Source organism: Triturus cristatus, chromosome 8, assembly GCF_964204655.1.
Source record: "Triturus cristatus chromosome 8, aTriCri1.1, whole genome shotgun sequence".
NCBI classification, from domain to species: Eukaryota; Metazoa; Chordata; class Amphibia; order Caudata; family Salamandridae; genus Triturus; species Triturus cristatus.
Window position 1 is genome coordinate 191,696,510 of NC_140591.1, and position 72,089 is coordinate 191,768,598.

Below are 72,089 nucleotides of genomic sequence, written 5' to 3' on the forward strand. Positions count from 1 at the left end.
CCCAGATAAGTCACCTTTGGTCTACAGAACTGCAACTTCTTCCGAGATACTTTGTGATTGTGGGATGCCAAAAAAGAAAGCAAGGACAACGTACTCCTTTCACACAACTCCGAAGTGTCGGCCGCCAGCAAGATGTCGTCGACATATTGAATGAGGGCGACACCCTCGGGCAGAACAAAGGAGTCCAGTTGCCTTTTCAAAGCTTGACTATAAATGCTAGGGCTTTCTGTGTAGCCCTGAGGAACTCTACAAAATCGATAAGACCTATTATTCAGAGTGAAACCAAAAAGGTATCGACTATCGGGATGAATAGGAATCGAAAAGAAAGCATTTTTCAAATCAATGACTGAAAACGTCGTCGCCGTAGGCGGGACCAAAGTAAGCAACGTCGTGATATCAGAAACCACTGGATACTGAGGTATCACGATCTTGTTTACTTCTCTCAAATCAATTATAAACCGATAAACCTTGGCATCCGTATCCTTTTTCAAAATGGGTAGAATCGGGCTATTACAGACGTTGTAGGGAACTTCCTCCACTACTCCCACCTTAATCAAATCCTGCACAATCTGTATAAGAGCCTCTTCCCCCTCCTGGGAAATACGATACTGTGGGAGGCGTGGTAACACCGCCCCCTCCTGGACACTAATGTGAACAGGCGGAATCACCATCTGTCCCACATCAGTATCCGAAGTGGCCCACAAAGCACAAGGGAGGGTAGCTAACACAGCATCCTCTGCAACCACACACATCCGTTCAGACCGAGGGTAATTGTCATTTAATATCACTCGCACTCCAGCAGGGGAGCAACGAATCGTAGCTCTGAAGTGCTTTAACATATCAAGGCCCATAATGTTGTCTGGCGTGTTCGGGGCAAGCAAAAACGGACAGGGTGCAGAAAAAGAATCAACCTGAAATGTGAGGGGCCGCGAAAGAGGGCTTCGGGAGAGTGTACCGTCAAACCCTACCGATGTAACCATTAAGCCAGATGGGGGAGCCCTCGGAACCAATTGTTTAGACAGCGCACTACGAGTCGCTCCTGTATCCACTAGGAACTGATCAGTAGAACCCAAAACCTCAGCTGATACGTAAGGACCCTTCTGATCAACCGGCACCTCAACTGATTCTAACCCCCATCCAACGCATTCCTATGCATGCTGAGAATCATGGTACCCAGAGCGGTCAATCCCCGACACTTGATACTGGTGTTGTCGATCAAAAACATTAGGCCTATCTCGTTGCTGCCCGGCAGGGTCAAAACGAGCGTGATCGTTAGAATTCCCTCTAAAATTCGAGAAACCCCCTCTACCTCTCGGGCCACCCTGATTGTGTCCCTGACGCGAAGCATGCAACGCTGGGCAATCTCTGGCCCAGTGTCCCGATTGCTTACAATCCGCACATTGATTCCTGTTCAAATCAGATCGGCCCGAGGGAGGACCATAAAATCCTCCCCTACCTCTATTGACACCCCGGCGGGGCGGACCATATACTTGCGCTAACATCACCTTCGTTTTTAAATCCTTCGATTTCTTCTCCTCCTGTCCCTTCGCTTCTTGCTCCTGGCGCTCATAATACTGAGCTATAGTCAGGAGGGCTGTCGGGGTCGCAGTGGACCAAGAACTTTCACTCGCTTTTAGGCGGGCTGCGATCGCCGGTAGTAAATTCGCCACATATTTATCAGCAAAGAGGTGTCGACCCGTATCATCCGTAAGTGACTGACCACTAAAATCATGAAACGTCTCCTCAAAGCGCGTAAAGAAATCTGCAACTGATTCATCAACTTTCTGCTTACACGAGGCTAGCATATTCCAGTCAATCTTTTTAGGGGGGATAATTGTCTTCAACTTAGTCAGAATAGCAGCAGGGAGATCTAAGATAAGCTGAGGTGGTTTCTGCGCGGGCTTCCTCTCCCTATCCTCATCCTCAAGCTCAGACCACCGAGCCTTAAAAGCGGCAACATCATCCACCTTCCGCACAGATCGCCACATATCTGGTGGTAAAATAAGCCCAAAGAACAAATCTATATCTGCTAAGGTCATAGTACAAGAATTCAAGGCCCCCTCGACTTCTTCGTAAAAGGCCGCTGGATTCTTGCGGGGATCAGGCAACGCATTCTTTAATGCCATGACGTCAGCCCTATGCCAGGGAGTATAAACCCAATTGTACACAAAATATCCCTTAGCATCGGCGGAGGTAATATCCGAACTAGTCCCCGCTCCTTTAGGAGGAACATACAAAGGTGCCGCCTCTCGCATTGGTTTAGCATGCACTAGGTCGCTCTTATCTGACTGAGAGGTGGATGAGTGGCCATCTCCGGTATGCGAATCCGACTGCTTCTCCTCCTCAGCTTGTTGGCGTGCTTTCTCTTTAAGGTCCCTCACCGCGTCCCGCAACGCAAACAGCCGCCGAACCGCATCAGGCGCCTTAGAGGGAGAGAAAACACCATTACGCAATGCTTTAGCATCTGATACCACATCGTCAGGCTCAAAAACACTGGAATATTTCCGAAAAGCAGCAATCACTTCATCAGAAAAGTGGCCCAAAAAATACAACTTCTCTCTATCCTGCCACAACTCCCAGGAATTCAACAACTCAGCAAGGGATAACTTGCCCTTAAGTGCACGATAGGAAACTTGCCGAAGCTCACCCATTCGGTCAGCCGATAACATGGACCGCGTGTCTACCTTACCCGAACCCGATCCAGAATCTTGTGGCCTCGGGGCAGACGCGCCGACATAAGGGGGCGGAGAACGATCTAATAAATAAAAATCATCGTCAGGATTATTAAGGACAGGATAAAGTGATTGACGAACAGCATATTGACCCGAGACTTGCAACCGACGCTCTTTCTCTTGTCTCTCCGCCAGTTCTCTTTCCTCCCGACGCTTTGCTTCCTGTGCTCTCACATGATCATTCTTCCGTTGCTCTTTATCAAACAGCGCTTTCTCACGTTTCTCTCGCTCACGCACTTCCTTCACCCATAATCGCACACATTCAAACATGTCTTGACGAGCACGCCGTTTACACATACACTGTTCCACATACTCAATCTTACGCATATCAAACGATCCATACAAAGGCCATCGTAACTCAGGATCCTTCTTGGTGTATTTCCTCCATATCGTGCTGTACATTATAGAGGAAAGACCATGCTTCACATACCTGTCCCTATTAGGAGTCCCCTCTGGGGGGGCTGGAGCAGATTCCTCGAGGTTTAACCGGTTTCCAAAGCAGCAGCACCACTTACGGAGTGCGCTAAAAGCAGGCATGCTCAAAAATAATGCAAAATATGCAGTATTATCAAAAAAATGGCACTTAAACGTTGTGCCGTTCAAAGTTACACAGTTCCGGAGAAATATCTCCACATTACCTGCCTATATGTGTTGCAACGCATATATTCTCACAATAATCAATACAAGATATGACCGGTCATCACAAATCAAACTCAAATAGCCAAACCAGGCTTCAAAAACTCGGAGCAAGTACCGTACAACGGTTCTTACCAATCAAGAGTCCAGATTCCAACTGCCAAGCTCCAAAATTCGCCCAAACGGCTGTCACGGCAGGACCGACAGAAGAGGTCTCAGTCGAGGACCGGCACCACCCAGATGGTCAGCTCGGAAGGGAAGGAAGAAAAACCTCGGGATGCCAGGACTAAAGTGCCTCTGGCAGTGATCACATCGCCGGCCAAATTCCTCACCTTCGTCGCGACCAATCCTTCGAGCATCCGAGTCGCCGATGAGCCCCACGTGACGGGCGCCAATTGATGAATACAGGCCCCAGCTAGGCCCGCAGGACACAAGGGTTCGCTCTCCTGCAATGGAATCTATAAGGAAGTTGGCACGGAAACTGCAAAGTACAAAGACAAAGTTTATTAACCCTTAAGGGTGGTCCTACAATCCATACAACACCCTTCAGTATTGCATAGAGTAGCACAAAGAACTTGCGTACACGGTCCCCTTTTATACACAGCAGAGGGGCTCATAAGTGGGTGGATACAACATGAGGTAAAGAATATTACCTTTTATGGACATTTTCGATACAAGATCAATATGTGGGCGGAGCTGACACACTCCTGGAGCCCGCGAAAACATGGTCAAGTAAGGACTAACTGATAACAGATGGGGTCAAGCCTGGGCATGCGCCAGACGGACAAAGGAACTATTTATAGACTGTTACTAGGCAGATTGCAAGAGCAACTAACACGAAGATAGGACTCTTCTCGTGTTGAGCACGTGGAGACATGACAATACAAAATGGAGTCCAGACTTTAGTCAACATAACGAAAGAGACTTGGTCATAAAAGGGGAATTCATGTCTTTAGTGAATGCTTAATCACATCGTCGTTTCAATTTACAACAGGACCGCCGATGGAGTGTGGAAAAGAGCATTTTCAGCCACTGCCAGCATCGCGGATGTGCCTCTGCCCACCATCCTAATCAGCCCCTTAGTCAGGGAAGTAGAGTTTGTCCTCAGACTCGGGGGGGTTCGCCCAGAAGTTGATCAGCTAACCAGCCGCGGCCGGTCCATTGGCTCTGAGGGGCCATGCCCCCTCACCTTTTGCCCCTCAAGAATAGTGTCTGTCAGTCTGAGCAAAGGTCAGCCTGACAGACACTGTTCATTTTCAGGTCAGGCATCCAGGAGCTTGACATGCGCAAAATGTGAAGGCTCCTGACTGCCTGAGCTGAACTTTGCATTGCATTGCTCCCAACCTTTTGATGTCCAGAAGAGGGTACAGCAGGTGCACCATCTTTCCTAAAAAAAAAAGGTGAAGGGCGGGACACTAGCCATGGCCATATCCTTCTTCTTCTCCAATTCACTGGTCATTTTCTTGACAGGAACACCCTTCTTAGGTGCCATCTTCACGTTTTTTTTAGCTCTGGAAGTTGCCTCTAAACTGCACAAATGGAAGCAGAGAAGGTCTCAGGTGGTGTGTGCCACTGCCGGCCTTCTGTCTGGCTGTACTGTGTGTGATGTTTTCTCTTGTGCACCTAAAAGCAAATAAACAAGCAGAACATTCAGCGAAATGCGCCATTTGCAGTTTGACTCTACAGACAATATAATTTATTCAGGTCACAACACAAATAATTAACAATAGTGTATCCATTCTAAACCATAACATAATATTTCAATAACATACAGATTAAAAAGTTTACGTTATGTACTTTTAAGGCCTATGGCTATGAGACACTTGTGGCAGGCAGGAGGTGCAGGGGGAGAATGGAATGATCCTCAAAAGAAAATATTGCTGGTCTGTGCCTATGGCAGGCAGGTGGTGAGGGAGGGAAATGGAATAATAATTTAAAACATTATTCCTTGTGTACAGCTATAGCCTATGGCAGGCACAGGTTGCTGGGGAAAACAGAATAATCCTTTTCATTTTTTTTTACTGGTATGCGCCTATGGCAGCCCTATGAGATGCCTATGGCAGGCAGGGGGGACACTGAATAATCCTTAAAAACAAATATTGCTGATGTGCGCCTGTGGCCTATGGCAGGCAGGGAGTTTAAGGGGAAAATGTAATAACCTTTAAGAAATGATTGCTGGTGTGCGCCTGTGGCCTATGGCAAGCAGTGGGTGTAGGGGGAAAATAGAATAATCCTTCAAAAAATATTGCTGGTGTGTGCCTATGGCAGGCAGGGGGAAATGGAATAATCCTTAAAAAAATATTGCTGGTGTGCACCTATGGCAGGCAGGGGTTGCAGGAGGAAAATTGAATAATCCTTAATAAAATATTCCTGGTGTGCACCCATGGCAGGGAGGAGGGGGGCAGGGAGAACATGGAATAATTCTTAAAATAATTATTGCTGGTGTGGGCCAATGAGATGCCTATTGCAGGCAATGCAGGCACGGGGGAATTGAATAATCCTTAAAAAAGTATTACTGGTGTGCAGGGAGTGTAAGGAAAAATCAAAACTGGTTGAAAAAAATTATTGCTGGTATCTCCCTAGGGACTATGAGAAATCCTATTGAAAGGCAGAAGAAAATGAACACATTGGCTACACAAAAGGCCCGCCCTGGGACATGGCCACTAAGAGCGAAGGCATCGACAATAAAGAACACATGCAGGCCTACGGCAAATCAACTATATAAAAATACTAAGGTTGAAACGGGGAAAAACAAATTGAGAGACAACCAAGGAAAGTCAAAAACAATAATATCCATATTTAAAAATGATTATATTCTGTTATCAAAAGACAGCAAGATAAACTGTGGCAGGTTCCTCAAACACAATTATTTACAAAAATACGTTTTTACACACAAACTAGTCAACTCATGAGTTAACGAAACAGAAAAAAAAATAGTTCAGACAATTAAGAAGTTCTTGTGCAATCCAAAAAGCAGAGATATAAAATACAGAATAATAGTCTGCAATGAGAGAATAGTACAAAATAATGTCCACTAATCAATTGAAAATATCAAATAGTCAATTGCAAATATTCAATTGTGACTCATGTAAATTTGTACAGTCCATATTATATGAAAAAAGTTGACGTTTCAGCCCAGTGCAGGATTTGACTAGGGCCATCATCAGGACAATTTGTCACAGGGACATTTAGAAGAAACCAATGTAAGGAGTTCCACTGAAGATAAAAGAAAGTAAAATGATAGGCCAAGAATTGGTCCTGGGATTGCAGTGAGAAATCTTGCACTGGGAAGCAGCCAGTCAATGAGAATTTCTCAATCAACAGTTGAATCCCGATACAATCCCAAAGCGGCTGGTAACCGAAACACAGACCGTTGTGAGAAAACTAAGACACCAAAACAAAGCACACTCACTACAAAATGGCCACCGACCACTTGGCCTCCAAGAGCAAAAGCATAGACAACAACAAAAAAACATGCAGGCCTATGGCTAAAGCAAAGCACACTGACTACAAATTGGCTGTTAGGCATGGCCACCAAGGGCAAAAGCATGGACAACATAGAAAACATGAAGGACTATATGGCAAAAGCAGCGCACAGTGACTACAAAATGGCCACCAGCCTCATGACCACCAAGGGCAAAGGCGTGGACAACAGAGACACCTGCAAGCCTATAGAAAAAGTACACTGACTACATAAAAAAAAATGGCCACCCAGTCACATGGCATTGAGAACAAAGACAAAATGGTGACCAATTACAAACACACACACTGGCCACACAACAAAAATGGCTGCTTGCCCAACAAAGAAAGGAGGCACAAAGAAGAAAACACTATTATTAATTCAGCAATGCCAAAAATGAAAATTATCTGTCAATTTTAAAAATTCACCAACCACAAACACCCCAAGGCATTAAAAATTGCCCCACCAAAATGGCACGTGGGCAGACTAGGCCTCACAGTAAAATGAGCAAGATAATAGTGCAAAATTTCACCAACAACACACAGTAAAAAGGAAAATAAGTACTATACACATTTAAAACCAGGCCACAGTCTGGCCAAACCTGTTGAAGCTTTTTCCCTTAGAAAAAAATTAAAAGGTTAAGGGAAAATAGGTACTCCGCTGCATCTTATGGCCACCCACGATTGAATTTTGAAATGCAAGAAAAAAGAAAAAAGGTAAAATAAATACTGGTTAATGTCCTCCATCAAATAACAAACTTAACCAAAAGTTCTTTAGCTTACTTGATTCCTCGAAAATAAATCCTTAGAAACCTAATGATGTATGCAGCAGGGATTGCAGAAAAATTAGAGTGTTGTCATTTCCCTTTGAAATCCATATGAAAAGTGACCAAGAGATGGACAAAGCTCTGTGAGGTGCCTTCTGGCCAAGAAGAGGAAGTTGGAGCATAGTTTCTCTAAAATCCAATTTTGAGTTAATATGACTGATCACAACCACCAGCATTAGAAGATTGTGCTGGAAGCCTAACTACTGACTGGAAATCGTGCTAGGGAAAGCCAAATTTCGCTTACACTCGCCGGCTTGTTTGCTGGAGCCTCATGTTGTTCCCATTGTCATTGCATTGCTCAAACGTGAGCAAAATTCTGCCACGTGTCGATTGGAGGAATTATGGGGCATATCAACAAGGGCTTTATCTCTGCTTTTTTGGCTTTAAAAGCCAAAAAAGGAGAGATAAAACTAGCGCCCTATCAACAACAGGGTGCTAACATGCAAATTTGCATGTTAGCACCCTTTTACTCTACGCTTCCCCTTGCATCTCTAATGAGATGCAAAGGGGGCGTTCCAGAGTAAAATAATAGGAGAAATGTCGCTAAGCGACATTTCTCCTATTATCAAGAATGTCGCTAACCCTGTTAGAGACAAAAAAAGCAGCGCTAACCGCGGTTAACGCTGCTTTTTTACGTCTGGTATTTTTCTGACTTAGCCATGATATCCTAAGGAAGGAGGATATCATGGCTAAGTTTGCCTGTCCCTATCAACAAGGTAACGTGAGATTATCTCTGGGTTTCTAGCGATAATCTCATGTTAGCCTGTTAGCGTGAGGATTTTTATCGCTATTGAGATAAGCGTTGCTAATAGCACGCTATCTCAGCGATAAAAATTCACGCTAGCCGGCGATAATTATCCTAGCGCTAAGTGCGCTTAGAGATAATTATCGCCGGATGTTGTTGATATGCCCCTTAGTTGGAACTCTGCGTTACATGAGTATCGCAGAGTGAATACATTCCGCCAATTCCATGAGCAAATTTACATTTTCCAACAGGGCTTACCTGCTATTCAAACATAAGGAAGATAATGGACTGAGCAAACTTGTGTTTGCCTTAGATGAAATTCTCCATTAACTGGAATTAATAAATGGGGTGGCAGCCAGCTGACATCACGATTGAATGCTTTGAAACTATGTAATGGCAAAAGAGAGACATGCAACACCTTGTTCATCAAAAACACTAAATAGAAAACAATCAGGCTTCAATGATAACTTTCTAAACGGGGTATGCAATTCCTATTGAAAGCAAGAGAGAAGGTTGCTACTACAGGTCGAACATGTCTGAAGGGATCAGCAAGGAGTGCGGCTCCTTAGGAGCAAGTGCCCTCACACACACAGATGAGTGTCATCCTTCATCACCTGGCTTTTTGCTCCACGTCTGGCCTGCACGACAATGCCTGACATGCACCCTCATGGGGGGCACTTTACCAGAGATCTTTTATATTGCCGTCTGTGAACGCTGGGTGTGTGGCTAGTAATGTATATTTGTGTAAATTAGTGCGTAAGTATTAGTGCAATCTAAAAATAGATCAAGAGATCCTCTCAAAAAAGACTTTCTAATGATAGAGCCCACTTGCTGGTATTAAAAATAATGACCACTATCCACTAGAAATATTCATCTAAGACAGCTACTGGGTATCCCGATGTGAGGTCTAGATACATTCCCAATCACATGTTACCTCTCTGGGTTTTGTAAAGGTTGTTCTCAAATAGTTCATAAAAACGACCAGTAGTGTAGAAGTCAGCATCAAATCTCATCAGACATATATTAACTAGATCTGCATGAAAACTGTGTCCAGTGGCATGCATAGCACTGCAAACCATGCCATTTGTGAGGTAATTGCCAATGATGAAAATGTGAAAGGACATACACAAGACTAAGAACGTGAAACACAACACACAATTCCAAAGTTGCTAACACTTTGTCAATAAGGGTTAACTCACCCTATTCAGGTATCATTAGTGACTCCACGAAAAGAAATAGGATTGGCATGCCAATCTGTGTGCTAAAAATGTAAACACAAAATGAATTAAATCAAGACTTTTTACAGTTGTTTCTAATAGATATCAACTCTCAAACTCTTTGTCAAGGTGTGAACGCCCTCACGTGTCGCTCCTATACTCACAGAGTCCACTGTGGATTTCTTCGGGACGACCTACCCTCGCTCTGTTTTTTTTGGAAGTGCCAAAGGGTGCCGGGAACCCTATATGTAAGGCCCGTTGGGCAAATATAAATCAGGTGCTGCGCTGGCCTTGTGAGAGCGGGCACAACAACTAGACCAATTGTGGTCAGTTTCTTGGTGTGTCAAAAACAGGTGCCATATTGGGTTCTGAGTTGGTTGAGTGGAAGTTACTATTTCCCACTTCCAAAATACGAATGTCAATAGCGGCTCTGAGTGTAATATTCCAGGATCGCGGAATGTATGGTCAACGATGGCCGGAAGGCCCGCCAGTGGTGGTCAAATGTCAGATGGTCACCATCATAAGTTAGCTTATTATGGCTGAACCAATGCAGCTAGGACTGAGGAAGCTGCTCTCGTAATGCAAAGTTAAAACATTTGTATCATCATTGTGTGGACAATGATGGCCAAAATGACCTTCAATGGTGGTAAATTAAACATGCGGTCACCATCACAAGTCAAACTTATGGCTAAACCGATGTCGTTAAGTCAGAGAAAAGCTGCTCGTCTTAGTGAGAAGTGAAAACAATCTTGCAGGGTGGATGTAAAGTGGTTAAAGGAATCTCTACTCAGTCTCAGCTCAGTGTCGGGTGTTGCTAATTATTATTTCCACTTTGTAAGGGCATAGCATGTATGTGTAGTCCCAGCTATATCAACCCTGGGGGACCAGACAATAGGAATTGAAGGTAGTGTGTCCTATAAGTGTCATCAGTGTATAGACAAACAGAAGAGTAAGGGCACCTTCCGGGACACAAAATAAACACGGCACTCGTTGCCCTGACTAGGTCTTCAGCATCAAATAGGAGGCTGGTGATGGGTGCGACAAAGAGTCAGTCTTGCATGTTCTTGAAGGTCAAAGGGTGTGTAAAATCACTGTGCAATAAACTCGCGAATCGATATCTGTGCTACGCCCACTGAAAATATGGGGTGCAAGGCTAGGGAGCTTTCTGGGCTGTTGAAGCCATACATGCAGTGTGCTCGTGTGAGAACATCTGTCCAATTTATAAGCGCGGACAATTTACATAATAAAACAAATGGCCATTTTGGCACAACGCTGCTGATTGCACAGGTTCATTGTCTCAAGCCCCTTCACAATTCGGGATGCGTGATGACCTGTTAAAGGGAGCGTTGTGTGTCCGCCTTTTATGACCTCATTACCACAACAAATGTATCCTCTTCGTCCATGCAATTTATTTTTTCATCTGGAAGTGCGAACTGACAGAAGATGAGAAGGGGCTGCCTTCAAAGGGTGGGCTCAGATTACTCCTGCCCCATGTCTGAGAGGTCAGCGTCACCTCGCCAGGTAGCACCGCCCCAGCAACCAGCTGACGTCTATTGATGTGTGCCCCATCACCGCGAGCTATTGGGGAACATCAGACAAAGGAGAAAGTTCACACGTTCTCTTCCACTACTCTTGTAGGCTCTATTCACCAAGAGGAGGAGGAAATATGCACCTTTAGTAGTACACCTCTGAACGGGTGAAAAAGCGCCAGTCTGGGGGACTCGGGCATATTACTGGCACTTTCATGGGACATGTTCCCCGGTTTCCCAGATACCCAATGCAGAATTGTACAATTACACACGAGGAAAATTCAGACCGATGTGAAAATCAACATTTCGGTTTTTTTCTCCATGGGGAGAACCATTTGGCCTGTGCAGAAACTCCTGGCCCTACATCCCTTTCAAGTGTTGGATGATCTGTTCTCCTTCCCGCCACAGGAGAGGAGTTACTCAAGCTTTTATCTGGAGTCAAACTGACGGTTTCCGGGGCGAGAAAGGGTCGGGCAGGAGTTTGTGAAAAGACGCACACTCACAAATTTGTAGATGTACAACTATGAACAAGGCAAGTCATGCCTTGTAACCCACTCTCCATCCCCTGCATGGCATCCACTAAATAGGGTCGTGGTAGTACAAAACAATGAATGTATGCTTCAGCAGCACTAAGCAGCGAGGTACCAGCAGCAGTTTCCTGTGCAGAAGCATGGGGAATGACCAGTGCCCAGATCCGGCGGGCATAGGCTCTGGCTCAGGCCCCCCCCCCGTCCTGGCAGGCATAATGTGATTCTTCAAGGCACATGTGTGGACCTCGGGAGGCTGCAGAGTGAGAATGACTTACTGTTACCTGCCATCAATTAAGATTCCATTTTAGTTTTTGTTAATTCAACTTCCAGCGCATATGTGAACATATTATAGCACACAGTATACATATACTAATAGCTAAGGTCTACATTTTCAGCAGTGAAAAGGGAAGATTCCCAGTCGCTTTCAAAATGTATTGTCACAGATCTTTCCCTGAATCGCCCATTCTAGCCTCCAGGCTGCCCTTTCTACCCAGAAGCTCTTTTTGTAACAGTATATTCTCGCTTACACGAGGTCACTACGTTTTACATGTGTTTTTCATTCGTCACTGTGTGTACATCAACGCTATCCCTGCCCCAGGGTCCCAGGCTGAAGCAATGACAGGTAAAGCAGGTTTCAATGAAAGTCCCGATCCCCTTGAAGCCGAAAGCTTACCTCTGATGATGAATCGACACTCAAGAATGCCGCTGCCCGCGTCCCACGCAGGGGGACATCAGCAGGGCAGCCTTCTAGTGGCCGCCCGTCAGAGCCTCCCCCCCCCCCCCCCCCTTTGCTCCGCCTCGCGTGAGGCCGCACCTCGGGGAGGGGAGGCCCCCAATGGGATTGTCCGGGGGAGGCGTGCCACTAGGGTGGGCGAGGCTAGCCCCCCTTTTTAGGCACCTCACCCCCTCTGATCTTCCTCTGCTTCCTGCGCCGCTCCTCCTGGCCACGCGTATTCCCACCCTTTCCGCTTACCCTGCGCAGCGGAGGTAGCGCGCTATTGGAATGTTTTAATGTTTTTTCTTGCGTTGCAGGCGGAGTTACAGGGCGATCTGGAGGCAGAAGGGTACAGTAAGGGTACCTCTGCGACAGGCGGTACAGTAAGGGTACCCCTGTCCGGCACAGTAAGGGTGCCCGAGCCAAGGGAGGTTCTGCGAAGACCGCGACGGCATCCCGTTAGTCCTTCGGGCGGTTGGGGGGCCTGAACCAACCGGGGGTGTGCCACAACACGCTCCGCCCCCGTCAAAAGGGGCGGGAGTATGCGACAGATCACGTGATCCAAAGGATGATCTGAAAATATGTGCCGCACTGCAGGGCATCGACCCACCGTGCGTGCTGGCTCGCCAGGCGGGCGGAGCAGCGAGGGGCTGCTTGCCCTGGATCGCCCGTAAGATAACCCACTTATCGTCATACTTATGTTGTATGAAATAAACCTGCAGCAGTTCTTCACCCACAATGAAAGTGTCGGTGTAATCTATGGGTGACGTCTGTGCATGTGTGTTGAGTGGAGCGGATGACGGTGTGGTCACTATGAGGGCGTTTGCACTCTGGTCATTCCAGGAAGGCAGTTGCAGCTACAGCCCCTGGGTTGGTGCAACCCCAGCCTCAGATAGAAGCCGCTTCATTAAAATCAAGATTGGACTAATGTTGTCAAACATTCTAGAACATGCGACGTGTCGGTGTGCTGCATACAAAGCTGCTTTGAGCGCAACGTGTAACCTTAAAATTCTTGTGAGCAGGGCAAAGCCTTGGTCTATTTGTAAAAACACTAGTAATTGGACAACTTGTTTGAAATATCATCAGGAAGGAAAGATTCGATTCCTTCGCAGTCGGATTGAAACGGTGCACCCTTTAGCTGAAGAGCGGATGTGAGCTTGAACACGGAGACTGTTGTCCAAGATGGCGCCCAAGTATTGGACATGTTCAATGATGGACGGGATATTCGCCGATATTAGTTTACTTAGCCAGCTCCGCATGTGTGAGGAGCTTTGAAAAGAAACCAATATTTTCCTTTTGATTAGTGTAATTAAAAGGTGGTTGTGTGCCATATAGGACTGGTTTTCCCCTCTAATTATCTAGGCTAAGAATGCAATATTCTTTTGGACTAGACTTTAGTTGAGAGTTAAATCCCATCAGCATAAAAGGGGTAGGAGATGTGAGTGTTTTAGAAGAGAGCGGAGGGCTTCATACATAATCTGGGGAAAGTTGGACATAATTAGGAGCCTTCTGGTATCCTTTGTTGGAAGGATCGGTGGTTAGACAGGGAATTTGAGATTATGTATTGACTTTGGTTGTCCAAGTATGATACAAACCAGTTTAGGACCACACCATTCATTTTCATTCTTTTGGTTAGGTTTTTTTTTTTTTTTTAAACAGTGGGATAGTAAACCATATTAGACAAGTCTAGAAGTGTGAGAAGGCAAGGGTCGCCTTGGTTCTAGACACAGATTGCACCATCTATAAACTTGACTGGCTAATATCTAGCAAATTATTTTCAGTTGTTTGAGCTGGTTCTCTTTGTAGGGTCTTTCACCATAAAGGGTAAATCAGTTCCATTTGAAAAGTTATGTCTACGGAATGTGTCCCTAGTTTTTCCTTCAGAGACATAGACCAATTTTAAGCCAATCTGAGATGGCTCCATGTAAAAGTGAGGCATTTGCCAAATGACCCATAGGCGCCAAAGAGGAGCCAACATCTTTTTTTATAACAAAAAAAAAAGATGGGAGTGGAAGGATGGTCTGAGCTAGGCAAACGTTTTGCACCACTCAGAATGGGTGACTACTCCAAGAGCGGACACCATGTAACAAAAGGTTTCTGTATTGGCACAGGGTTTGCTTGAACATTGGGTAGTGCAGTTATGGGCTTCTGCAGCTTGTTATTTTTCACTTTAAATTGGTAAGGGTCTCCAGGTTTCCCCTGTAGTTCTCATGTGTTATGGCAATGGACAGAAGACTACTTTGCTGTTTCAAAACGGTTTGGAAGTTTAGCGCGTCCGCTCCGATTTCTAATAAAATGTCCTTTCCACACAATTATTTTAGCATTTTTCTCTCAATATGGAGTGCATCTAGGTTCTATACTCAAAGATGTACATAACCGTGCCGCTCGGGGGGGGGGGGGGGGGGGGGCATTCCTTTCCTCGTTTGGCTATTTTGAGAACCACTAGGTTGATATTTTCGTTTTCTGCAGTCTCAGTTTGAGGAGCTGGCTCGTTTATGATCCCACTGATACGCTTTGCCAACAGAATGCCAAATCTTACAAAGTTAAAGACACTTTAGGTGATGGGGACTCTTGTATTTTCTGGACTACTTTGAAGAGGGTGTATGGCACCAGAAAGTAACGACGGGTGAACAGAGCCTGCCTTGTTGCCACGATGCTGAGGCTGTGGCAGGTAAGCAGAACACCTGCCATTTTATTTGCTTCCCTCTAACAGTACCTGCTGTAAGGTGCATGTAACGTCATGTGCTCTGTTGCAAAAGTACAGCTGACATGAGTGGTGCATGGTCTGCTGCATCCAGGAGGCCATTGACCAGTGTCCCACCCATGTTAATTTCAGGCTGTCCAGCGGGTGAGGTAGTAGAGGACCGAAGGAAGCCAGGAGGCCATTGACCAGTGTCCCACCCATGTTCGTTTCAGGCTGTCCAGCAGGTGAGGTAGAGGACGGAAGGAAGCCAGGAGGCTAGTGACCAGTGTCCCACCCATGTTCGTTTCAGGCTGTCCAGCAGGTGAGGTAGAGGACGGAAGGAAGCCAGGAGGCTAGTGACCAGTGTCCCACCCATGTTCCTTTCAGGCTGTCCAGCAGGTGAGGTAGAGGACGGAAGGAAGCCAGGAGGCTAGTGACCAGTGTCCCACCCATGTTCCTTTCAGGCTGGCCAGCGGGTGAGGTAGTAGAGGACCGAAGGAAGCCAGGAGGCTAGTGACCAGTGTCCCACCCATGTTCGTTTCAGGCTGGCCAGCGGGTGAGGTAGTAGAGGACCGAAGGAAGCCAGGAGGCTAGTGACCAGTGTCCCACCCATGTTCCTTTCAGGCTGGCCAGCGGGTGAGGTAGTAGAGGACCGAAGGAAGCCAGGAGGCTAGTGACCAGTGTCCCACCCATGTTCGTTTCAGGCTGTCCAGCAGGTGAGGTAGAGGACGGAAGGAAGCCAGGAGGCTAGTGACCAGTGTCCCACCCATGTTCCTTTCAGGCTGTCCAGCAGGTGAGGTAGAGGACGGAAGGAAGCCAGGAGGCTAGTGACCAGTGTCCCACCCATGTTCCTTTCAGGCTGGCCAGCGGGTGAGGTAGTAGAGGACGGAAGGAAGCCAGGAGGCTAGTGACCAGTGTCCCACCCATGTTCCTTTCAGGCTGGCCAGCGGGTGAGGTAGTAGAGGACCGAAGGAAGCCAGGAGGCTAGTGACCAGTGTCCCACCCATGTTCGTTTCAGGCTGTCCAACATGTGAGGTAGAGGACCGAAGGAAGCCAGGAGGCTAGTGACCAGTGTCCCACCCATGTTCGTTCAGGCTGGCCAGCGGGTGAGGTAGTAGAGGACCGAAGGAAGCCATTAAAACGGACTGCACAGAGGCAAGCCCCTGAATGCCACTACTTGCTTGTAACAAGGAGTGATGTCATTTTCTTATTATACGTGTGTTCTGCGATCAGAATGCAGTAATGAGAATAGTGCACAACCTTTTAATATTACAAACTCACTAATTATAGCTTTAAAATGTTGGTTAGGGGGATGCAGACCAAAATGGTCATGCCTTAGTAGGCTCTGCTGTGAGAACCAGCAGATCGCTGAATGCAAGCACCATTACACGTTGATATCCAGACATGGCGATGCAGTGCTGGGCTTCCACAGCACTCAGTTGGAGGCCCGGTGATCCTCCATAGTGCAGGCGGTTGGCCACAGCCGAGGCCGCTAGAGATCTAACATGGCTACTCCTGTAAGAGTTAAGAAAGACCGGTGGCATCTTGCTGCCCTTCTGGCTCCGGGGACCCTCGGTGTTGGCCAGCAAAGGAGCTGCTACGGCCTGCATCTTTACTGCTTCTCCGGTGGGCCATGAGCCATAAGTTGAAGCGGACCGGTGGCAGTGTCTGGCCTTAGCCCCTTGTAGACCCAATCTTTGGCAGAGGGGTTTTCAGGAGCTTAAAGGGCACGTTGGATCTCAGATAAGGGGAGACCCTTTTAGCTGGAGTCCATATATACCCCTATGTGGAACACACACTACCCATACCAGGGAGAAGAGAACAACGCAGTGTCAAAAACTTGACTAGTGCTTTTATTCTCAGATGGCGGGATCCTAGATAGTGATGTCACTAACATGATTGATTAGTTTGTGTACTAAATAAAAATGCCAATGCTGGGTTACAATGGTAAATCAACAAGGCTATGAGTGCAACATCTTCATGTTCTTAAACAAGGTACCTCAATTATGTATTATCAGTCACTTTTGGGAAGAGAAATACGGTCTCTATTCGATATTTAAAGCAGTTCTTTCCTAGCATGTATTTCATGGAAGGTGTGCATGAGGACTTGGGCAATACTGCAATGCTGAGATGGCAGGCGTGGGGAAGCAGTCATGCAGAAAAGGAACAGGAGGGAAATGAGACATCAGTGGGAGGACAAAGTCAACGTACTGCAAGGAGGGAGCCGCTTCAACATGAGAGCTAGAGTCCCTGGGTAAAGCCAGTCTTATCTGCACTAACCAGGACTCACGAGTGCGCATTGAAGATAACTGCTGCATCACTGAAGTCTCGTGCTATGAGAGTGGGTAAGACATGAAGTTGGGTCCGGGAGTGGGTGGGTTTCACTGGTACACTTGTCCCTGTTCCAGGCAGGTCGCTCCCAACGCTGCACAGCACCACCTGTGTGCCCGTGTCCCTACTGCTGATCGCTGCGAGTTAGACGCCCTCCTCCACCTGCAGGCTGCCACCTGCACCTCATCCCTGGTGGCCCAGGGGTGAGCATCTGCCTGCTCGCTCTGCCCCTTTTGCCATCTGTCTGTTTACTTCTGTCAGCTGTTTATTCCTCTGTGTAGCATTTTTTTGTATTGTACTTTGTGCCCTTATATTCTGTATTCCAGTTGTGCCCTTTTATTTTGTGTTCCCGCCGGTCCTGCTCTCCCCTTCCTGTCGCTGCATCCCCTGCGGCCCTGCTACCCCCATTCATCCCGCCTCCCAGCTGCTCCTCCCTCCCACCTCCCCTTCTTATGGTGGCCGCTGCATAGCAGACACGTGCCGCTGGCCCACCAAAGGCAAGCCTGCCCGTGCCTGGACCACGCCCAAACACCAGACCTCCGGGCCCCCACGAACACCCGACACCACTACAATGCCAGCACCCTCCACGCACTCAACACTGGGAAATTGCACACCTGCATCCGGGCCACCCCGAAGCACACCCAAGAACCCTTCTCCTGCCGGAACTGCAGCTACACCAGCCTCCAAACCACCACCACATCCACTAGGGTAGGACGCAACAACCTCCGATGCATTCTACTCAACACCCGCTCCGCCCGCAAACACGCCATTGAACTCTGGGACCTACTCTACCCCTCCGCCCCAGACGTTGCCTTCGACAGACCTGGATGAACCCCTCCTCGGCACCCGACAGCACCATAGCCATCCTAACAGCTACAAGATCACCCGCAGGGACCGCACCAATGGTACAGGAGGAGGAATCGCCATCGTCCACAGAAACACCCTCAGAATCTCGACCAGCACCGACAACATCCTCATAGGAACCCTCATCTACAGACCGCCCAGCCCAGCCCCCAGCCACAGTTCAGCGACTCCATCGCCGAGTAAGTCAGCACGCACGTCCTTGCAGCCACAGACTAAATCCTCCTCGGAGACCTGAACTTCCACCTCAAGAACACCAACAGCAACTCCACCACCCTGCTCGCCAACCTCGGACAACAACTCGTCACGATTCCCACCCACACCGCCAGACACACGCTCAACCCAATTTGCTCTGCCAGCAACCATGTCACCTTCAGCAACACCACCGAACTCCACTGGACTGACTATTGCTGCGTCCACTTCACCTGCGAGAGACCTACCACACACCACCCCACACACACGGGCCCCCCGCCACAGCTGGAGCAAAGTTATCAAAGAGCAGCTAGTCACCACCCTCGCTGGAACCCACCAACGGACATTACCGACTCCACCACCCGCAACCTCAGGCAATGGATCAACGACTGCACCAACACTCTCGCCGCGACCAAGAAACCCTCGAACGGACGCACCGACAGAAAAGCCATCTGGGTCACCGCCGACCTCCAGGCAGGCCTGCCGTAGGCTCGAGAAGTGGCACCACAAACTGACACTGGACAGCAACACAGCCTACAAGAGTGCCATCCACAGACACTACCAACTCATCCATACCACCAAAAGGACCTTCTTCAAAGAGCGTATCAACAATGCACACATCAGCAAAGAGCTCTTCAACATCGTGAAGGAACTCTCCAACCCCAGCTCCAACTCCGACATCCTGGACACTGCGTTTACTTGCTGGGTCATTGACAATGCGGTCTTCTCCTCCTGCTGCAACACCCACTGCATGCTCTGCAAGATCTACAGATGGATCCCCACCGGAACCAGAAGGTCAGTCACCCAGGCCCTCCTCAGCAGCAGGCTAGACTACGGCAACACAGGAACCTCAGCTAAACTCCAGAAACGACTACAACACATGCAGAATGCCTCTGCATGCCTCATCCTCGACATCCCCCGCCACAACCACATCATAGTCCACCTGAGACCTACACTGGCTCCCTGTCAAGAGGATCACCTTCAAGCTCCTCACCCACACAGCACTCCACAACACCGGACCAGCGTACCTCAATGAACGACTCACCTTCTACACCCGAACCGCCAGCTTCGCTCACCTCACCCTCGCCACCGTCCCCTGCATCAGACGAGCGACCACCGGTAGATCATTCTCCCACCTCACTGCAAAAACCTGGAACACCCTCCCCATCCGCCTGCAACAGACCCAGGGCCTGCTGGCCTTCAGGAGACTCCAAGACCTGGCTGTTTGAGCAGTAACCGCACCTCCGCCCTCCCCCAGCACCTTGAGACCCTCATGGGTGAGTAGTGCGCTCTACAAATGAACTGATTAATAACAGTACTACAGCATCGGACACTTTTCCTAAAGAGATAGTGAGAACCAAAATCTAGAGTACAGCTTAGTTTGCATTTTCTGATGTGGTCACCAGTGAATGGGGAATAACCCGGAACACGTTAGATGGAGGGTGCAATTGGGATTCACCCGATTACTAGAGCCCTGGCCTTATGGGGGTGTGGTGTTGTATCTCAGTTTCTTTCCAAGTGTAGAGTTAGAAATAAAACAGGATTATAAAAGAAAGTATTTACTTGACATTGATTCATTGCTTGTACCCTTTGAGTCATGTTCACTGGCAGGTTTCCTCCTCCTGCCTTCGTAGGAGCTTTGACTGCTCGACCACAAATAGAGAGCAAAGTGCAAAATGAGTACTTGGCCTCGTTGAGCTGGATCCATAGACTGTTGGGCCTGGGGCCATCAGGAGTATAAGGCCTCAGCCACCACAGTTGGACCCATAAGCTCAGCTTGCTCCATGGCCCTCTGCAAGGTGGTCTGGCAACCAGCTTCAGATCACCAATTCAACACAGTCAAGAAAGACCCTAGAACAAGCCTTTAGAACACAATCGTGATACTTTGTTGGGACTGGTATTAAACATTTTATTTTAGGTCGTCAACACTGCCATTTTGCATTTACGAATACTGCGGTGCTTCCAGAACCTAACAAATTGAACCAAAGCAAGACTGGCTGCAGCAAGAAACACCAGGAACCCGATGGCAAATACAGCTGCTCTGGCCCATCCTGGTACCAAGGGTTCTTCGGAGGTGCTTCGAGAGCCTGAGGAGGAAGAATACAGAATTGATGTTATACTAGGCAAACTAGAACATTGCTATTTCACTTCTCAATTACAATGTGCATGGGATGATTGGAGTCAGGTAACGGATGCCATAGACAGTTCTGGCCTACACCACTTCTTGGCGCTAAGCAGCTTACATCCATTTCTTGCATCCACCCCCCCTACCCCCCCAAAAAAAGTGTGTATATATATATATATATATATATAAATAATAATTCAGCGAGTTCACTCCCATTTAGTAAACAAACCAACAAGTCCAGACACTACCATTATTGGCAATAACTGATGGCTACAAGTTGTAGCACTTACATCCTGGTCCTAGGGACTAAAATTGATAATATGCAGCACAACCCACCGCACAGTGAAAAACATCCCTTCAACACTAGTCCTTAATCAGTAGCCATTCTACAGCGTCTAAAGCACTATTAAATTCAACCATCGATATCAGTGCCACTTGGTTTGTCCTCCCCAATTACTCTTCCCACATACCTGCCATCTCTCCTACTTTGATGTCAAAGTAGACCGGGCCCTCAGTCACAATATTTACATCCTTGGTGTCCAAATCCTTCACCATTCGCTCTGCAAAGAAAGAAACAAGCAAAGGTAGCTCAGAAATCAAAAGTGTGGTCTCCAAGTAGATAGTCCCATTGCATCTAGCTTGAACTAACAGTGTGCATCAAAGAGAAGCCATGAGCCAATAAACCCAACAACCACCAGCTCCCATCTCCGACAGGGCTCAATACAGTACACGCTAAGGACCAAGTCTTACTTGTCCTTGATGGGCAGTAAGGAGAGCAGGATCTCTGCGCAGAAGGGACACACACAGAGGCACTGCAGTGGAAGAAAACCTGCAAGAGAAGGTGGGAGAAGGACCTGAATACTCCATCAGCATCTATACCCAAGGCAGACAATTCATTCTGTGGGGAAGAAAGGGTCAGCAGAACCCACAAATTTAGGCCAGAAGTCTGCCAAACGAGTTAAAAAAGTGATATTTTAGCATGCGAGGACTCACCTGGCCCCCCAAATTCTGCAGATTGTTACCAACAAAGGTGAATGTGCTGACGGCAAAGCGCTGGTAGTGTGATGGTAATTGTAGCATAGAAAAAGCAGCACTGTTGAAGACCTGGGTCCTGTAATTATCTCCAGCATAGGGACATCTGGATCAGAAATAGAAAATAGAAGTAAAAAAAACATGGGACAAACCAGATAGGCAAAATCCATTCGCCTAACCAAACTTAATACCACACTCACCCTGCCACCAAGATGGGCCACTGCGGTTGCTGCATGGCATTACTGGAAGGGGTGGCCCAGCACTCATTCAGAACCAGGACCAAGTTGGGGTCTATGCGCTGCAGAAGCCGAACCTCCACAAATACAGGCTCCCGAAGGACCTTCAGCACTGGATACTCGCTGGTTGTGTAGTAGGAACTGTACATTTGATCTGTGTAGAAAGAACACACTGGAGGTTAGTACCAATCTCCAGGATAGTTTAGCCAGTTCTATGTTCTATCCAGTGAGGATTTCTCCCCCCCCCCCCAAAAAAAAAAGTTAGGCCCTGCATGTAGTAGTAGCATCTCAAACCAGCAGACGGGCGGTTTGGCAATATTCAATCTGCTACATCCAGGCTGGACGTCTATTGAATTCTACTCTCATGACCAACTCACTACTACACCAGAGACACCCAAAACGAAAATGCCCTGGCAAATAATGTAACTTTGACTGGGCATCAAAACATTGCTAGGTACACCCAATGGCCCCCTGGCTCTAAAGAACAAAAGAATCATGGTATAAAAGTAGGAGCCTGGCTCCTAAGAAATCAGAATCCTGTTTTACCACAAAGAACCTCTGCCCGACTAGAAGAAGAAGAAGACGCTGGAGGAGCTGGCCTGCTGCTTGCCTTGCTGAGAAAGGAGAGGAAGAGACTTGCTGAAAAGACTTTGCTGCTTTGTGCTTGAACATTCTCCAAGGGCTTGATCTGAGCTTGCCCCCTGAACTGAACCCCAGGACCAGTGGGTTCTCTGTGCTTTTGCTCGTCCTCCAATTCGAGCCGTGTGTGCATCCCGCTGGAAAGAGACTGCGCCCCTCATTGCCCCTCCTAGGACCGTGACACTCAGGAGCTTGCCTGCCTCAACCCCGTGAGAGCCCCGCTCCGTCCGGAGCCGCTCTCTGTCCCCGGGCTAGGTTGCCTGCACCCCTGTCACCGCCTGCAACTGGAGCGCGCTGAAAGCGCTGTCACCCCTCCCGCCGGAATCCTTCCAACGATCGTGATCTTCGCCGGGTCACCAGCTGCACGGACCGTGCCCTGTGACCCCGCTTCGTTATCCTTGGAACACCCCCAGGCCGCGCCGCCCCCGCTGTGGAGACCCCCCTGCACCGCCGTGCTAAGGGTCGCTGGCCGCGCCTGCCTACTTGCCCACACCCGCTGATTGAGGACCCAAGAACACTTCCCAAGCTGAGTCGCACCGACCTGTGCCGACCCTCCACATCACTAAAGGAGTTCCAGTATCGGGCTCGGGGCCCGCACCGCCTTATTTCCCCGTTATCCTCACCGCACCGCACGCCCGTCTCACCTCCCGCCGCCCCGGAGCTGCCGGGAGGAGCTGTGCACGGCGCAGGCGCGCCCACGACAGATGCGTGAGCCGCGGTAGGCCTGAAGTAAGTCAAGACTGGAATCCCTCAAGTGACATTGGTAAAAGACTAAAAGAAGTACCCGCTTAAAGAACTGCTTGCCTGCTTTATAACCTGGTGGCATCCAAACAACATTACTAGTCTTGTGATAAGTCTGCATATTAAGATAACTATTTTTATATAAAGGAGTGTATTTTCACATACCTAAGCCTGGTGTCCGTTTCTGGGGGGATTGATGTGTTTACTGTGTGTGTGATTATAATTGCTTAACCAACAACGCCTGAAGAATCGCCTTGGCTGCTCACGCCACGCACCTAGAGGGTGAGCAAGGGTCATTCCAAAAGGGGTTATCCTTTGCCCTGACGTGGAGGAGAGGGTCCCTGCTTGACACAAGGACATCCTTGCGCCAAATCAGAGATCCCCGACTCTAACATTGTTGGCAGCGGCTGGGATTTCGGATTTGTATTTGTAATTTGCATACAGTGAATTATTAATCACCAGATAGTGAGAGCAGACCAAGTAACGCAGCCACAGGTTTTCATTTTTGAACTGTTGAGACATCGACCATTACTGCAACCATGCCTGGCTCACTCCCTGCTGGAAGAGCACTCTCTGTGATTTCTGGAATGGATGAGGTGGATTGGGAGAGACTGGAAGGTTACACAGCGGAGCAATTGAAAGGCTACAGTGTAAAATTCAGAGTTCCCCATGCTGGATTCAAGAAGAAGGTCCAGTACACCAAGGCGTTGAGAGCCTGGAAGGAGTCAAGAGACCCACAGAATGCGGGGGACATCGTTCCACCCGACAACCTTGGGGAGCCCAGCAGAGTCCGGTCGCCAGAGGAGCTGGCAGACAGGGCAGCAGACAGGGCGCATGCAATGGAGATGGCAAAGTTGGCAGGACAAATGGAAATGGAAAAGCAGAAGTTGGCCCTGGAGGCACAACAACGCCAAATGGATCATGATATAAGATTGAAGGAGTTGGAGCTGAAGGCGAAAAGTTTGGACACCGCTCCTTCTGGTGGCAGCACTCCACCGGTGCAGGTAGAGTCCAAGGTGTACATCCCCAAAGATGTAGTAAAGGAGTATTTTAGAAAGGATGACATAGGGCAGTGGTTTAGAGCCTATGAGGTGGCCATGTCTTCACACCGGGTCCCTGAGAAAGACTGGGGAGCGGGGTTGTGGGGAAGGTTCCTTGCTGAAGGGCGTGACACACTGTTAGATTTACCCTTAGATCTCCAAGCCTCATACCCCCATATGAAGGAAGCTTTAATGACCAGGTATGGGTTAACTCCTGAGCTATATAGACAGAGGTTCAGGGAGACTAAGAAGATCCCTGAGAGTACGTATGTGGAGTATGTAACTTTTTTCTGCAGAGCACTGGATGGTTGGGTGAAGGGTAGCAAGGTGAGTGATTATCAAGGGTTGCTTGATTTAATTGCATGGGAGCACTTGTCCAGTCAATGTTTTCCTGAGCTACGCCAACACCTGATTGATAGCAAGCTGTCCAACCCGAGGAAGCTTGCTGAGGAGGCGGACCGCTGGCTCAGCACCAGGGTCCACAAGGGTCAAGTGGGAGACTCCGCCAAAGGTGGGCAGGGTCCCCCAGCAGTAGAGTGGGGGGGACAGGGGTAAACAAAGGGTTCCAAAAAGGCCCCCAAAGTAATCCCCAAGGGAACCAGCAGAAGGGTTCTCAGCCTCCCCCACCCCCGCAGCAGAACGGGCCCCGACAGGTAGGCCTGTTCCAAAGGGGCCCTTCAATTGTTATAGGTGTGGTGACCCGGGTCACATTGCCTCTGATCCTAAGTGTCGCCTGTTTGGTAAGACAGCACCCACTGGTGCTCCACCCCGGCAAGTAGCTAATATTAATTTTGGGGAGGAGGTAGCAGTCCAGGAGGGTGGGGGTCCTGGGCAGATGACCCTAGTCTCGCTAGGAGACAGTGAGATGGTCCCTGAAACCTACTTGCCCTCTAACACTAAGAAATATGGGCAAGTAGTGACCATCAATGGAAAGAAGGTTGAGGCTCTTAGAGATACAGGAGCCAGCGTGACCTCGGTGAGGCAACACCTGGTGTCTCAAGAGCAGATTGTACCCCATGCCTACTGTAGGGTTGTCAATGCTGACAACATAGAGAGTCGTTGTCCAATGGCTCAAGTTCCCTTTGAGTGGGGGGAGGTCTCTGGTACTCTACAAGTCGCTGTGAGAACTGACATGCCTGTAGACTGTCTGCTAGGGAACGACCTGGAGAGCTCCCCTTGGGAAAAGGTGGAGAAGACCACGCATCTGAGGATGTTGGGTCTACCCGACTGGGCGTGCGTGACCACCCGGTCCATGGCAGCCAATAGGGGTGTTGAGAGGGTCCTGGAGCCTGAGGGAGAGGTCCAGGAACCGGCCTTAGGGAGAAGGCGCAGGAGGCACGGGAAACCGGCCCCCGAAGTTCCCACGGCCCAGGAGGAAGTAGACCCTGAGGGGGATGCTCTGGAGCCTACCGGGGAACAGATTGCCGAACTGGGAGACCTGCCTGAGCTGACCCATTGGCAGCAAGAAGGAGGTCCCTCCAGGGAGGAATTCTGCAGGGAGCAGAAAGAATGCCCTTCTCTCGTGGGTATGCGGCAGCAGGCTGCAGACCAGGCCAATGGTGTTCAGGCCAAAACACACTATGTGTACTGGGAGAGTGACCTCCTGTATTCAGAGCCTAAGGCTGCTGAACCTGGGTCAGCCTGTGTGCTGGTGGTACCCCAGAAGTTCAGAACCTTCCTACTGGGGCTGGCTCATGATGTGCCTTTAGCAGGACATTTGGGGATGGACAAGACCTATGACAGGCTTGTCACCCACTTTTACTGGCCCCAAATGCACAAGAATTCAGATTCCTACTGCAGAACCTGTCAGACTTGCCAGGCAAGTGCTAAGAGCGGAGGGAAGCACAAGGCTCCTCTGCAGCCCTTCCCCGTGGTCGGTACGCCATTCCAGCGAGTGGGTATTGATATTGTGGGGCCTCTGGACCCCAAGACAGCCCTGGGCAACAGGTTCATCCTGGTCTTGGTGGACCATGCCACCCGGTACCCTGAAGCCATCCCTCTGAGGACAGTGACGGCCCCCGTGGTGGGACGAGCACTGATGGGAATTTTCTCCCAAGTGGGATTCCCTCTAGAAGTGGTGAGCGACAGGGGGACCAATTTCATATCCACATATATGAAATCCCTGTGGAAGGAGTGTGGGGTAACTTACAAGTTCACCACTCCTTACCACCCCCAAGGAAATGGGTTGGTTGAGAGATTCAACCGAACCCTCAAAGGCATGATCATGGGCCTAGACGGTCCAATGAGGCGTAAGTGGGATGTCCTCTTGCCATGCCTGCTCTTCGCTTACCGAGAGGTACCACAGAAGTCTCTAGGGTTCAGCCCCTTTGAGCTTCTGTATGGTCACCCGGTAAGAGGACCTCTGAGTTTGGTAAAGGAAGGCTGGGAGCAATCTCCCAGGAAACCTCCCCAGAATGTATACAGTTACATGCTGGCCTTCCGAAACCAGACTAGGCGTTTCAGGCAACTTGCTGAGGCAAATCTGGAAGCCAGCCAGGAGGAGATGAAGCGGTGGTACGACCGGAATGCCACTCTGGTAGAGCTTCAACCTGGACAAAAGGTGTGGGTCTTGGCCCCAGTGGAGCCTTGTGCACTTCAGGATAAGTGGACAGGTCCATTTGAGGTTGTGGAGCGCAAAAGTCCTATCACCTACTTGGTGGACATGCAGTCTCCCAGGAACCCTTTGAGGGTCCTACATGTTAACCGCCTTAAGCCCCACTTAGAGAGGACCGAAGTGGGCATGCTGCTGGCCACTGATGATGGAATGGAAGAGGAGACCGAGCCTCTTCCTGACCTCTTAGTAGCCTCTGAGAAAGATGGGTCAGTGGATGGAGTTCACCTCTCACCCACTCTGACGCCCGAACAACAGGAAGATTGCCGCCACTTGCTGGGGCAGTTTCCCGATAGGTTCTCCCTGGTGTCACAGATTGGTGCGTCCATGATGTGGACACAGGAGACAGCTTACCTGTGAAGCACAAGGCTTACAGGGTAACTGACAGGGTCAGAGCTTGCATTAAGGAGGAGGTCTCCAAAATGCTTGCGCTAGGGGTGGTTGAGTCCTCCAGCAGTCCTTGGTCCAGCCCCGTGGTCTTGGTCCCCAAAGCTGCTGCGCCGGGAGCCACACCTGAACTCCGGTTCTGTGTGGACTACAGAGGACTCAATTCAGTAACGAAGACTGACGCGCACCCCATCCCCAGAGCTGATGAGCTCATTGATCGGCTGGGGGCTGCCCGGTTCCTCAGCACGTTTGATTTAACGTCTGGTTACTGGCAGATCGCCTTGACCGATGGGGCCAAAGAGAGGTCAGCATTCTCTACACCAGATGGGCACTTCCAGTTCCGAGTCATGCCATTTGGAATGAAGAATGCCCCTGCCACCTTTCAGAGGTTGGTCAACCAGGTACTGGTTGGGCTGGATGCGTTCAGTGCCGCCTACCTGGATGACATCGCAGTGTTCAGTGCCACCTGGCCCGAACACCTGCGCCACCTCTGGGAAGTGTTGATGGCTCTGCGCCGAGCAGGCCTCACGATCAAGGCAAGCAAGTGCCAGATCGGGCAGGGTTCCGTGGTGTACTTGGGACACCAAGTGGGGAGTGGCAAGGTGGCACCCTTGCAACCCAAAATTGAGACCATCCTGGCTTGGGAACCCCCCAAGACGCAGACCGCAGTGAGGGCCTTCCTGGGGCTCACTGGGTACTACAGGAGGTTTGTCAAGGGCTATGGAACGATCGTTGCCCCCTTGACAGAGCTGACTTCCAAGAAGCAGCCCAGGAACGTGATCTGGACTGACACCTGTCAGAAAGCTTTCGACACCCTGAAGACTGCCATGTGCACGGCGCCCGTGCTTTTAGCCCCTGACTTCTCCAAGGAATTCCTAGTGCAGACAGACGCTTCAGAGCATGGTGTAGGGGCTGTTCTCTCACAGATGACTGAGGAGGGCTGGGACCAACCCGTAGCCTTCATCAGTAGGAGGCTACTTCCACGGGAAAGTAGGTGGAGTGCAATTGAGCGAGAAGCATTTGCTGTGGTCTGGGCGCTGAAGAAGCTAAGACCCTACTTGTTTGGGTCTCACTTCCGGGTTCAGACAGACCACAGGCCCCTCAGATGGTTGATGCAAATGAGGGGTGAGAACCCGAAGCTGTTGAGGTGGTCCATCTCCCTACAGGGTATGGACTTTACGGTGGAACACCGTCCTGGTACAGATCACGCCAACGCTGATGGTCTGTCCAGGTATTTGCGCCTTAGTGACGAGGAACCCCCTGGGCAAGGGTAGTTCTCCCCACATTTCAGCTGGAGGGGACACGTGTTAGACCTGGCACCTTGGCGTGAGTTTCCCTTCCACTTTTTGATGGTGTGCCTCGATTGTTTTGCTGGTGTTGTCCGCTCAGGCTAATCCGTGCCGCAGTGCAAGTGCTCCCTAGGTAAAGTGTACCTGTAATTGATGCTCATGATTGGTTTATTGGATTCACTGTCAGTCCCCAGTAAAGTGCACCAGGGGTGCCAGGGATTGTGAATGCCAATGCTGCTGGTGGGCTTGCAGCGCTGGTTGCGCCACCCACAGAAAGCGGCCTTGCAAAATGTGTCTAGGGTCTGCCACCGCAGACCCTGTGCGCGGTCTGGGACCGTCGCGCTGACTATGCAAGTGCCCCCACTTGCCAGTCCCTAAACCTTCCCTTACCTACATATTAGCCACCCCTACTGTAGGCCCAAGGGCAGGGTGCATTGTAGGCATAAGATAGGACATGCCCTGATGTCTGTGGCATGTCTTAGTAGTGAATTACAGCCATTTTCGTTTTTCACTATTGAAGGCTACCTGCTCTCCATAGGCCAGAATGGGCTGCTGGAGTCACTACACGCTGTGACCCCAGTGGACTCAGAGAGCATGGTAGAATGTCAAGTTTAGTATGCCTGAACTCAGAATAATAAAATACTTCTTGTAGTCAAGTTTATTTTAATATCCTGGGTTTGTAAATACTACTTTTAGAAAGTTAGTATTTACTGACCTGGCCATTTCAGTCCGCCTCTGCTGTGTGTGTGTGTGTTCTGCCTAGCAACAGTAAGGAGCAGGGTTGGGGAATCCCCAGACACAGGTTGGCTGCCAGGTGGTGGGTAGAGAGGTGACACCAGGATGGGTGGGAGGAGTACACCTTGACTCTTGAATAGACCTGTGCTCTGCCACCACAAAGCCGGCGCCGCCCCCTGTGGAGCGGCTGATGTCTCTGCCCTGCTGCTGAAAGGAAAGAGCAGAGTCACCATAACAAAGTGCTCCAGAACTGGACTGAGCCAGGCCCAGGCCCCCTGGCGCTAAAGAACAAAAGAATCATGGTATAAAAGTAGGAGCCTGGCTCCTAAGAAATCAGAATCCTGTTTTACCACAAAGAACCTCTGCCCGACTAGAAGGAGAAGAAGACGCTGGAGGAGCTGGCCTGCTGCTTGCCTTGCTGAGAAAGGAGAGGAAGAGACTTGCTGAAAAGACTTTGCTGCTTTGTGCTTGAACATTCTCCAAGGGCTTGATCTGAGCTTGCCCCCTGAACTGAACCCCAGGACCAGTGGGTCCTCTGTGCTTTTGCTCGTCCTCCAATTCGAGCCGTGTGTGCATCCCGCTGGAAAGAGACTGCGCCCCTCATCGCCCCTCCTAGGACCGTGACACTCAGGAGCTTGCCTGCCTCAACCCCGTGAGAGCCCCGCTCCGTCCGGAGCCGCTCTCTGTCCCCGGGCTAGGTTGCCTGCACCCCGGTCACCGCCTGCCACTGGAGCGCGCTGAAAGCGCTGTCACCCCTCCCGCCGGAATCCTTCCAACGATCGTGATCTTCGCCGGGTCACCAGCTGCACGGACCGTGCCCTGTGACCCCGCTTCGTTATCCTTGGAACACCCCCAGGCCACGCCGCCCCCGCTGTGGAGACCCCCCTGCACCGCCGTGCTAAGGGTCGCTGGCCGCGCCTGCCTACTTGCCCACACCCGCTGATTGAGGACCCAAGAACACTTCCCAAGCTGAGAGTCGCACCGACTTGTGCCGACCCTTCACATCACTAAAGGAGTTCCAGTATCGGGCTCGGGGCCCGCACCGCCTTATTTCCCCGTTATCCTCACCGCACCGCACGCCCGTCTCACCTCCCGCCGCCCCGGAGCTGCCGGGAGGAGCTGTGCACGGCGCAGGCGGTCCCACGACAGATGCGTGAGCCGCGGTAGGCCTGAAGTAAGTCAAGACTGGAATCCCTCAAGTGACATTGGTAAAAGACTAAAAGAAGTACCCGCTTAAAGAACTGCTTGCCTGCTTTATAACCTGGTGGCATCCAAACAACGTTACTAGTCTTGTGATAAGTCTGCATATTAAGATAACTATTTTTATATAAAGGAGCGTATTTTCACATACCTAAGCCTGGTGTCCGTTTCTGGGGGGATTGATGTGTTTACTGTGTGTGTGATTATAATTGCTTAACCAACAACGCCTGAAGAATCGCCTTGGCTGCTCACGCCACGCACCTAGAGGGTGAGCAAGGGTCATTCCAAAAGGGGTTATCCTTTGCCCTGACGTGGAGGAGAGGGTCCCTGCTTGACACAAGGACATCCTTGCGCCAATCAGAGATCCCCGACTCTAACAACTGACCCAAGTGCCCAGGCTGGAAACTGTAGATCATGACCTGGAGGGAGGGGGTCTGCGCTAGGGAGACTTTTGCCGCTAGAAGCTTGAGCTGCCAGTTCCTAGGTCCAAAGAAGGCGCTTCTCTGAGCATCAACAGAAGGCTTACGTGCTGCCAATATGGCAAATAAGAGGATGAGAAGATCACTTACGCCTTGCAGGAGCCAAAGCAGGTTAGAGAACAGCTAGTCTGAAGGTCAAACTTCAGCAGCCTTCATCCTCACAGTAAGATAACAGGTAATCAGGGTTTTAAGTCATATCCGTCATGTCGATAACCACGGTAATGCAGCCCCCAAGGATACACTGCTGCCAGTAATGGCCGATCACTTGTGCCCCAGTGAAGCAGAGCAGCACCAGGTCTCCTCTTCGGCAGTGATCAGCATAATGGCGGTGATGCAGCATGAACAGCTGGTCTCGATCTGATCAGAAACCTCCTGGTTAATGCAAGCTGGGGAATCACTAGGAGAAGTTACCCATGCAGTATTTTGCCTAAACGAATATAGCAAAACTACAGATACCTTTGGAAAGCGTTAACGTTCCACCAATAGCTGGGCAAAAGTTAAGTGGAAAAAAACAACACAATACTCTCGAATGAAAGCGGCCTCGAGCCAATTAAGAGGGGGGGTCAAATACCACCCACCACAGCACCAGCAGCAACCCAGCCACCGCCAGCACAGTCCTGATAGCAGGAAGATACTAGGATTCCAAGAAGAAGTTGGATTCACAGTTCAGTACTAACTCAATATTTAAGCCCAGTGACCATTCTGTAGAGCAAGGAGTCCAACTGAACAGAGATGTTGAGCTCAGCCAGGTGAGATTTTAACCCAGGATAGGTAGAATGGTCAGTAATAGATGCATCAACCATCTGGTCGGCTATTCAAGGACACGCTTCAGGCCCCGTACCTTTCGCGAGCCTCATCTCCAGGAAGAGGGGTCCAGGGCTACTCACTGGCAGAGGTGGTGGTAGCGTGAAGACTTCCACTTGCAGTGGGAGAAAAGCACCGCTGGTCCTGCTGCTGAAGGTGCAACGCACGGTCAACCTGAGGAGTAAAAGCAGAAGCATCAACGACTCAATGCAGCGGGCAAGAATCAGCACAGAGGGGGCACTGCTTAATTTGAGCAGGTGGGGTCCACCAGCACACAGTTTTGGGGAGCTTCACTCAGATGCATGCAAAAGACAACAGTAAGGAGAAGACTGAAAAAGGCGAGAAAGCAGGGATCAGCAAGAGGGAAATAAAGGGGCACCAGGGTCTGGTACTGGGTTCAAGAGGCATGAGGTGGATGCAACAATGCGCAGTCTTGGGGCCCAATTCACAGAACAAACTTAAGACTAAATCCTAAACTTAGTACCATTCTGGTATTCACAGAATGAACTTACAACTTTTGCTATTCACAGAATGAACTTAGGACTTTTGCTATTCACAGAATGGATTTACGACTACTAAACTTACGTCCGCACCTGGGCCGGAATTTCCGCACTCTGGCCAGAAATTCCACACCCGGGCCGGAATCTCCGCGCCCGGAGCGGGAAGTCCGCCTATGGGCCGGAAAGTCCGCTCACGGGCCGGAAAGTGCGGCTACAGGCCGGAAGTTCCGATTGCGGGCCGGAATGTCCGATTTGGTGGCCATTGATCATGTGAGCCAAGGGTGAACACCTGTCCAAGTCCCTACCATCCCCCACCATGCATCAGCTGACACACTCCAGCCAATCCTAGCTCGGCAGCCTGTATAACTGCAGAGCAGACACACACAAACCCTTTCAACAGGTCACTGAATGTGTTTATTGCACTGCCCCTTGCCATGCGGCAAAACGACTTGAGGAGGAGGAGAGCCAGAGCAGAGAGGATCTTCAGACAGAGAATCAACTTATTTGGAATGTCCAGTCAAGATGTAAGGGCCAGGTACCGTTTCCCTCCAGAAATCATCTTGGATATGGTATGTGAGTGGGAGCAGGAACTTGACTCCGTGACCTGCTGCTCACATGCAATACCAGCATACCTAAAGATCCTATCTGCGCTCCATTTCTTTGCCACTGGCTCATTCCAAAGGGTCTCCAGTGACCATGTGGGCATATCCCAGGTGAGCCAGTCACGGTGCCTGCATCAGGTACTGCGATGCATCACTGCAAGATCCCACCACCACATACATATGCCACCGACACTGGCCCTGAGACAAAGGGCAGCACGAGATTTTTCTCATTGCACAATTTCCACGTGTGCTGGGTGCAATTGACTGTACCCATGTGGCCCTTCAGCCACCCCGCCACATTGCACACATCTTCTGCAACAGACACCGATGGCATTCCATCAACGTACAAGCTGTCTGTGATGCCAGAGGGAGGTTCATTGATGTGTATGCGGTGTTCCCCGGCAGTACCCATGACAGCTTCATATTCCGCATGTCACCTCTTGCCTGGCGGATGGCTGCGGGAGAATTTGGCAACATGTGGCTACTGGGTAAGTACCAAGCATTAGAAAGGAGGAATATGTGTTTTTGAAATGTCTGAATGCCCCCCAACATTAACCATTGTACCATAAGAATCATAAAGCTAGATACAGGGCCCAACTGACAATGCATGTAATACAGTATAGATCATGTCCTGTGCAATTCAAAGAGGGAAATGTAACCAACTGCCCTTTCCCCTCTACTCAGGTGACACTGGGTATGCACTCACCTCACATCTCCTCACCCCTTACAGGCGTGCAGACACTGTACCACGGCGTAGGTACAATAGGGCACACATACGGACTCGAGCCATCATAGAGCGCACTTTTGGTCTGTTGAAGTCGCGATTCAGATGTCTCGACCGTACAGGGGGGGTGCTGCAGTACTCCCCAGAAGTAGTGTGCAAGATCATTTTAGCCTGTTGTGTCTTGCACAACATTGCCTTAACGCATGGCTTACAGATACCGCTGGAACCTCGGCTAGCTATGAATCTGGGAAACCGGGCCATGGCACATTACCGAGGTCAGGGCATGCAAGTCCGTGAGCAGCTCGTTGCCACGTTTTTCACATGAGCAACCTGTAGTGGAATGGACTAAATGTGGATTGCTGTCTGTTGCCAATGATGAAACTTGGATATACACGACTGTCAATAAATTCCTTCCTGAGGCAACTTTGCAAGCCACACTAACTGCATGTTAATCACAGCTCTTGACAGTAGTCAAAAGGTTGAGCCTGCTTCAGCACATGTGCCCATGTCAGCGATCAGTGTAGTGGATGTCCCTAAAGAATCTATTGCCGCAGATGGAAGAGGATACATGTACTGAGAGACCTTGCGGGACCTCATGAGGATGGGTCACTTAATCAGAAAAGGCCATAACCATAGCATTGTCGGCCCTGTGCCATCAACAGATGTGACTCCCCCCAATTGATGCACCCACGACGTGAGTGATGCAATGGGTCAATCAGACACCATGCGGCAGGTCAATGTGGGACTTGCGCCCCTTTCACGCCGCCGTTGCGTCCCTTTTGGGATGCAGCGGCGGTGCAAAGCCAGCGCCATGCTGCGGGGTATGTACTATATGACGCATCTGGGAGATGCGTCACGTTGTAAAGGCCTGCGCCACATGTAGGCGTTCTGGCGCAGCCTTCCGGCGCAGGGACGCCTCCTAAAAGTGCTGGGTGAAATCTACAATATTTCACTCAGTCACTTTTAAGGCCATGCTGCGTCAAAACCCTGCGCCTGCTTGAAGCAGACGTAAGGATTGACGCAGCATCATAGGGATAGGGCACCCCCGAGCCTTGCTGGAGCTGCGTTGCGCTTGCGACGCAACTCCAGCAATGCGCCGCCTTTCCAACGGGGGATGCGTCACGCATCTGCACATCCGAGCACCACGGTGCACCACATTGTCAATGCGGCGCATCTGTGTTGGCGCACGGGTGGGCAGATGCATCGCAACTCTTCTGACACATCTCTGCTGATTAGCAGAGATGCGCCAGAAGTCGTAAATCTGCCCCCATGTGTCTGTGATATATCCACACTTCTCCAACCCAATGTTCCGTAACACAACTCTGCAAATGAGCACCTAATATGGACTACATGTACCATAATGCAAAGCAGGAGAAACAGAAACAAACTGCAGATATGTCTTGAAATGGTCTCTTCCCCCTCTTTTCACATTTTAATAATTCTCACATGCACTGTCTTTTCTTTTTTATCCACAACAGAACAGCAGGGTGGCAGTAGATTTGATTCCTGATTGTGGATGGATCTGGATGAATACAAAATGGCTGCCAACTATTTCCTGTGATGTATTTCCTGCCTCCAACTCCCTGTCAAACATTTCCTGTATGGAATTATATGTTCCGGGTCATTTTCGGAGTTTACGGCCAAAAAGCGGAAGTTCCGATTACGGAGCGTACGGCCCGTGTGCGGAACCCCCGCTCCGGAACCGGAAACTGCGCTTACGGGCCGTAAACTCCAAAAATGACCCGGAACACATAATTACATTCAGGAAATGTTTTACAGGAAGTGGGAGGCAGGAAATACATCACAGGAAATAGTTGGCAGCCATTTTGTGTTCATTCTGAGTCATCCTCTATCACAGACACATCCTTCTTATTATCCCCATAATGGCTGAGGGTTACGAAGAGAAGGCACCCCCTTTCACTGAAAGTGAGTTGAACATCTTGGCTGAGGGGGTGCTGGCCAAATTTCCTCAGCTATATGGGGACCCTAAACACCAGCTGAGCAATGCAGCCCGGGCCAGGCTGTGGGCCAACATCGCCGAGCGCTGCAGTGCAGTGGGAGTCCACACCAGGAGTGCGAGGGCATGCCGCAAGCGCTGGGAGGACCTAAAACGGTGGGCCCGGCACAAGGCTGAGGAGCTGGTGGGCCAGTCTTCCCAGCACCATGTGCATCTTCCTCGCCTATCCCCACTGTACAGGAGGGTCCTGCGATCAGCTTGGCCGACCCTCCATGCTCAGCTGGAGGAGCAGGGACATGGTAAGTGCATCATATGCTAAATGTGTCTGGGAGTATGATGTGAGTGAAACAGTGCTGTACCATTGTGTGTCCGATGCCTCTATTCACAGATTCCATGACCATGCAGCAGTCACCAAGCTTAAAAAGGCACACTGTGGCATATGGACTGTACAGGGCAGAGTGCATTTTGGGAGTTGGAGTTTCGTCATGACAACAGGCTAAATGAGCCATAATTGTGCATTTATACTGAAATCTGCTCCTCCCGCACCACTACAATTGGCACTAGGAAATCATGTGTGCATTGGATGAGCAATGGTACAGACACTGTCCAGTGTGCGCATGGCAGGCCAAAGGGTATTGGATGCTATGACTTGCATTGCATTTTTAGAGTTTGGGTTCCAATTGTGACAAAACATCATGTGCCATGGAGTCAAGACAGACTTTGACATCCTTGCATCACTCTTAAGCGCTTCTAAATTTGCAAGGGGTGTCCACTGACAGACGTCTCAGCCTCAGTGGCCTGTTTCACATGTACAGGTAGCGGTCACTAAATTCCCCCAGTGTTCAGCGGTGTACTGCATTACCATATCAGTCACCAAAGCCAATATGTGCCACTGGATTGTCAGAATATGTGTGGGGACAGCCAAAGGCTAGACTCACAATTTAGCTACAGAAATAGGCCAGAGCCTCAGTGCATGTATGACCCACATTCGCCACTTGTCGTGTCCCATACAATGCTACAAAGCAGATGACACTTGTCCAGACCTTAAATAGCTGCGACTCCCTATGAATGGCCATAATCTGAGATTATGGACTTCATGTTCTCCATTGGTGGACTGCTTTTGGAACCTGTAGCTGTGGCAGGACACACAGATCACCAGATTGCCAGGTTGAGGGTTGGCCAATACAGTTGTGTAAGCCACACACATCCACGTGAGATGGCCATGTCAGACTCAATCCAGTAAATGACGGTGAACATACACGTAATGTCAGCTCATAGACACTGACAACTATTGAGTGTGATCAGAGGAAAATAAGTCTGACCTTGGCTCCTCTATGAATGTGTCTCGTCCTGCATGACACAAACATAACATTCGGATTTTGCTTACATTTCAGCAGGCACAGCTGGCGAAACAGAAGGGCAGCAGGACCAGGTCCGGAGTGCGAGGCCACCAGTGCGGCGGCGGCTACACCCTCTTTCCACCAGCGAGGATGAGGAGGGACCCACAACATCACGAGGCAAGGGGATTGCGCCCACCCGGACTGACAAGGGACACCCTGATGCTGGTGCCACATCCCGGGTGGAGGCTGCAGACATTGAATCGGGGGGGGGGGGGGGCGGGGGGTGAACACGACACCTCGGACCATGAGGTGTTGGAGAGCTACTCTCCTCAGGACTCTTCACCTGTGGTCCCTGAAGAGGTGTCCTCGGGGCAGGCCAACAAACAATCTGGGCCTGCCATCATCCCCTCCCTACCTCTAGAGTTCCCCATTCCATCGGGGGACCCAGCTGCATCCCCTGCAACCAGTCCCCCTCATCGTAGCCGCCAGCTCCCCAACATCATTGGCTCCGGACCTCAGGCACCCCATCCCTCCTGTCCCCCCCAGGCCCCTCCCGGTGTTGTTCCTCCTGTGGCTGTGCCAGTAGACTTGATGTGGATGTGTGAGGGTCAGCCAGACATGTCCGCTCGCATCCAGCTACAAGTGTGTATGGAGGTACGCATGATGCGAGAGGACATGCTCCGATGTATGGCCACCCTCGCCACCAGCATCAATTCACTGACCACAGCCATGTCGTCTGTTGTCGCCCCAATCCCTTCCCATACCACTGTCAATGTCTCCCCCTGTCCGTTGCCCCACACTGTTTCCCCCCGTACTCCTCGTGTGGCACGAACCCAAGTGGTGCCTGTTCCTGCACCCGCCAGACGTGTGCCTGCATCGGACTCTGAGGATCTGGACATTGTGGTCCTAGAGGATGACCAGAAGGACACTTGACGTGAACAATTAGTTCATTTTCCCCTTGTAAATAGACTGTTTTCCCTGACGTGTTATATTTTTGTTGCCCCACCCCAATCCAGGTTCCCATCTCCCTCTGCATTAAGATCATCATTTGTTTTCCTTTCTCCCTTCCAAACGGACGGTTGTTCTTTTGTACCTTCTTAAAATACAATTAGGAATACTAATAACTTCCACTTGTTTGACTTCATTCTGAATGTCTGGTTCTGAAAATGGACACATATTTGGTGAGTCATCTGCTATGCACATAATGGCTTGTTGCAATGATGGGTTACACTTGTAACTGTGTCACACACACACACATACATACATACCTTCTCACATCTCGAGGCCACCTACATCGTTACACAGAACATGATACACAACAGAATTTTATTTTTGGTAGGTGTTTATTTGGTGCACACACAATCACGTGATCACATTGTCCTGGGTTCCTGTCGCTGGTGAGTGCGACGCCGCAATTTGGGTTGGGGGGGGGGGGGGGGTGACCGCTCGGAGTGCTCAGGTCTGGCGCGCCGCCTACGTGAAGGTGGGTACTGTCCAAGGGACTGTCCAGGGTCATCCACATGTGCTGGGGCAGATGGTGTATGCACACTTGATGGTTGTGCCTGGACAAGGGCAGGTTGTGCATGTGGTGGGAGTGCCTGTACAGGTGGTGGTGGTGGTGGTGCTGGTTGGGCAGGTGGCGGGAGTGCCTGTACAGGGGTTGCTGGTGGTTGTGCACGTGGTGGGAGTGCCTGTACAGGTGGTGGTGGTTGTGCAGGTGGCGGGAGTGACTGTACAGGTGGTGGTGGTTGGGCAGGTGGCGGGAGTGCCTGTACAGGGGTTGTTGGTGGTTGTGCAGGTGGTGGGAGTGCCTGTACAGGGGTTGTTGGTGGTTGTGCAGGTAGGGGCAGTGCCTGTACAGGGGTTGTTGGTGGTTGTGCAGGTGGCGGGAGTGCCTCTACAGGGGTTGGTGGTGGTTGTGCAGGTGGTGGGAGTGCCTGTACAGGGGGTGGTGTTGGGAGTGCCAGTTCAGGCCGCTGGTGTGGAGGTCTCCCTTTGCTGTGTTGGTGTGCAGTTGGTACAGGTGTGGGGATGTGCTGTCCTGTGGGCAGATATGATGGCTCCCCTCCCTGTGTTGACCGTGAAGGGAAAGGTTGGCTCACTCTCAATATGCCCTCCATCATCTTCATGGCCAAGGCATGGTGTCTTGCACTCTCTTCCCTCTGGATGGATAGCATGTCTCGCATATTTCTGGACATGTCCTGCCAAGTCCTATCCATCCTATCCAACACTTGGCTCAGCCTCTCCACCGCCTGAGGGAAGTGGACCATGTCCTGCAGGGAGTCCGACATGTTGGACAGGGTAGCCCCTATGGCACTAATATCCTGCCTCACATCGCTCTGCTGTTGGAAGAAATCCTGCTCCCACTGGTCATCACAGCCAGGTGCAGGCCCTCTCTGCAGCGGTCTGCCATGGATGGGATGAGCAGGTCCTACGGCAGGGGGTGGGAGGTGGGAGCCTGTGGGCAGGTGAATGGTGCCCAGGGGATTCCGGCAGCACAACAGGGCTGGTACTACCCCCAGATGGTGGAGAGGATGGCAGGGATACACTGTCTAGGGAAGAGTGGGTAGGGGAACCACCATGTTGCTCCTGGACGTGAGGACTGTGAGGGAGTGATGTCTGTGTTGTGATGCGTGTGTGCTGTGGCTGGTTTGCTCGAGTCTGGGGACAGGCCATGGTATGCCTGGGAGGAGGCTTAGGGACGTTGCTTGGCAGAGGAGTTGATGCCCTGACCGATTTAGCCAATCTGGCACGATATCGCGCATTGGCATCTTCATCGTCAGACATGTAGTCCTCATCATCCACCAAGTAGAGGTCCTCAGGAAATTCATCCTCCTCCTCCTGAGCAGTGCTTGCAGCCGACATCACAGCTTGGAGGATCAGGGGATTCTCCCCTCTGATTCCACGTCGGCCCGCACTGGTCATAGGCCTGTCATCCTCGTCATCAGCATCCCCTGGAACAGAGGTTGCAACTGTATTAGGGATTGACCTGGTATGACATGTGGTGCAACACAAGGGTTTGTATCAACTGTACTTTGCATCAACAGATGAGGATCATGTAACCTGTGTAGGGTACCACCACAAATGACAGCTCACACCATAGCACTGAGGTGTTACACAGATACAGGCAAACTCACCAGCTCCAGCCACAACTCTGTCCCTTGGTGTTCCCCCCTAGTGTCACCTGCTGGACCTGTCTCCTCACGGGCCTAGCTGTCCCTGAACCAGCAGCGGCAGAGGGAAGTGACAACATTCTCAATTATCTGCATCACCAATTGTCAGACAGGCACATGACACTCCTGATTTGTATTTCACTTTGTACACAACAACTGCTGATTACATGCAGAGGGGAATCAGGATCTCTGTCATGGCTTTGGAGTCGAAGCCAGTGACACACCTCATGCCAGAATTACCTGAAGGACGGGTACGCGAGGGTTGAACTGCAGCAGCCAGGATGTCATTCAGTCCCCGGGATGGTGCACGCTGCTGGGGTGTAATCCGGTCAGCAGCTGTGATAAGACATACAGGTCTATATTTTGCAACCACAGATGGTAGCTCTGAGCCAACATTTCATTCTCAATGACTATTTGTGGGTAATCCACAGATGGTAGCTCTGAGGCAACATGTCATTCTCAATGACTATTTGTGGGTAATCCAGAACTATGGGCAGCATGTTTAGCTCCTGAACTTTACATTTGGGCACCTGCTCACATGCAGCAGTTGCCAGCCGTTCCCTCCACACAGCAGTGACATCAATAAGATGACACATCAACAGACACACATGTATGAGAAGATTACTGATAGGAAGGGATAAATGACCCGGATTCCTCCCCATTAAACTGCTATCACCTTTGCCATTCAGACTTACATATTTCCAGAGTCTCATGTTGTTTATTGACAAGTAAGAAAGGGTTTCATGTGTGAGATTTGCAATAGTCAGGGACATGATGTTGCTCATTTGTGCTTCCCCACGCATGAAGTCACACATATTTGTATGAGAGAACACAGATGTCTTATATCCATCCTTTGAGTGGTCCTCTCTTTGCGTACTCTATTTCCCAGATCATGGTACTACTTAGCTGACGACGATTGGTGTCTTTTACAGCAGACATCCAAACCTCATATGTCAAACACTCACCTATACATGTGAATACAGTAGGAGAGGAGGCAAGCGGAATGTAACATTTGGTTTATACTCACACATTGCGGATAGGCTTTGATGCCTTCTGCCTGCACTGGATTAGCGTGTTGCTCTTCTGCCTAGTCATTTAGCAGGTGTAACTGCATGAAGATTCACCTTAGCAGCCCCTACATTCATCTCAAAGGTACACTACTGGCATCAGTGTTGGCCTCAGCCATGCTATTTTCATCATGGTGTTTCCTATCATTGAATTGCAAGCCGGTTGTGTTTGTCACTTCATATGACTCATGGTACTATTGAATGTCCATTCTGCACTCACTTGGCATACATTTTGTGTCATCCTTTCATTAGCCACCAGGGTCTGATCTTGCATGGGTTCAAATGCCATATGTGAGCATATTGTGATGCAGAACAACAGTGTTGTAATACACATGCAACATACGGGGCGGACTCGAAAGGCACATATCATGAGCAGTCAGCCTGATATATTCTTGGGTTCCCCTCCCTTGGCCCAGCACGGGAACAGTGTGTGGGCCCTGAACAGATGTCACAGCCAACCTTGTAGCAGAAGTCAGTGTGTGTCTTTGATTCTGGGAGGACCTCGTTGTACCTACTATGATAAGTGTGTTTTGCTACTTAACATTCCTGCAGCCACATGTGATGCACTAGATTTCTGGCACAAAGGATGAGCACAAGCAGTTGTGGGCACCAGCGTCGCTGAAGTGTGTTATACGTAATTTCATGATTGCTCCCACATGACTTCGAATGGGCCCACTACCTGGATGCAACCAATATCACAATTACATGTCTACGGATCCTGATGTGAGGTCCACTATCGTGTTTGGTTGATGGGCAACACAAACGCCAGACAATGTAAGTGGTACATGACCAGCTGTGTGGACTGGGAATTTGATCTATATTGGAAACATTCAAAGTGGACAGTGTATGCATTGTCAATACTAATGACCCTGGGATCTCACTTGTTCGTCATTGCCATATTTCAGTCAATTACTTTGATTGATTACGTCTACAGACACCATTACAACATAGTGGGGGCACCCTTTTGAGTAGTTGTGGCACTCGATAACAGGATTGGATTCCCAGGTCTGGGGCTGTTGCTGTAAAACATGTCATGTTCCGCAATTATGAAGGTTTGATGAGCCAAGACATGTAATATATTGTCTTCAGCTGTTCACAATTATAATTAGCTAAAGGTGGATGTCCATTGACTACTCCAATAGTAATGCAGCTATTTGTTCATCTCTGGTTGACTTTCATATGTGGGCACTATATGTCCCTCGGTCACTCCTGACAATGTATGCATTTTGACCATCTCCTGGCCACTTTGACTTACCAGTCGGTGAGGGTGTACGGTGGCGATTCCTCCCAGTCAATGCAGGGACCTCTGCTGCGGCAGTTGTCTGTGCTCTGGCTGAATGTGTCAATGGGTGAGAAGAGAGAAAACTAAACATCTGGAATATGTGCTTGTGGAACATTTCTGTGATTTCCCCATTTCTTCTGCATGCTAACAGTGTTATGCAGTACTGCTGCTGACTGGGCAGGTAGGAGCAGTGGTGTATTGGGGTCGTAATGGCGTGGCAGGGTGGGAAATGTACAACAGAATAGGTGTCTGACTTTTGGATCAGATGATTCTCTCACCTTCTGCTTTGTGCTTTAAGCTTGCACGGGGTGATTTACTTCTTTGATATTTAGTGGCAGGTTTACACGCCCCTTGTAATACATTTACACTGCAGTTGCGTCACTTCTGTTACACAGCGGTGGGGTAATACAGGTGACACATTTAGACTTATTCCCAATGTTATGCATCTATGGGGATGCCTCACGGTGTGCGGTCCTGCGCAACATTAAACATGCATCAGCTGTGATGTAGGCAGGGTGTGTGTTTATTTGGTTATGCCTCGTACAAGTGATGCATTGTAATCGACGGCATTTCACGTAGTCACTTTTCATAGAGTGGTGCCATGCAAACTTAAACCAGCTTGAGGCACATGTAATAAGTTGCCCTGAATGTTAGGTGTAGGCGGTCCATGGTCATTGTTGGAGTTGCGTCACACTTGCGACACTACTCCAGCAGAGCATCCCCCTAATGCCATCAGTTGCGACACCCATCTGTCTATCCCAGCGCCACAGTGCACCGCATTGTAAATGTGACGCATCCGCGGTTGCACAAGAGTTGGATTGCGTGTGGCATTGTTACTGGCGCATCTCTGCTGATTTGTCAATTGCTACTTAGCGGGCTGGTGTATTACTACAACTGGACAGTGGCCATGTTTTCTGAAGTGGGGGAGGGATTTGCCATTTCCATCGCTAAGGATTGTGGGACTTGTAGTGCTACATACAGAGGGTGATCAAAAAAACTACCTGAACGAGTCAAGTAGACAGGAACCTAACCGGGAAAGACAAAAGGTGTAGGAAACAATTTGATCCTTAATGACACCGTTTTAGAAAGAAAGGGAAGGATTTTCTCTTTCTATAGTCCCCTCACTCACCAGGGTTTCCCCACGGTGACATGCTTCATCATAGGGGTCCTCCCAGTCCTCTACGGACTGAGGCGTGCTACGACTTGCGGTGTTACGTAGGAGCACTAGAAACTTGTGGACTATGTGTAGTGAAAAGTGAAGTAATGGTGGAGTGGGATAATTAAAATAATCAGCTAGTGGGCTACAAAATAAACTTTATTGGTGCTCTAAGCTGAAAAAATTAAAAACGGGGTAATATGACAAGGGACCCTAACTGTAATGGAAAGGTGTGCCTAGCATATATTTAGGTCAACTAGTTTCGAGCTTCCCCAGCTCTTCGTCAGGACTACACTGGGACCAGCCCAGTGTCGAGAAACTTGCCACTCCTAGTCAACCTCATTAGGTGCAATACGTGTGATGCCACAATAATAAGGCATGCGTTTTTTTAAAAAGAATACATACGTAATGTACGTCAGCACAATGGTCTGTAAGGTACAAAACAACAGTGTATTAGGGAGAAAAAATATATATAAATGTATAATGTAATACGTAATTGTCACTAAAAATTTTTGTGAGCACACTACACCCAAGTGTATGCACACTTTCTTATCTGACGTGCCGCTAAGTGAAAAGGAGAAGAAATACAATTATTCACTCCATGCCGGCGCGGTGCTAGAAAAGGTGTGCTGAAATTCATAAAAATTATTAAGTCTGACTAAGTACACACATAAAACGACACACACCCAATGACTTCAACTGGGTTGTCTTGGAACATATCAAGAATCATCCCATCATTAAGGATCAAATTGTTTCCTACACCTTTTGTCTTTCCCGGTTAGGTTCCTGTCTACTTGACTCGTTCAGGTAGTTTTTTTTATCAATATATTAGTGGAGGGTGAACCTAACCTCAAACCTCTACCTTCCCCTTATTTCTTGATAAATACATACAGAGGGTGACACAGGAGTCTCTGACTGACTGATTAATTTATACACTTTGGACTACTTCCTTTTTCACACTGACAGTGAAACACAGACATTCTATTCATGCACTTTATCTTTTCATCCCACTTACCTGGTACCACGTAGCGGACGTCACTGACAGGCAGCCCATGGACCAAGTGGGGGTGTATGGTTGTCAGGATATCCTCCTCCAGTGGGGTGAGGCGGATGCGTGGTCCACAGTGTGCGGCTGGGAGGATCCGTTGTAATTCAATCCTGGAGTATTTCTCCTTTACCCTCAGCCGCTCATCCTGCCATTTTTTTTTTAGGTCCTGGACAGTGCGCCTCTCCTCCCCCAATGCTGTGACAGCAGTGGATAATTGCTGCCACAGGGCTGCCTTCTGTGTCCCACTGGTGCAGTAGGGTGGGAGTCCATAGAGGCTTTGTGGTGCCTGACAATGAACTCCACAAGCATGGTGGTCTCCTCTGCTGTGTAGTTCCTCTTTCTCTTCAGGAGGTCCATTTTTCTTAGCCAGTCTCTGCTTGCAAATACAAACTGTGTGTGGCCAAACCTGTTCCTTCACTGTGTGCTGCTTTTAAATGTTCTTTGCTGCTGGTCAATGAGTGTTAATTGGCTTCAGCTGGATCATGGTGGGGGATGGTAGGCACTAGCAACATGATGGCTAACTGGAGCAGTTGGCTGGGATTGGCTGGAGTGCGTCAGCTGATGCATGGTGGGGGATGGTAGGGACTTGAACAGGTGTTTCCCCTTGGCTCAAATGATCAATGGCCACAGTTAATGTAGTCTGGTCCCAAATCTGATTTTCCGGCCCGAGAGCGGAATTTCCGCCTCCGGAGCGGACTTTACGCTCCGGGCCCGGAAATTCCGCTCCGGGCCCGGAAATTCCGGCCCGAGTGCGGACGTAAGTTTAGTGGTCGTAAATGGATTCTGTGAATAGCAAAAGTCCTAAGTTCATTCTGTGAATAGCAAACGTTGTATGTTCATTCTGTGAATACCAGAAGTACTAGGTACATTCTGTGAATACCAGAATGGTACTAAGTTTAGGATTTAGTCTTAAGTTTGTTCTGTGAATCAGGCCCTTGGCATTTGGTGCAAGTGTTTTTTTTTTTTAAAGCATCACTAGATCAGCTCTTTGGGCACCAGTACTCTTTACAAAATAAGCGGGGGTGGCAGGGGGAAGGGTGTGTAGATTTAGATACACGGTGCCCAGGAAGTTTCAAGTGAGCTGTGAAGGAGTTTGAAAACGCAACCGTTCGGTCCCCCACAGATGAAGACTTAAGCCTCCAAGCTGGTCACCCATGGGAGAGGAACAACATAGTTGTTAGACTGAAAATGCTACAAGGTCCGACCTTGCACCCTTCGTTCCACAATTTGATCAGAGGTTTACAAATTCAAGGCAAGCAAGTGGGGCATGGCTGGTTGATAACCTAGACACGTTTCACGTACCACAGAAGGTCCAGACAGGAGGTTGTATGCCCCTGTATTTCTACTTGAGGGGCCATCCACTCATAACAGGTACTGGCTGGAGTACAGACCCCTACAGTCTGTGGCAAGCATTTACAACTATCCTTACACTGTAGGCTACCTGGATTTCGAGGACTCTGCCACCCAAGTGGACAAGCTGTGCCCCTATTTACATTAGTGCTCAGAGCCACCAGTGTGTAGGGGCACCACGCACAAAGAGCGCCATAGAGGTGTCCAAGGGATCTAAAGACCTTCTGAACCTGTGTGGAGGCCAGCCAGATCTGGAGAGCCTCCAGTGTCATGGTAAGAAAGGCTACCCATGTAAGCTTGAAATAAAATCAGTCTAGAATAAATAATAAATTATATATAATAAAAATCCACACATTAAATGATCCAAGGACCAGAACAGATTAAACTATGCTTCTAGACTAGAGGATGGGCAGACATTGCACCTCACAAGTCTGCTCAAAAGAGGTTTGTAAGAAATGACCAATAAGAAACACTCCTGACTAGAGTTCCAACGGTCGAAGATACTTTGTGCAGCAGAATTGGCCGGTGACTACGGTGGTGCTGATCCACAAGCACAAAAAACACCTTTGATTCAAACCACTGATATGGGGTGGGGGACAGCCAAGGATGTTTCTCCAGGGGATAATATAGGTGAAAGTACTAGGTTTGGTACATAAAAACATAAGATGGACTCCTTACTAAACGGAGGTGGTGTGGCCAAGAAGCCACCCTCAAGGGATCTTAAAAAAAAAAAAAAAACGACAAACCACACACACACACACACACCTCCCCCCCCCCCCCCAACAACAACTTGATTTAAGACTCAAGCCATCTATTGCCATGCACTACGCACACAACTGCATTTTAATAATCAAAGGAGGAGTTTCCGGTAGCAGGGCCACTGTAGCCTCCAAGAACAGGCCTGCAAACCAGTTACTGCCATGCAGTGACAACTCCACCAATGAGTGGTACCAATGAGTCCTAAAACAGCTCTGTTTTCGTAGCAAGAAGCTCATGCACTATTATGAAACAAGGTACTTGCCCTGAAGCGGACTACTCAGGAAACCCTTCTCTTAAACTTCCAGCAACGAGTTCAGTAAAATAGATTGAAAGCTTGTGGCAGAGTGGGGTGAAGACAAGCAAAGGACATGTATATAGAGCAGGTGGGAATGTCTACAGCACAGAGTTTGGGGTCAAGTAGTTCCTGACCAAGGGTGTCCTACAAGGAATAAGGTCTTGCAGGCAGGTTGTTCCATTGAAGAGGGAAATAGCATGGAAGGACTCCCCCACTGGATCACGCACACCAACAGACACCCCACTTAAATGTGCCCATTTCCCACCCCAAGTACAGTCACCCATCAGGTGCACCTTACCGGAAGGTGCTGTCCCTGCTGATGGAGGCCCCCTTCCAGGTCACCACACTGTTGAGCGCGTCCAGTCTGTTCTCATAAAAAGTGGAGTCACCATCGACCTGTTGACGAGATGTACAGGGTGAAGCAAAACAGAGTTTACTGAGACCTTGGAGAAGACAGAAGTTATTCTATCATCAGGAGCCTGTTGCTTCACGAACTGAAGGCAGGAGAGGGGAAGGGACTGGAAAGACAGAACAGTCTAACTGTGCACGATAATAATCACAACAGGTAAAGCTGTACATATTTTAATGGGCTAGAGAAGTCCAGTAGACTTGGATGTAGAACAGTCAACACCCTAGAGTGAATAAGTGCTTATTGGGTAGTTCCAGGTGGCCATTCGCCTCCAATACAAGTAGCACCCCCACAATCTTCCACCAATCCCTACATCAGGCTTCCACATCAACTCACCTGGGTAACGCCACTACAGGACAAGGGGAACTGGTACAAGAGAAAGGCCTCGTTTTGATACGATTGAAGTCCTGGGCAGGCACTGGTCACAGAGAGGAGACGGACGGAGCTCAGGTTCAGAGGTGGCACCACAACGTCTGCAGAGATGGCGATGGTCGCTTGGCCTTCAGCAGTGCACTGGGCAGTCACTAGAGGGATCAAAAAAAATAAAGTGCTAGAATGTGATCCTTCCCCATGTAAATGCTGGCAGCACCGCTACATTTATAAACTAATATTGGAAAGTTTGACCAACGCACTACGCCCAATGGTTACAAGTTGAAATTGATCCCGGGACAGGGCAATCTTCAATCACAACTCTTTAGAAATCTCCATCTAACTACATGTCACTTATGGAAGCAGGCATGTAGCGACTAGAGCCTCCATATGGCAGTAACTAAAACTCATTTTAGTATGACAGCCTGTAGACTCAGCCCAAACACCACTAACAAATGTCTACCAGAGGTCTATCGGGGAGGCAGAGAAAGCAGCTTGCAAACTAGAAAGCAATTAAACTCAAACCTGGCTTTCCGAAGTAGCACGGGGTGGAGCCATCGGTCGGGTCATAACAGCAGTCGAGCTCTTGGCAGGTAGTCCGGGTGATGGGCAGACGGCCACAGAGCAGCCGGTCTACTCTGGTGACGGTAGAGCAGACATCAGGACTGGGAGCATCCATGGCTACAAGGAGAGACGGTTCAAGTTACAACAGCGATGACCGTAGTCCCCTCTGAAGGCGCTTACTGCCAGAGACCACCTCATACTCACCAGGCAAGGCTGGGCACTTCAGGCGCTGCTCCATAGTGACATTCTGTGTCGCAAAGAACTCCGTGACCTCCAGGGTCATCACATACTCTTCATCCTATAGGAGAAGAGGAGAGATTGTACGGCTCGCATCCTCCCAGGACCAGGTTATGTCACTGCGCTACTGGAAAGCAAGCTGCACCCAACTGACAAGCCCCAGTCAAAATAGAACAGGTCTTGTGATGCTTGCGTTTCAGTTCAGGGAGGACTGGGCCTGGCAGTAAACACTGGACTGTTCCTATTGGCGCAGGGTCAAGACTGATTTGCAGGTGGCATGGGGTGCAATATGACAATAGAACGGAGCTCCAAGGAATTACCAGTGGCAAAGATTAATTGAAGCATCAACCCATCACAGGTGTACACTTCTCTACAGTCAATCCCTGCTGCCTCCCCCATCATGGAAAGATCAGTCTATGCCCCCAGTGAGTCTGAAACTCTTCCACCCAGGAGGATGAAAGTAAAGAATGGAGAGAGCAAACAAGATAACGCCCTAGCATGCTGGTGGTGGATTCCTTAGGTTACAAAGCTCCTCACCTGCGCACTCACGTAGCACCCTGTGTAGTCCGCTCCAATGACTAGAGAGCCATCTGGTCGCCGACCAACCCAAGTCCTGCAGTCAGTGTCGTTCTGGAGAGCATGAGAGAGCCCGGCCTGATCTGGACATTGGGGAACAGAACAGAGGTCAGGCACCGCTCTTCAAACCATCAGATGCCACCACAGCTTCTGTCCAATCACTATTACCAGCTTGAAAACAAACTTCACCACGAGGCCCACAGAAGAAACTCCAATCAACATGAAGCCACAGAAGCCCACGACAGACGGTAACACCAAGGACAGACCTCAGCAAGAGCCACTGCCGTGTAAAAGCAGCAGTAGGACGCGTCCTAGGGAGGGGGGGGGGGGGGGGGGGGAGCTTCAGCCAGCCGGACTTCCCTGGGACAGCAACAGACGGGAGGACCCAGAGCTTCATCCCGCCCACCCCCACACACGACGAAAATTAACATACAGGCCTGCTGTGAGCGCGAAGATAGCCTATTGTGACATTCCTCTGGATTAGGTCAATTTACAGTGAACACATCCATTGTGAACCCCCCCCCCCAAAGTCTTGAATGAGAACAGCCATAACGAGGTTGTACGACATTTACTCAAATGCAACACCTTCGCAATACATCTGCCAAATGCAGCATTCTGGGACTTGTAGGCAGTTATAAGGGGCAATGTAAAACCAGCATTTTCCACGTGTGATATAGGAGCAGCCAACAGATGTGGCACTGCATTACATCTTTGTAGCGATATCACCAACACACCAATTTCTCACAAAGCGAACACTGGATTACCAAGGAACCTAACATGTGATCAATATATAAATACATAAACACACCCACCTAAGACTTCAAACTCAGAGGATGCACAGTTCCACCAACCCTCCTAGTGCCTCACTACACTCAAACCCCCTTCCCCCGCCAAACTCCAATTCTCCTCCTTACCTCTCACAGACATAGTGAAGGAGACGTTGATCGCAGACGGCGGAAGCACAAACTGAAATCCGCGGGGGCCGCAGGTCAAAGAGGAAGACTTTTCATCGAGCACTGCTTCCCGCGCTGCCACCTCAGCACCAAAAACCGGTCTGAGACTACATAACACCAGTAGTAGCAACACCCCGCATGCACTCACAGCCGCCATCTTTACCTGCGAGCCCTGACTCAAGTACCACAGGGTGTGACCTTATACCCTACGACCTCAGGTCCAGCAATCCCCGGGCACAGGAGGAGGGCTCATCTGAGTACCCTGTCAATCAAAGACTGCCACATCACCTGTTGCCCATTGCTTGCCAATCAGACATGCTGCAATCTCAGGTAGAAGTCGGGCTTCTTATTCACACTATATTAGCACATGGCAATACGCATAACTTTTATATTCCGGTACCCCCTCCCCCTAATTCTATCTTTAGACATCCCAGGCAAGTGCTTGAATAGCTCAGCCAGTCCAGATTATTTGTTTGGCATTCCTCGTTTTATAATGGTATAAGGAGAACTGCAAGCCCCAGAATGCAGAGCAAGAATGTGTGCCGGACGAGCTACTCGGGTACGAACCAGGGGGACGCGAGAGACCTGCTCTCACTGGTTCTAACTACGCTGCAAATGCGATCCTGGTACCCTAATGCTGAAAGTGATCCCATATCAAAGTGCCTGGCAGTGCAGATTTTTACATTTTATTGCGTTGTATTCTGACAGATTTTTTTAATGGATTTACGAGCAAAGTAAAAGTACAGGCAAAGGGCAGCCTGAACTCTCTGGTGTATGTCCATGCGTGCACCTCTGTTGGTAAACATGTCTCGTGGCCGGCTGGCTGCTGCTTCAGGCGAGATTGTCAGGGGGTGTCCAGTGAATTCTGGGACTTATATTTTCAGGGTGTTTGTAACAATCTTGCTGTAAGGGGCACTGCGCACTGTGAGAAACAAGGAGACAACACAACTGAATAATATATTTCACAGTCAGAAAGGTTACCTGGATTATTTGCAAACAACTCCATGGCCCAGATGAACTACCATGTACTCTATTGATGTTTATGTTTCTGCATTTATTGGTAATTCGTAGGCATATGATGGCGGGGCTTAGAATATGTGCTGGTGCCGGGGCATTTTAAACTAAGTGTGGGGATTTGATAGCTGTGCCTGGGAATCTGAGGCACTATTTGGGCATTTAAAGATATGTCCGGACCTAGGATAATTGTGGATACTTGAAGAAGTGCCTAGTCCTCTGGGTGTTGCCAATGTGCCAATGTATTTGGGCATGTGATGTGCAGGGTTCTGTGTCCCTGGCCCACTCACCGTGAGTCATCCTGCTCTTAGTTTCATCCTTCTGGTCAACCTGGTAAGTTTCCTTCAGAAACTTGTTTCTTTAATTGCATGATGGAACCCGGCATGTTTTTATATATTCTTCCATAATAGAGCCCCACACCTGTTGACAGGTAAAAGCGTCCACCAAAAGCGAAACCCTTATCAGCATGAGCAAGGGTTGCTTTCATGACTAGCCCGTGGCACAAATAACAGCTGGTGGCTGCTGATGCCTTGTTGTGGGTCACAGACTTTCTTACCTCCAACTTACACATGGGTAGAAACTCACCAACCACCACCCACATCCAGGTACAACCTCTGTGAGCTGAACTCAGATGTTTGACCATCATACGGGTTGAGTGAAAGGCTTAGGATAAATACACAAAGGGGCTGATTCTGGGAAGGAACACAAACCGGTCCATCACCAGGTAATGCAGACCAAAACGATAAAAGTTAGTACATGAGTAAGTTTTGCGCTACGCGTTGTTGATAAGTTGCTTGCTTATCGAGAAGGAGCACTTGCCCCCAGACTGGACTCTGGGGGGCTTATTCTCTGGTGAACACGATCGCTCCATAGAGTTTCCCTTGCTCAAGCCTGTCTTCTCTTCTTCCAGGTCTTAGTTACTTTTGGACTTGGCTTGTGTGATCTAATGGTGGAGTCTTCACCTTTTAAGGAATCTTAGGTGTTCAGAATGGTAGCAATGCCAAGAGGGCCTTACCTTAGGCTCAAAGAATCCCACCTTTGAGATGTCAAATTCTATTTTGCAATGCCAATCAGTGAGAGAGGCTTACCTGTGGCCCTGAGAAGCAATGTGGTACAATGCCAAGGTCTGTCTCCACATCGCACGCCACCAGTATCATCCTGCTGTCCATCTCCAGCTTTGGCTCCTCCGGATTTCTGGGTCAGCTGCACGTTGGCGTGCACAGCGAGCATGGTGAGCTTGGCCTGTGCAACTAGTGCGACCGTTCTGTTGTTTTTTACACCCAGCAGCATTGTTTTTATCTAGCACTATTGCAGTAGTTTTGCAGTTTTGGTATCTGCTGGTGCTACTTTCTGCTTGAGTCTTATGGCTGGCGTGCACAGGACTTGAACTTGCCTGGAATTGCCCGGTCTAGACAGGAGCGATGGCTGGTTGGCCATTTATTGTCAGCTGGTAGCTAGCACTTTCTTTCCCACTTTACCATGAATTAATGAATTAACTATGAGGTTTTCACACAAAAAAACAGCAAAAAACAGACATAGGGAGTGTAATGGGTGAGGACATAGGTGGATTAGACAGAGGTGAGGTGGATCTTCTTTCTTTTCACTCTCCATTGTTTTCATAGCAGTGTTTAATCCCCATTCCTGCAGCTCTATCCCTTTGAATGATTGAGTGTTATTTTGGTGGCTGGAGATTGTCTAGAAGGTTGCTTGTTCGAATATGTGAAGTGAGTTGGGACACCTGCGCAACATTCAGTGACTTTGCCAAAAAATGGAAGTGTGGAGACTGAGCGATAGTTGTTCATGTTCCCTGGGTCGAGAGAATGTTTTTTCAAGAGCGGAGAGACTTGACCCACTTTTAGTAATTCTGGAAATAGGCCCTTTTAAAGAGAGGCGTTGACTATGTTAGTCCAAGGGGGAAGATGTATGTGGCAAGAGATTTGATAATAAAACCTGGCATGGCGTCCTGAAGGTAGCCTGAGGGTTTTACTTTGGAGATTGTCCGTTTTAGGTCTCGTTCAGAAATTGGGGAGAAAGATGACCATGGATGATGCAGTGCCTTGCATGGTAGAATCTCAGTTTCTGGGGGTTCACTAGTGAGTAGCTAGATATGGATGTCTCTAACTTTTTTATCAAAGAAATCCCCAAAGTTGTTGCAGCGGGCCACTGATGACTCAAGAGTGGTGGAGGGATTTATAGTTGGTGCGAGAACCTCGAACAGGCGTTTTGGTCTGTTCTTTGCAGAATTCACCAGTGCACTGATATGAGAGGATTGGCTCTGAGGATTCGTTCTGTATATTGTTTTCGCACTCTACGAAGCCCATCCATACACAGGCGAGAGGGTGCTAGTCTCAATTCTTTTTTTGTCAAAACTGTTTATTTTTTATTTTTCAAACAATCATACAGTGCAAGTTTCACATATAGCATAATCCTTTTCGCAGTACAATATTGCCATTTGGATACACAGTTTCTACTTTGAGTGGAATCAACCAAATTTCCAATAGTCAGCAAAGCATCCACACTGTAAGTAAAACCAATAAAGTGAAATAAACCCCACCCCTCTACCCTCCCCCGCCACCCAAATCATAAATCATTAACTAACTGACAAGTGGTACATGCGGACATCTGTGATGATGCAGGCAGACTTGGACACCTCTCCCGGAAGGAGCATCAAATGGGTACGAGGGAAGAGGGCCTGGATCACCCAGCGCTCTAGAAGTCACCAGTGGTGGGGACCCTTAAAATTGCAAGAGATGCAGTGCCCCTGTTCGAGTGTGACATGTGCATAGGGGTAGGCATGTAGAGAGTTAGGTCACATAAGGTCCCCAGACGTGTTCAAAATGTGTATATGTGTCAGAGAGGATGTCACTATATGCTCCATCGTAATCGCATGCCGTAGCTTTGCATGCCATTGAGTCAGCGCCTGTGCCTCTTTACGTTTCCACATGGCAGCCACAGCCAATTTCCCTGCCCCTAGACAAAGCCACATTACCGTCCGGTCTCTAATTTCCTGAGGTTTAAGAGAACCTTCCCTCAGCCCCAGAAGGGCAATACTGGCATTATCGGGCACTGGATACCCCAAAATATCTTTAATTTGGGCCACAACTTTGGTCTAGAAAGGACAAATGGTCAGGCAATGCCACCAAATGTGCCAAAAATCCCCCGTAATACCGCACTCTCTCCAGGATTGATCAGACGAGTTAGGGAAGATTTTTTTAAGTTTGGTTGGGTATAGATACCAATCATATAATAGCTTATAATGAGCCTCCCCCTTACCCGTCGAGTGATTGAACCGAGGGATATCTCTCCACAATTTGAACAAGTATGTCTCTGGGATGGGGCTCCCAGGATCCGCTTTTATGTCTCTGGGATGGGGCTCCGAGGATCCGCTCCCAGAACTCCTTATGTCCTGGTCTGAGGGTGTGTTAAGGGTCTAACAAGAGTGCATAGAGAAAGGAGATACATCCCTAAGTGCTATTCCCCCTTCTAGCAAATTTCTAGATAGCAGTAAGCTCCCTGGTTGCAGCCACCCATACCTCTGGTTAAAGCACCCAATATTTTAATTGATTATAGTGAAAGAATTTGGTGGGTGGTAGTCAGAAGTCCCGTTGACAATTCACAAAGGTTAAAATGTCCCAATTGTGGAATAGGTCGGCGATCATCAAACAGGCTCCAATCTCTCCAGGCATCATAGGGGCCACGTTGGAGTGCTGGGTTGAAGGCTGGGTTATAGTGAATCAGAGTAAATGGAGAGGGGGAGTTCGTCCATGAGGCCGCTCTATTCCCATTGTCCCAAACCCTGAGAGTGGTCCTTGTAGGGGTGCTGAGATATGCATTAGAGTGGTGCTCCTCTTTGGGCATCTACAGCAAATCCGAGATATATCTCCCCACTATCGCTCTATCCATATGGAGCCAGTGTTTATCTGACTCACAAGCAGACCATTTAGGAATCACCCTCAACTGTGATGCCTTGTAGTACAAATGAAAGTCTGGCAGGCCTAAGCTCCCCGACGATTTGGATAGGCGTAACAAAGTGTAAAGAAGGTGCGCCCCATGGTTTTGGCAAATAAATTGAATGACTAGGGTTCGCCCTGCCAGGAGAAATTCAGAGTCCAATTCAATAGGGAGTCCCTGAAATAAGTGTAGCAGTTTGGGTATGTGAGAAGCTGGCCTGCTATATGATGTACACTTATGTAAGTGGACACCTTGCACCAGTCCAGACAACCCTTATGGTGATTTAGGAGGTCTTAGACAACCTTTGAAAGCTCTCTAAGTGGTAACTGTGGAGAGCAGCCACCAGGCTTAGTCCAGAAAGAGTGTAAAGCAGCTTGTTTTAACGGAATGCAATCTTATAGTACAGATTAAGTGAAAAAGAACCACACAAAGTATTGAGAAAATATGTATTTATTATATAATACTCTCTAACACATACAGCTTTTTCCTACCCGGAGATATGTGCAATGCACACAATATTTAGCAAAGAAATACAGTAAATAGCACAGAATACACAGCAGGCCCCAGGGGAGGACCGAACCATATACTAAGAAAGTGGTATAAGGACCATAAATCCAATTAAGACAATGTCGAGAGGACGTAGAAGTACTGGGGACCCATGGAACCACCCAAGGTGAGTGACTAGGAACCCCACTTTAGAGCATGTGCAATATGGAAACACGACTGCGTGCTCCGTACAAGTCTACGTGTAAGTTGCTTTTGGATTTTTAAAGATGAAGGCGCCTTCCCAGTGGACCCTGAAGAAAGTTGGAGAGCCACCCTGCCCGTGAATACCCTAGAACCCAAGTTACCTATACCAGGAAAGCTGGGTGCATATGTGGTGTTGGAAACGGCTGTCGAACCCAATGTAGGACTTCAGGAAAGTGCCACTGCTGAAGAAGGAGGAAGTGTCCGGTGGAATCTGAAAGTGGATTCTAGTTGAGAGGTACCCGCAAGCAGAGGTGACAGAGTCTATGTAACTCAGGAGTGACCAGGAGACTTGGAAGAAGAATGCCCTCCGATGTCGGGTGTTGCAGGAGAGTTGAAAATGACCTTGACTCTGGAGCTTTGAGGACCAGGCGATGCTGAGGATGACCAGGAACCATACACAAGCTGTCCCACGAAGGATGTCGAATGCTGAGGGGTCGGTGTCCGGCGGGAGCACCCACAAGCCTTGGCAGCCAATGCAGAAGATGAAGAAGGTGCAATGTCGGGACCAGCAAGGTCCATGGGACTCACCTCAAGCAGGGTAGTCAGGGCAGGCCCCGAGCAATCAGGGGAGTCCAAGAGAAGCAAAGATGACTCTCAACAGGAACACAGGCTGGAGGCACTGGAGTCGCAAGAGGACCTCGTGCAGCTCATCAAAAGATGCAGGCCACGGTGCACCCGATGTGATGTGAATGAAGACTTTGGTCACTGGAGGTGCTTGAGGTTGGGGCTACTTGGAGCCCGAAGATCTTGCTGGAAGGAAGCCACCAAGCCTTTGCAAACTGAGGTTTGGTTATTGCAGACCCCACAAGGGATGCTGGCATCAAACTTGGTGAAAGGGCACGGCTGGCCTCGGGAGCCATGAAGAACTACAACCTGTGTTGCCGAACCTTTCGGAGTCCCAAGGAGCTCAGGATCAGCAGACCGGTTGACTTAGTTGTGGTGCCTGCGAATGCAGGGAAGTGACTCCTTCACTTCAAGGGAGATTCCTTCAGGTGTCTTTGATGCCCACAAACCTTGGAAGGTTCCTGTATGGTGCACAGGCACAGGGGATGCAGCAGACTGGAAGGGAGACGAAGTCGAGCCCAAACGAAATCCAGCAAAGTCTTGAGTGCCCAGACGGTAGAAGAGTAGTGGTGTCTGATCTAAATCTTGTCCCGCGATAAATCTAGGGACCCACCCACAGGTAAGCCCTTAAGTACCCTAGGGAAAGGGTAGGGACGATTCAGGGGACCCTCCCAAGGGATGGTCTGGACAGGGTTGAGGTTTCGTGCCAGAGCGGGAACCGACGGCTCCCAAGACTGGTTTGACCCGAATAATGCACAGGGACACCAAATGTGCCCCTCATGCAGACTTAGTGGCGCCGGGAAGCGCACCCACCCGGCCAGACTACAGCAATTCCTGTCTGGGAGGTGGTCACACCTCCCAGACAGGAATTCCCCTGTGACAAGATACCTATTGTTCTGCCTTCCCCTGCTCAAGCCTGGCTCAGCAGCAGGAGGGCAGCATTGTGTCTCTGGTTGCAGCAACCATTTTGTGCTTGTCGAGTCTAGAAGGCTGGCACCGGTAACACTGAGAGCCCAACAGAAGGTTCTTCCAGTGCTTGCAATCATACCTCCCACACCGTTTATGGTGTGCGGGTGAGATTCCAACATGTTTGATACCAAACATGATAGGATTCGTTTCAGCCTGTTGCGAGATGGTCATTGCGTAATTACGTGGTGCCCCTCTATATGGTATATGGCTGCTTCACTGACAACCCGGGAGAATGGACTCCGTAGGCTGTAGGGGTGTCCTGCTCATACAGGGTCACCCTCTCACTTAGAACCATGCACCTTACCTTCATTTTTGCAAAGGCCTGCTAGAGGGTCACATAGGTTTTAAGTGCAGTGACCCTAGGTATAGGAAACCTATATCTTTAGTAAGTGGTGCTAGCACCAGCTTACACAGGCTGCAATGGCAGGCCTGTAGTTCCAGTTTGAATGGTCTCCCATGGGTGGCATAATGCATGCTTCAGCCCATTGGGATCCTCTGAGGTACCTATGCCCTGGGTACCTTAGTACCATATACTAGGGACTTATAAGGGCACCCCAGCATACAATCTGGGATGTACCTAAGTACCTGTCATAACAAGAACAAATGCACAGCAAACAATAATCAGTATTTCAAGTGTCCTTAAACACAGTCGTATGACAAGAAACTCTCCAATCAATTTTTTTTCGACTCGATAACATGCACTGTGTAGCTAGACACACGTACTAAGGTGTATGATTCACAACGATACTAATTGCGCTCGTTGTTTTTCTCAGTACTTTGGCCGCTGCAATTTTTACTAAGATCACGTTACTCTATTTTTTAATATAGGACTTATCAAGGTCCGGTGTGTTTACCATGACGACAAACCGCTTTTGAGAACGTGTCTTGGCCGCACACATTCACATGTGACACGAAGAGTAACATAGGCGGCGGTGATTCGGGAATTAATCTTTCAAGTTATGATACATATTCTTCGACTCTGAACTAGCTAGGAGCCTTAACCTCGACTTTCAAGCCTTGAAAAAGCCCAGAGGGCGAAACGCGCGTCGGCTGCTGCTGTTCTGCGTTGTTGCTTGATCATTAAAAAATCTGCAACCGGACCTGATTGGAGAGTTTCTTGTCATACGACTGTGTTTAAGGACACTTGAAATACTGATTATTGTTTGCTGTGCATTTGTTTTTTTTACAAACTTAGGATTATAGTTACTCTTTTTGGGTGTGCTAAGGTGTACTGTGTATATATATGTAGCATTTGGATTCGTCCTAAATGTGTTGATACCCTGATGGGTGGGTATTGTTGACACCGTTGAGCACCTCTATATGTGAAATTTAAGATATACATATCGATGAACTTTGAACTATTGTTGTGGATGTGCAGATCCTAAAGCGAATACCCATGTCTTTTGTGATTATACCTGTCATAACTATTTAAGGGAGAAAGCAGGGAGTCCTGATTAGCAGGATCCCAGTCAGACTAATCAAAAATGGCTTAGCACCAGGTAAAAAGTAGGGGTAACCATGCAGAAGGATCCTACCTTCCTACAGGGTAGAATGGTGATTTTAATGGCGTGGATTCTCCAGAGCCAGGAGATTAACATTGGTGCCCATCTTTTAAAGTCAAGGTTCAGTTGTGGGAGATACGGAAGATAATTGGCGCGATAGAGATCCTACAGTTTGGGGGTGATGCTGATACCCAAATATGTAATCTCTTTCCTAGCCCACTGAAAGGACGTTAATGCCCCAAAGGTCTCGATTTCTGTGGTTGGTAGGGTCAGGTTCAGCAAAAGGATTTGGATAACTTGACACAAAACTCTGCTACTCGTTCAAACCGGTTTAACTCAACTAGGAGGGCCTCCAGAGAAGTCCATGGGGAAGTCAGGGATGATGGCACATCATCTGCAAAAAGGATATCTTTTGCTCTGTGTCACCAAAGTTGATGCCCTGAATGCTAGGAGTTAGAGGTATCTTGGCAGCAAGTGGTTCTATGATTAACGCAAATAACAAGGGTGACAGAGGACACCCTTGTCTTGTCCCTCTCTCCAACCGAAAGAGCTTGGAGCTTATCCCATTTATTGAAACCCTGACTCTGGGCATCGTATAGTTGGCCATAATCATGTTAATAAATTGCTCACAAAAACCGAACCTACATAGGGTATAGAGTAAGAAGTACCACTTGATCAAAGGCTTTCTCAGCATCCAGAGCCTATAAGACCGCCAGTTTAGACTTATTAGTCACCTTCTCGACTAGGTGGATCACTCAACGAATAGTATCATGTGTCTGTCTACCCTTTATAAATCCAGATTGATTCAGAAGAATCAGGTTTGGCAATAGATCGTCTAATCTGGCGGCCAGTATTTTTAATACAGTTTGGCATCTAGATTTAATAATGTTATTGGGCGATAGGATCTGCAAGCCTTTGGGTCTTTGCCCTGTTTTGGTATTACTGAAATAATTGCCTCACTCATGGAGGATGTGACAGCCCCTGATTCTGCCAAATAGTTCAAATGAATTAGTAAGTGAGGGACTAAATCGGAACTGAATGTCTTATAAAATTGGACAGTTAGCTCATCGGACCCCTGTGATTTATTAGATTTTAGGCCTTATATTGCCTTGTGAACTTCCCCCTCCCGTAATCAGACTCCCCAGCAATTTATTTTGCCCTGCCGCACCTGAGGCAGTTCTACCTCGCTCAAATAATCTAGCTGAACCTGCCCGTCTGGGATCTCTGAGGTGCATACATTTTAATAAAAGCACCCAAAGATCTGTGCCTTCTCTGTGTCTGAGGTTGCTAAGCCTCCTGCTTTTTGATTGATGTTTCCTATATATCCTTCTCCCGCTTAACCCTCAATTGTTGTGCAAGTGGGGGCCCACTTTGATACCCTGCTCATAGGTCGTGCGTTGGAGTCTTAGTAGAGGGAGTTCTGAGCAATTTCTATAAATAGCGTTACGGCTTTCCCTGAGGGATGTCACCTTTCTTTGAAGGGGCAGTGTTGGGTTTTCTTTATGTAATTTTTCAGCGGTATGAAGCTCGGCATCTAAAGTCAACCTCTCCTTTACCCTTTGTTAATTTGATGCCGTATTCAGTGCTATGCATTTCCCCCCTCACTACAGCTTTCAAGGTGTCCCAGTTATTCGCAGGGTTAGTATCCTGCAGGTTATTTGTCTGGAAGAACTCCTGAACAATCTTCTTCTGTAGGTCATTCTGCAGAAGTCTATCTGACACGATTGACTCGGGGAAGAACCAGCCGGGGTATCTAGGTGGTCGGGCACCCCATTCCAATGTCAGGTCTACTGTAGCATGGTCCGAGAGTGCAATAGGGTGGAATGTAATTGAGTAAAAGGCCTGAGTCAAGTATTGACTCATAAACACATAGTCTAATCGTGAGTAGCTGCAGTGGGAGTGGGAAAAGAAAGTGTAATCCCAACCCTTTGGGTCTAGGGTACACTAAGCGTCCAAGAGTCAGAGTTCGTGAAACGCCCGTTTTACTGCCGTGGGAAATTTCCCCGTCGCTTGCCTATGTGGATGTGTGCTATCCACTCCGAGTCCCATGTAAGATTAAAATCACCCATTACTATGATCTCATCCCCCAGAAAACTCTCTCAACAGAGATTAAAAAGCATGTAAGAATGGGGTCTGGTTGGTATTGGGGACGTAAAAGTGAGACAAAAGTACATACGTGGCCAATTCTCCCATCTCTATCAGAGGCTGCAGAGGATATATACATCACAGGGTAATCTCTAATGCCGCGATCTCTGTTCCTCAGAGCATTTAAGATGAGTTTCTTTTAAAGCTACTATGTCATGTTTTGGTCCAATATATATTTCCAAATTATTTGCCGCCTAGCAGGGGAATTAAAGCCCCTCACATTCCAAGTGAATGTAGTAATCAACATGATACCAAATAACAACCACCCGCCCGCATTCGCCCTTGGCTAGAGACCATCACTCCTGGCCCTCCCCTCAGGTTGGCAGACAAACATATCTCTCTTGGCCTTGAGCCTAAAAGTAAAGACCCCATGTACCAGTAAATTAAACTTTTCAAAACCCACAAAATAACAGATATAAGGAAAATCTCCATCCTATCATACATTCTAGCAAAGTTAAGCCTCATGTTGGTCATAATAGACAGGGTCCGCTAAGGCATTCAATAAATAATTAGCTAAATGTAATCAAGGGATGTATCAATATGGAAAACTAGAACCAGCAAAGTGATGCTATAAGTGAGTGTAGTCACCCAAAGTCAGACTGAATGTGGATCGCCTATCGAAGAGTGAACAGAAGCAGCATCAGTTAAACAACAACTCATCTCCGATACCTTATATTTCAAGCCGCTTCACTCAATACCCTCCACCCCTCACCCTCTTCCTCCACCACCAGTGTGCCTACAAAATTCTTACATTATGACCAATAAGATGCTTCCAAGGTTAGTACGATAACAGTATTAAGCATTACTAATACAGTATTGGGGGTATGTAATCCATAGAAGTTACCTTCGCTACCATTTGCCTGTAGTGGTTCATACATCTTGCTCTAATGCGATAGCTGGAGCCCCCCGACCCTCTAAAATTGAGCCCTCCTCCGAGTCTGTGTCTGGAGCCTGGAGTGCTGCAACTGGGGCCTCCCACGCCCTCGCCGCATCGTGTGCTTTTTCGTTTTTTGTGCGTAAAGCTTGCTGTAATCTAAGTATGCCTTCACTACGTGCCTATTTAAGTAATTCCGCCCTCCATCTCCCCACGCTAGGTCCCCTACGTGACTTCCAATGCATAGTGAGCTCCCGTTTGGCTAACACAAGGCCCATGTCGAGGAATTTGCTGGTCACTTTCGTTTTAGCAGTGTGCGGGAACCAATGCAGTAGACAAGCACCCAGCTCTAATTCTAGCGTCCGGTCAGTGATGTTGCTTAAGAGATCCAGCACTCCCAATATGTGCCCAAGCTCGTACATCCCCACATCATATGCAGGAAGTCCGCCCCCTCCAAATCACATCGCGGACATTGAGCAGCCGCCTCAAAATATTGGTTAAGCTTTGCAGGCGTTAGATATGCTCTATGCAGAACATAAAAATGTATCAATTGAAACCTGGCATTCCTCGTGCTCTTGCAGGCCCTCCTAACCAACTGGGCCCATGTCTTTTCAGGAATTTCCCTGCCAAGGTCCACTTCCCACTTCCCTTGCGATGCTCGCAGCGGTTCCAAGTTCTCCATCAACATTCACCAGTATAGGCACGTTATGGCCTTAAAAGTCCCCACAGCCATTACTACGTACTGGCACGCCATTGAGGTTCGCGGCTCCGACAATCCCGTCCTCCAATAGCGTTGGATTGCGGCAATAACCGCTGAGTGCAGCAAATAATCCCCTCGCGGGAGGTCATATCTATGCTGCAGGGCCTGGAAAGTCAACAGGGTTTCGTTTTCGTAGGGGTCTCCTAACACTTGTATCCCCAGGTCCTCCCAATTTGCCAGTGCCATCCAGTCCCCTCCATGCGGGAAGGCCGTACACATACCCAACGGCATCTCCGGGGCATATGGGCGAGCGAATCCAGCCTGACGCTGGCTCCGGTTCCAGCACATCCTCATCGTCTGTTCCTCAGCCGTGAGCGGTTTGAGCCGCATCTTCTGCTGGAGCGCTATGAAGGATAAGATATAACTTGGGACCCAACGACCCCCTGGGCCATCCGGGCCCTGGAACTCCCTCGCTACGGCCTGCGTGTGCCACTACAACTGGGCCGCCAAATAGTACCACTCAAAATCTGGCACTGCCATAGCCCCATCCGCTCTCGGTCGTATCATTGTAGCCATTGCAACCCATCTCCTGCCCGTCCCCCAAAAAAACCCACTAGCCATAGAGCGGAGCTGTCGAAAGACGGAGCCCGGCACCCAAATCAGCAATGTCCGAAAGTAATATAATAACCGCGGTAGCGCTACCATCTTCAGGAGTGCCACCCGCCCTGCTACCGATAATGGCAACGTACTCCAGAACGCCATACTGCCCTTAAGTCCACGTATGGCCCGGCTCAGATTACCCTCCAATATATCCTCGGGGGCGTGGTAAATGTTAGTGCCTAAATAAGGCAAACAATGGGGCTCCCAGCGAACACCCGCCAGCTGGGGAGTGTTCCTCGCAGTCGGCACCACCGGAAATAAGCAAGTCTTTGCCCAGTTCACCCTCAACCCTGAATATTGTCCAAACATATGGAGCAAGTGCCTCGCGCCCTCTAGAGCAGCTGATGTGTTCACGAGAAACATCAATAAATGACCCGCGTAAAGAGAGATAAATTGCAGGTCCCCTCGAAGATATAAGCCAGTGTAATGTCTCCCCAACCGAGCATGGGAGGCCAGAGGCTCAATGGCCAAGTCAACCAATAATGGAGAGAGCGTGCATCCCTGTTGTGTGCCCCGCCCAATCTGGCAAGTCGAAGAGATCGTCACACCCGTCTGCACACGCGCCGTCGCCGATCTATAAAGAAGCTCCGTCCACCCTACGAATGATTCTCCAAGTCCAAACGCATGAAGGACTTGGTACAAATACGGCCATTCTAAGCTGTCAAACGCGTTCTCAATATCAACAGAGAGAACTGCTGCATCCGGTGTATCGCTATGGTCCTCTCCTAAAATCCGTATGAGTCGTCGCACGTTGGTCGCGGTTGTTCGCTTCGGGATGAAGCCCGCCTGGTCGCTATGGACCAGGTGCGTCATATAGGGAAGAAGCTGGGTCGCAAGAATCCTACTTAAAATCTTGTAATCCGTCGTCAACATTGACAACGGGCGATATGCCGATCTAGACAGTGAGTCCCTCCCCGGTTTCAGCAGAGGGATAATGATAGCCTCTCGAATAGAAACCGGCAATCTCTCTAATTCCTTGGCTTCTCGGTATACCGCCCGAAGCTTGGGGGCCAGGGTATCAACATATGCCGAGTAAAATTCTATCAGCAGTCCATCTGCCCCCTGGGTTTTTTTGCGCGCCATAAATTTTATCGCACTGCGTATTTCTCCCTCCGTGGTCTCCTGTCCCAGCAGTTCCCTCTGGTCCTCCTTGAGGCGTGGCAGTCGTACCCCAGCTAGAAACTCACTCAATCCATCTTCCGTATCCTGCAACTTACTTTCATGCAGCTCTGCATAATATGCCAGAAACATCCCATTAATCTCTCGCTGGGTATATTCTGGTAACCCTGTCGAGGTGGTCAAAGCCAGGATGGGTGTGCCCCTTGGAGCCGGATTCGCCAGCCACACCAGGAGAGAGCCTACCTTATCTCTCTCCTCGTGCGCCCGTACCAAATACTCATTATGATCAAAGCAGCGTAACCCCTCCACTTGCGTCGCCACTTCCTCTCTTGCAGCTACAACCTCATCCTGCATTCTCGGATTCCCAGGGTGGGCCCTCTCCGCTCGACGCAACCGCTGTTCCTCCCTTTCTATATCCTGCAAAAGCGTTTTCCGCATCCCTGCCGTTTTTGCGATACATAAGCCCCATATCACCACTTTAAATGCATCCCATTCTAGACCCAGGGTCGATGCCGTCCCCTCATTCTCAAGGAAATAATGCTCTATCCCCTCCTGCACCTCAGCATGAAACACCGAGTCCACCAAGGCTTCCGGGCGTAAACGCCAGGTAGGGATAGCAGGCCGTTCCCAAGACCACTTCAACACTAGGAGCAGTGGGTTATGGTCTGATATTGTCCTTGCCAGATACTCACTACAGTGTACCAACGCATGAACATCCGGGGAGCACAACACCGCATCCAGCCGCATATGTAAGTCATACAGGGAAGAATAATAAGAGTAGTCCCGTTCTCCTATATGCTGCGCGCGCCATGTGTCTATCAGAGCCCACTCAGCCTGCCAATCCCTCCTGCTCAGTATCTGTGACAGAGTTAAAATCACTCCCCAATAGCACTGAACCGGTCAGGAAGGACGCCAGCTTCCCTGACAGTTTAGCAAAATAGGATTTCTGTTCTACATTAGGAGCATACACACTGCACAACGTCACATCCCTCCCTTCCAGTCTTCCCATGACAGCTACATACCTCCCTTCGGGATCGACTAGTTGCTTGGTAGGCTAAAAAGGAACCCCCGCTCTCACCCAAATCAGGGCACCCCTGGCAAAAGCAGAATACGTTTCATTAAAAAACTGCCCTCTCCAACTGCGCTGTAGTGCCTGGCCCTCAACTCGGTCCATATGGGTTTCTTGGAGAAAAGCTATCTCCACCCCTCTACGCACCAGATAAGCATGAACCCTGTGGCGTCTCATCATCGTATGCATCCCCCGTAATACATTTTAACTCAGGTAATGGTCCCATTATGCAACCTGTCCTTGTACCTCAGCTGCACTCTCTGTATTGGCGCACCGGTGGTATTAACTACCCCAAAAACAACAACAGCCCAAATCCCCTCAACACCCCTCCTCAGAACAGGCTCTAAACAGCTAGTACCCATCCAAACAGTCCACTTGTAGTCCCTTTGGTAGCTACCAGATGGTCGCTCTAAAAGCGAAACTAAGGGGGAAGCCTGCCGCCATGAAGATCCTAATAAATCAGTTAGTGTCTCCCCACACCTTCCCCTGAGGACAACATCACCAGGATCAGCCGACCCCTCTTACTAGTCACTGCATAAGTTCAGGCATTTACGATCTCATCCGCTGTCCCCGGAGTGATGTGCGGCAGAACAACACACACCGCATCTGTTCCATCTGAGTCTGTCCCTGCAGATCCCTTTTCGGAATCCGTCAGTCTCAACAGCGTCGTGCCGCTCGCCTGCGAGATCTCTGTCACGGCCTGCAGCACTGCCGATCTTTCTCTCTCCGTCTGAGTAGTGGTGGGCCTCTGTGCCTCAGGGCGTCTTCTCCTGGAGCGCCTCACATGGCGCGGTTGCGGAGCCTCCGCCATCCGTCCCTCAGTACCTCCTGCTGCATTCGCTCCTGCCCGGTAGGATTCCAACCAACTCCATGTCTCGTCGGGATCATTATGAAAGATCGTTTTGCCATCTAATGATATCCGCAGCCGTGCCGGGAACATCAGGGAGTATTGAATGCCTTCGTCCCGGAGGGCCTTCTTGACCGCCAGGAATGAGGCTCGATGGCGCTGTACCTCAAAAGTTTAATCCGGGAATAGCGAAACGTTGCTATTGTCCACTTTATATGGGCCAGCCGTGCGTGCTTTATGCAACAGGAGGTCTCTGTCCTTATAGTGGAGCAGGCAGGCCACCACAGGCCTGGGCGGTCTCCCAGGGGCTAGCGGGCGGGCAGGCGCCCTGTGTGCTCGCTCCAGAGTATAGAACGGTGTCAGGCCCTCTTGAGCAACCTCAGTGCGCAGCCACTGTTCCAGATAGTCTATCATACTGTCTCCTTCGACTCCTTCTGGTAGGCCCACCACTAGTACGTTGTTCTGCCGATTACGTCCTTCGGCGTCCTCGGCCCTCTTCTCCAACAACGCTTGAAGCCTGCGAGTGACATCACCCATTTGAACATCCAATGCTTTCTGAGATGGTTCTAAGACCTCCAATGTAGTCTCAGCCTGCTTCACCCAGTCTACGAGCTTTGCATGGTCAGCCCGCAGGAGCCCCAGTCCCAACGACACCTGAGCAATGTCCTGTTGAAGCACTTTTTTCGTGTCCGTGATAGCTCGGAGGATCTGGTCCACCTGCTGCTGCATCAGTCCCTCAGGATGCGAGTCAGCCACGACTTGCGTTCTCTGCTCTGCCGATTCGTTTTCCGGTTCCGGGTGCGCTGCCCCTTGCCGGCCGCGTGGTTTCCCCATGATTGCGAATCTTTTGAGACCCCAGTCCTAGTCACATCATCCCGCACCTCCTGCGTTTCAACAACGCGGGTCTTCTCAGCTTTCCAAAATGCAGACACGACAAGTCTCTAGCCCCTGTTGGCCATCACACTTCTGGAGGTACCGTCTACCTTCAGGGGGCCCCCACGGAGTAGACTGCTTTCCAGTAAGTCACCCAGTCCCCAAGCGCAGATGCTCCAGTCCCACCAGCGCCCCTATGCCTGGATCGCAGTGCTCAAGCCCCAAATGGCCCAATGGAGCACTCCATGCCGTTATCTTTGGAAGCCAGCCTGTATGCAACAGGCTCCAGCACACAGTCATCCAGCAACCACTGCAAGCCCAGTTCAAGAGCACAACAATGGCACCACTCTACGCTGCTCCGCAGGGCGTTCATCCGTCCATGTCCTCAGGCCTCGGACCTCCGACTCAGCCGCTGGGCAACTGCGCCGCCTCCAGTACTCACCACTGGTGCTAAAGGATGATCTCCGGGCTCAAAGCGGCCTCGCCGTCACGGGGTCTCCCAGCTGGGGCACTCAGCTAAACCCCACTGTAAATCAGCGGCCACACCCCCATTGGCCCGGGCAGTTCCCCGCAGTCCCGCAGCTAGGGTTTCTTAGCGTTTCGCTGGGTTCTCCCCGTCTCCTCCCGGGTGTGACTCAATGCAGAGCCACTCTGCACGCAGCTCTAAAGCCCCAGTCAGCAGGCAGCGGCACCTCCAGCCACCTGCAGTTGTTTAGGGGCCGATCTTACCCCCGATGGTAGTGCGACACCTCAGCGTTCCAATGTTATGCGGCTGTCCTCATTTACGCACACGTCAGCCCTCTGCGACTCCGCTGCCGGGCCTCCCCGCAGGCGTTCAGCTTTCACTGCTTTTTTTTGGGGTGGGGGGCAGGCACGCCTCTCTCTATGGCTCCTGCTCGCACCTCACCCAAGGCGGCGTCCGACGGCAGCACGGCGTGGTCCCGCTACAGGCACCGGGGCAGTTGTTCGTTTTGCTCGGTCCAATGTCAGGGCTGTACAGCCGTCTCCGAGGCACCTCCACCACAGTTCTTCTCACCGCTACAGCCAGGGGCATCCAGGAGCATTTACGAGCCACATCCGTGCAATCCCCTGCCCCCACCTTTCGGCATGTGGGGGGCGAGAACAGGGGCTTACCGCAGGAGTCCGGTCGACGCCGCCTGCAAGGGAAAGCGCACACTCCTTCCAGTCTCAGGCTCTCGTTGTTTCCAGGTCGCACCCTACTGATCGGCTCATGGAGAGGGCCTCCATTTTATCATTACGCCGATCAAACCTCCTTCTTCTTGGAGTGCGCATACGGCATCCGGGGGCAGCGGAACCCTCAACGTCACCCAGCGTAGACCTCCACCTCCAGTGGACCCCCCCAGGGTCACCGGGGCGGCAATCCGGCGCTTATTGCAGGATAATCAGTAGGGTCGGCGCGGCGCTCTCATCTCACATGACCGTCCTCATCGGCGTCCAAGCCACGCCCCCCACAAGTACCTTCCATGCCGTTCTAAGGCTCTGAGTTCACTTCACTGCCAGCCATGTAGTATGTTTCAGAGTTGCAATGCTAGACATGTTACTCTTAATGGTAAGCATTTTTCTGGAATTTTTGACCGTTTTTTGTCAGTCATTGCCTTTTGTCCCTTCTCTCAATGGAGGATCCAGTCGACTTCCCAGGGACCCACTCCATCCACAGCCTGGAGGTCTTTCATGTATTGTGACTTATTATGGAGTTCAAATGCCAGTCTGAAGGGGTATGTCCATCTCTATGTAATTCTGTCTGTCAGTCACAGAGCGAAATTGTGGGCATCGTGCCAGTGTGGCTGGTGCGATATCTTGAAAGATGGAACATGACGTCCTCTGAAAGGAAACTTCCTTGGAGCGTTGTGCAGCCAAACATATTGCTTCTTTCATCTTGACAGAGTGGAGCTTGGCCAGGACATCTCTCAGGTGCCTCCCTTCACCAGCTGGTAGGGACCCCACCCTGTGTACCCTGTTGACTTTCACTTTCAGTTGTTCATCTCCCAAAAGTTCAGATAAAAGTCCCACAACAAAGTCCTCTAAGTCTGGTCCTTCTGCCCCTTCGACCAGGTTTCAGAGTCGCTCATTGTCCCTTCGAGACCTGTTTTCAAGGTCTTCACATTTCATAATGGGGACCTGAAACTGTGTATTAAGGAGGCCAGTGTGGTGCTCCATCTGGTTTGTGTGTTGCTCCAGCTCCTGTACCTTAGATTCAAGATCCAGAGACTGTGTCCCCACCAAATCAACATCTTGCTGAATTGTCAGTAAGCGCCCATTAATGTTGGATCGTAGTAACTCTCGGGAGCGGGTCATATCAGCCTTTAGCTCCTTGCGGAGCTCCCATTTAAAGTCCCTTAAAGAGGCAAAAAGTCCTCCTTCGTGAGTGCCATGTCACCGTCCATGTGTGCAGCTCTGCGTGAGTGTCTCATACTACTGCTGGGGCAAAGTAGCTGGAGACCCTGTTACTCTGAGCTTTTTTTGGCAGCATAAAGACTGAAGGTGCACTGTGTTGTGTCAGCCAAAAGGCACTAATGGCTGCCACGGCTGTAACCAAGAAGCCTGGGATGTTATAACCTTTCCTACTGCAAATATAATACTGCACATTGCTAACAGGAGTCCCCGTACTTCACTGTTAGTGCCTACCATTCGACGAGGTTTCTGCAGCTCTTCAGCACAGTGGGGAAGGGGAGATTCTACCGGGCCTACCCCACTGCGGGAGATGCTATCCTGGCATCTGATCAATCATGGCCAGTTCATCTGAAAATCTTTAATGTCTTCCCTACAGCTCCTCCCCTAAATTGGGTAGAGGCTCTCCACGTACCTCCTCCTGCAATCATTTAGTGTCCAGCAGGTCCATGTCCTCCACTGTGTCAATAAATATGTTTGTAATTCCCTCATACAGCAAGCACAGGATGGCAAGGGGGGCCCGTTTCCCTTCACCCGCCATTTGGACAGGCAGAAGCATTTCCGGCAGTTTGAGGATGTGCCACTATGCCCCTGATGTCCCATTAAAGACTGCTTGTTCCCAATGCCTCCCCCCAGACGGAGCCCGTGCAAGTTAGAGCAGTGGGGCCGGATGGGGGGATTTCGACAGACAACTCAGAGGAAAATGTAACTATTCCCCTTGTGGTCGTTTGCCGAAATCCCCTCGCTCTTAATTGCATGGGCCGCTCATTCCGCATCAGGCTCACACTGGTTGGTACACCCATCACCGCATTCACTGCCATCCAAGCTCTGTGAGCCGTGTTACCTATGATGAGGGCCGGAGAGCTGCTATTTTAGGGTCAGGCGCTACGCTGCCACTGGTACCTGCCGAACTTGCCGGGAGAGTCATCAGCTCCATCCACTCCCACCACTGATGTCTTCCTTACCGGCTCTTGAAGTCTGGCCAGAGCTGCTTTCTGGAAGCGCCAGAGTTCCGTGCACTCTCTGGGCCGAACTGCCCTTCACCAGAGGAGTCCCTCATCGTGGCGAGCACCATCCGTAAGGTGCGGCCCCAAAACCGCAAGATGCACTCCCTCTCCCGGGACCAGAGGTTAGTACGAATCTATGTAGTAAGGCATCCCGGGTCTCTGCTTCACCAATGCTTCTCCGGGGCATCAGGCAGCCCTTCCGTCCTTGGCTTCCCGAGCTCCTGTCCTCTTCTGATGGCCTGGCCTATGCACAACCTACTTGCCGTTTCCATTCAGAGCCCGGGGTGCGTCAAATCCTCAGGCATCCCCGGGCTTAGGGGGCTCTAACGTGGCTCATTCAGGACTCAAAGGTCTTGTGGCCAAGAGTGCCACATGATGGCCTTCATGATTTCGCTGAATGACATCCGTGCCTTGATTATTCCCCAATGTTGAGCCCTCATGGATTACATCCACTTGGCCATCATGGTTGGCCATGCCCCCACCTACATTATTTTTCACACTTTCTGATATTTGTTATTTGTAAAGATTTGAAAACCAAGGACTTTGGTCTGGGTAATTTGGACTTCAGGGGTGCCATTTGTTGACAAGAGATTCCATGCAGGAGCTATATTTGTCGGTGGCTTCATTAATATCAAGTTGGAGTGTAATAAACATTAGGGTCCGAAGGTTGGATGTGTGAATGAACGATATATTGTTCCTTGGGTTGCCTGGAGATTTTGGTATAAGAACCAGAGTGGGAGAATGGGATCTGCATGTGGTCAGGTCAGTTGAATGGAATGGGGTCGTATGACTATAGATTGGGGTATTTGGAGATTATCAAGTCCAGAATGGCACCTTTGTGGTGTGTGGGTTTATGGCAGTGTTGTTGGAGATCATTGTCTTTGAGAAGGAAGTAATAGTGTCCACAAGGCTGCTACCCTCATTTTCCCCAGTGGATGTTGAAGTCTCCAAGGAAGATCGTTTTGTCTGAGCTGATAAGTTGAGAGTTTAAGAGATCCACGCATTCCTCAATTAAGATGCTGTTTTCTTTTGACTCAGTGGATGAAAAATTGCATTAAGTTAGAGGTGGTGTATGTGGGCATTTCCACCGACATGCATTTGAAAGACTGAAACTGAGTAGTTTGGAGGATCCTGCATCTCAGTGATTTTCTGTGACTGAGAGCGAGACCTCCGCCTTTTCTATCTTCTCGGTCTCAATGTAAAATGGGGTAATTGGGAAAAAGCAGAAGGTCTAGAGCGTGGTTAGATGAGTCATTGAGCCATGTTCCAGTGAGGATCAGGATATCAAGATTATGGGCCAGGGTCAAGGTCGATATCTCTAGACAATCTTTGACTGCAGACCGACAGGTGTGTAGCATGCAGTTCAGGGAGAAACAGTTAAAAGTTTTGACTTGGCTGTTCAGGGAGGGAGGTTGGGATTTGTATCAAGTCACAAGAGGGTGATCGTTCACCGGGATGGCATGTGAGTTTGACTGCGGTCTTAGATAATGGTGAGAATAG

General features: G+C 49.5%; 1 protein-coding gene across 1 annotated transcript; it reads right to left on the minus strand.

The window, feature by feature from the left end:
• Positions 1-20,321: 20,321 nt before the first annotated feature.
• LOC146801816 (zona pellucida sperm-binding protein 4-like) lies at positions 20,322-50,343 on the minus strand. The gene is made up of 12 exons (XM_085624042.1): positions 50,098-50,343; positions 49,145-49,266; positions 48,575-48,668; positions 48,332-48,487; positions 47,774-47,961; positions 47,327-47,424; positions 31,813-31,949; positions 21,815-22,004; positions 21,576-21,720; positions 21,333-21,411; positions 21,053-21,142; positions 20,322-20,544 (listed from the first exon to the last, which is right to left on the minus strand). Exons 1-12 carry the CDS (start codon positions 50,291-50,293, stop codon positions 20,372-20,374), a joined length of 1,668 nt encoding a protein of 555 aa, XP_085480168.1. The 5' UTR covers positions 50,294-50,343; the 3' UTR covers positions 20,322-20,371.
• Positions 50,344-72,089: the final 21,746 nt, after the last annotated feature.

Bases quoted from the DNA above. Each gene is read 5' to 3' on its own strand.
- LOC146801816 (XM_085624042.1), bottom strand. From the start codon at position 50,293: ATGGCGGCTGTGAGTGCATGCGGGGTGTTGCTACTACTGGTGTTATGT. The intron at 47,425-47,773 runs GTGAGTTGATGT...TCTCGTCAACAG, and splicing joins CCTGTAGTGGCGTTACCCAG to GTCGATGGTGACTCCACTTT. The intron at 21,721-21,814 runs GTGAGTGTGGTA...TTTCTGATCCAG, and splicing joins TGGCCCATCTTGGTGGCAGG to ATGTCCCTATGCTGGAGATA.